Genomic DNA, 71,866 nt, shown 5'->3' with positions numbered 1-71,866 from the left:
CTACCTGCAAGACAAATGCATGTAACAAATGCCTTTCAGAGTGTGAGATAGAGAGGAAACAAGCTGCCCTACATTTTGTTCGCACTCTCCAGTGGAAGTGTCAAACACTGACACCTCTGAATACTGAGAGGTGTGCTGTCCTCTGTGTCTACAATGCGCTGCCCAGCAGCAAGCATTCCTAATGCACTCCTGCTGCTCCTTCCTGAAGTCTTTTTTTTTGTTTCACACATCCCTTCTGGGCGGTGGGCATCTCACAGCAACTCACTTGGATGCTCCAAGGGGAAAACAAGCCTTGCAACACAGCCTTACCAGAGTGATAGGTGCACTGATAAACTTCCCTAAATTTATGGGGACTTCTTTCATACAGGAAAAACAAGTGGCCTGGTCCCAGCTAGTGACATTGTCTCCATCCCTTCCCTGTAATTTCGTGTTGAAAAGCTGAGGCCATGCTGCCAAATACTCTTCTCATCATCATTCCAGGCTGGCAGTGTTCATGCGACTTGGCAGGAGATAGCACTTGATAAGAATCCTTCCCTGGGCACTTCTGAGAGAGCGCTGTCATTCATTTCACTCCCCTGCCAGTTCACAAGCCCCAAGCCAGCAGGGCGAGTGCAGGAGGAGCCGCATTCCTTTCAGGCTCATGTAACTCGGAAGCGGCTCCTATCATTTTCTTCAGTCACCTCTGAGCCAAAAGCAAGCATAAGACTCTTCAGCCCCAAAGGAATAGTTTTAAGGAGAGTTATAAGGAAATGAAAATGCAGGGTATGAATGGAACAGCCACTTCAACCTGCTGCCAAGCTATAATTAGTACTTATGGTCACACTCTTGCACACACATACGTGCAGCAGCGCTTAATAGATTCCCTCATTAATTTTGAGGCTCATGTGCTCGTGCTCTATGTCTGGGAAAGCTTTACACCCACATGAATTTTGATGCGGAGCTGAAACAAAAATGTTGATGCTGGCAATGCCAACGCTGCAGAGTAAATAGCTGGGTCCAGCCCTGCCAATGCCGACTTGAATGGGGCTTCTCACCCAGAAGAAAACCTATGTGTGAAAGTATTCTCAGGTCCAGGCCTGCACAGCAAAAGTAAATCCTGGTTGTCTTCCTCAGATGAATAAGCCCATTTATGCCAACGAGTTGGTTTTGAGTCTTGTCTAGGTAGGTCCCACCACCTGGTCTTTGTGTGAGATCTGCATCTTGCCTACTGGGGTGAGGCAGGCTATCAGCATTTGGTTCTATGCTTCTGGAGTCAGTGGCTGCATTTCCACATGGGCAGGCTTCACGCTGATTAAATCAAAGTGCTGTATTGAAAAGGACACGAACTAAATGCCTCCCGACATCCTGATGGGGTATAAGCTATTCAGAATCGTAAAATCGATAGAGGGTTTGTCCTAATTCATTCCAGTACACACAAGCACATAAATGGGAGTGCTTTCCTTTCAGTGGAATGAAGGAAATGCATAAAGGAAGAAATGAACTGGATGTTTAAGTTGCTTTGTTTTTTATGATCTGAGAAGCAAAGAATTACAAGTTAATACAGGGGTGACTGTTCTTGCCTTCTCTGTCATCCTGCGTTTCCTAGTTTTATTTCTCAAAGCCCAAAAAGCAATACTTCCTGAGCAGCAGCAGTGCAAGCTTGTCTTGATAATGTGCTTCAGCCATGACCCCTGTCCAGAAGTAATCGGATTATATGTTCTGCTTGTTTCCTCCACCGAGGCCAGGGACAGATGCAGGCCAGATGTGAACGAATCATAGAAACACAGAACAACCATCATGTCGTTTTGGTTGGAAAAGACCTTCAAGATCAACCATCAACCTGGCCTACTGCATCCCATCACTAAACCATGTTCCTAGTGCCATTATAAGCATTATAATGTTCCTAGTGCTCTTATAAGACATCCAAGGATGGGGACTCCACCACTTCCCTAGGCAGCCTGCTCCAATGCTTGACTATGTTCTCCATGAAGAAATTCTTCCTAATATCCAATCTAAAACTCCCCTGGCATAACCTGAGGCTGCTTCATTGCATTCAATCCCTTGGCACCTGAGAAAAGAGACCAACAGCCTCCTTGCTGCAGCCTCCTCTCAGGTAACTGTAGAGAACAGTTACCTGATCATCCTTTTCTCCAGACTGAACAGCCCCAGTTCCTTCAGCAGCTCCTCATAACTCTCATTTTTCAGTCCCTTCACCAGCTTCATTGAACTTCCCTGCACACGCTTGATCAACTTCACGTCCTTCTTGAGGTGAGGGGCCCAAAACTGAAAGCAGCGCTCAAGGTGCAATCCCACCGGTGCCACATGTGAAGGGACAACCACATTTCTTGTGCTGCTGGCCACACCACTTCTGATGTAGGCCAGGATGGCATTGACCTTCTTGGCCTTTGGCCAGTGGTGGAAACCCCACAATTCCTTCACAAACCCATGACAGGCAGCCACCTTTCTGTAGGCCTCAGGAGAATGATGCGGTGGAGGGAGAAACTCAGAAGAATGCATAGTCCTGGTTCTGCCTCAAGTTGTGCCTTCCCTTCTGCTCCCCACAGCTTGAGGTACCAGAGAGAAGATGAGGGCTTATGCTGGGAACAAGTGAGTTGCCAACACTGCAACTGAGAAGTGGGACCGGGGCAGCAGCGAAACTAAAATTCCCTGGGTAATCAACCAGTAAATCTGTATCAGTTTGAGGCCATGAGTGAATCTGGCAGCAGTCTTCTGTGACTTCAAATCAGAAGATGCCTACTGTGTTAGAAGCTGTGTGATGTGAACCTCTGGCTGGCTGCCGGTGGCAGGCCAGCAAATTCAGTTCCCACAGATCACAAAATCACAGGAATCTTTACTGGTCATTTTTATCATTTTTATCTGAACACAAGAGCAAGGAGGATCCCTATCTCATTAACACATCCACCTATCCAGCTCCTTTCTTTGGACCATTTTGTGCTTTTGGTTATCAATTAAGCCCTCCCTTGTCTTTTCATACAGTGTCCCTTTTCTTTGGAAAGCCAGACATGTTGGCAGTGCTTGCTACTGTAGCAATGAAGAAGGAATAATGATCCAAAAGAAAGGATTATAGCCTCTCAAATTGCCCTGGGATACTCTCAAGTTCAAGAGTAGCCCTCCATGTATCAGTGTTCGCTTTTAACATTCTCCAGGAGCCTGTTCATTACTAAAGATTTCATGCATTGCAGCAGCAACCGAGATTTAGGAAGAACTACAAAAGCAATACTGCTGAACATTCTGTGTACCTGTGTTTTTCAGCCCTCACAACCCCCCAAAAAACAGCAAAAGAGAAAGGGCAAAAATGAGTATCAGATGCATCGAACCGATTCAGGTTATGTAACCCACTTGGAGGAAATGGGAGAAGATAAGTTGTTTTGTGCAACATTTTGTTGATCTGAAAGATCAGATGCATAAAAGAACATTTAACTAAGAACAGCTGTAAGGAAAGCAGAGCAGTGTAGGCAGGTAAAACCACAAATCAAATACTTCGCAGGTCCATATTTCATCACATGCAGTTATGCTTTCAGATGCCAGATTCTGTTCCTATTGAATCTGTGGCAAAATGCCCACTGACTTCAAACAGAATAGGTTTTGTTCCTGTAAGCTAAGAGTATGGTCAGCAATACCAATGCGGTGTAAAAATAAACCGTGTAGGTGAAAAGTAGGGAGTGGGTACTGCAAATTTAGTGCCTGCCTGACCTTAATGCTTTTATTTTCAAATTAAGAAAACCATTTTACGCTCGGGACATTATATCACTCGTATTTTAAGGTCTGGAATATTTCAAAGTATGACAACTGGAGTGCTGAATGCTAATAAACTTTATTTAGTGAGTAATTTAAAAAATGGTTAAACAAAGTGTAAACATCAGAAACATTCTTTTCAAAACAGAATTTTTGGGTACCATGGTAAGTTTTGTCCAGAAAAGGTTTTTAAACCTTGGTGTTGTTTTTATTTATTTATTTTACTCTCTCCTCTCTTCCATCACATTCTGTTTACTGACATTTATGCAAACCTATATCCTTAAGTCTTATCCTGAAACTGGATTTGATAGATCTTTGTACTTGTTTGGCACCTCCTAGCTTTATGTGTGGGTCCGTGCAGGGATGCTAAAGTGAATGACAGAAAACAAACTGCTGAACTTTTTGCACAATTAACTAATTTTGCATCAAAACAAGTGAAGTTGCCAGCAGTGTATCTGTAGTATTGTAAAATTAGTTAAAAATAGGACAGCTGTATTCTTTAATTAGCGTAGCTGAAAGTTGGCCAAATCGGCTTCGGACACAGCAGGAGCCGTACAGTTTGTCCTGATTTTGTGGGGAACAAAAAAATGTAATACTTGGCAGATGAACTAACTACACTAACCCAAAATGTTTTTAAAACATATTCAACTAAATCAAATATGTTGGTTTACCAAAGATTAGGCCACATATTTTCACAGAACAGAAGAGCACAGTTTCAAAGCTTGTGGGCTACTGAAAGAAACAAAATCTAGAGAAAGTGATTAGCAGTGATATGAAAAACTTGAGGAAAACTACTTATGTACTGAAATCAGTAAGCGACTTTTGCCAAATCCTGGCATTCTTACTGACACAGAGGGACACCATCCACTGGGAACAGTTCTGTTGGTTTGGGAATCGGGTCTCTTATCGCAGACTGAAATCACAGAGTGTTTCAACTGGAATGAGCAATTTCAAATGTTTGGACGTTAAAAGCCACTGCTTTTGATTTCTGCATGCCCAGTTGCTTCAGACAGGTTTCCATGAGGTTAGCTGTATAATATTAACAGGGGATAAGTTGTTTATTAAACAGGAGCAAATATCAATGGAGTAAACACTTATTAGTGTTTACAATGTCTGGCCTAAGATGTAGTCCTGGCCTTTGCATGATGGAACTGCAGCGTCTAACTAAGCAGCTACTTTCTTGTGCAAATTTAAGGGCAGATTTCTAAGGGATGCAAAGCCTTTGCGACTTTGTCATTCTCAAAGCCAAGTCCTTAAATGGAGATACTCTCAAGAGTCATGAAAAACTATGAAGGGCTCTTATGTTGAAAGTTCAGTAAGAAAACCCTTGATGAAATTGGGTGTGGGCTTCAAACAAGCCCTGTTACAGAAAGGTAAAACCAATTCTTCGTGAAGCTGTAAGGACTGAATCCAAAGAAATTACCCTTTAGAAGGGGCATTGTTATCCTCTGTGAAGGTTTACTTTTTTAAAACTTTTAATTTAAATTCCTGCCAGGAAGGTTATGAAGGATACGCAATAAATTAGTGCATGTGGCAGCTACTCTCATCATTCACTTCTCCACAGAGAGCCCAATTCAATATGGAAACAACTCTGGCCCCTATACTAGAAGGCAATGTGCAGACAGCCAGCTAAGAAATGTACTATTTACTGGCCTTTTCTGCCTTTAGAAATGCTTACCATTTTTTTTTCAGGAATGTAATGGTGAAGACTGCCTCATTCCCAGATGTGACATTTCACAGTTTTGGAAGAAACAGTTACCTGAAGAACTTTTACAGATTGCATCACGGAGACATATTTTTCTGTGCTTCTCTAATCCACAGTATTTCGTTTCCTAGAAAGGACAGCTCATCATTTCACGGGACTGACTTTCCCCTGCACAGATGGTTTGCTTCTTAAAAATTGGCCTTCAGAAACTGCAGTAGAACATGAGCGCTCTTAGGCAACAGTTCCCAAATTCACTTTTCTGATCCTCCATGACGCTGTAGCAGTCCTGAGTGGGGTTGTGATAGTGGCTGAAATTAATTCATGTAGGCAGCTCTGGGGCTGTGAGCCAGACTGGGGAGAACCTGGAAGCAGAAGCCAACTGGACCACATCAAATTCATGTATTAGCTTCCACCTTTTAAGACTTTGGTGATTATACACGTCACACAGACTAGAAGATGTATCTGATAGTCTCAGTGGGTGAAGATTGTTGTAGCCTATTTTACAGACAAGGAACACCAAGATGGGAAGCACAAAGACAAGAGGGGCCCCGAAGGCCTGAAGGTGAGGCAGAAATCCTACCCTTCCTCAAGACAGATCCATTGATTCAGTTTGCAACGCTGTCTACAGAGCTGCTTAGCTGACAGACACTTGTGAGGTACCCTTCATTGAAGGTCCTCAGACTGCTTTTCTACCCCAATCCCATATCCCATTGGTGAGAGGTGGTAGGATGGCTCATCACCCCAAAGGTGATCACCCCTCCCTGATGTACATGCTCAACAAAATGCATCCAGGTTCTTTGGTAGGCAAAGGGATGTGTGGGAGCATTTGTCCCCTTAGAGGCTTACAAAACATCTCGTGGGTATAAGGAGCAGAGCTGAAAACACAGACCTATTTCCAGCACGCCGCAAAAACCTCTGGCCAGCCCCGTCTCTTAAAAAAAAAACACAGTGGAGGAATGTAAACATGTGTTTGGCCAGTAAACGAGTCGTTATATAAATGTTAATTATGAAAAGGATTTCCCATGAGCACAGGGCTTTCGACACAACTTTGATCTCACGCAGGACACAAGTCTCAGGAGTCACATGCTGTGCCTTGGAACTGCTCTGCCACTTCTCCCGGCCCCAAGAGGCTGCAAGGGCATTTGCTGTAGCACAGGAACAGAAGCAGCTTTGATGACTGCAACCGAAGCTTGCCCAGCATCATGCCGAAGCAACCCTCTGTTTAATTAAAAAGTCCCATTGGGTGGAACGTGTGAGTTTCTTGCTGTAATCCCTGGGTGGCCAATGCATAAGAAATTCAGTAAAAACAAATTTTCCTGAGCCACCCCAACTCTCTCCTCTTCCCCACAATCTAGGTAAACCAGCCATAAAATCCCTCTCTCTTATCTGCTCAGCCAGCTATTTTCTTCTCGCCAGCTTTAAGTGGCTTCCTTTGCTCTCCCCTCTCCTCCTGCACCTTGTTGTAGGTCTTTGTTTTCCTTTGCGAGGCCAATGCCATTCAGGTTACACCTACGGAGCACACCATAGCAGCCTGCTAAGCAGGTAGGTGGGGTAATGGGATGCATTGCTGAGCTGGAGCACTCGAGGTGTTTACAGCAACTGTCTGGTGTAAATGCACCCTTAGGTCGTCTGTCTCCATCCTGACATTTCTTCCACCTCATCCTCACTCCCTGAGCCTTTCTCTTCCTCCCCATGCCTTCCTCTTCCTCCCCTCTCCCCTGCTTACCCTCCTACCAAAATTTCTTGCTCCTTGGTCTTCATGTGCTCCTAATCCTGATCTCTAATCTGCTGCTCTCCTCTTGAGACATCTTTCTTAAAGTAACTTCCACTGAAAGCTGCTTTTCCCTTAACAAACTGCAAACAGCTATAGCTAATAATAATAATAATGATAGAATAAATTAAAGCAACACATTTGGCATAGCAAGGATGGAACAGCCCGTTTCTGTTACCTAGTTGTCAAATCCTACCCATCCTTCTGTCTCCATCCCATGCAGCCCTGTCAGAGCCCTGGTGTGATATCTGTGCTCAGAAATCTGCTCGTGCTGAGCTCTTTGTGTTTTGAGCAGAGCCAGGAGGCTGGGTCCTTAGTCATGTATGTGGTAGCATGCCGTGCATCCCAAACCTCCAGCGAGAAACCAGATCTGGGAAAAAATTCAACAAAGAGGCTAAGGAGTCATTGCGTTTTTGCTGCTAGGGGCGTGAGATTCCCTTTGCTTTCAGCTTTTTGAGCTGTTGGTCTCTGACTTTCATGCTTGCCTCTACAACCAGGAGGGTTTCAAGCTAAGTTGACCTTTCCAAGCAGATGCTGAGGTTCTCACATGGGTAACATGATTCCCACAAGCATCACAAGGACGGGGGACAACCTTAGGCTTTCTTCGCCATGAATAGTTCCATTTAGCGAAGGGAATGACTCACCATGTCCAAAGGGAAGCTTGCCCTCACATCACCGGGGTGAGGACATCAGAGGACGAGCTGAATAATCGGCCTGTCGGTGCTGCTGGTGGGTTAAGCAGACACTGTGACATTCCTCATTCCACCATGGCCACCCCTTCCTCCCACCACAGCCCTTGTGCGCAAAAATCTTGTGCCTCTGAATCAGACCTGGGAACATATCTAGCCAAAAAATACCCCCGGCGTTCATTTTTCAGTGGGATCAGAGTTCTCTAATCCAATTTGTGTGGCTCCAAAGCATGCTGGCATGGAGCAAGGTGATGAGGGTGGGAAGGTGCAGGCAGGATGAGCTCAGGGATGCAAAAACCATGCAAGAAGGCTTCAGCCGTCTGCTCACTGAATATTGAACCATGCTTTGGGACCGAAGCCTGCTGTCTGCCTTGCTTGTTAAACTCTTATTACATGTGGTGCTCTATAAATAATGCCTTTTGAAACTATTGGGAGGCTATTTTAAAAGAGAAATACTATTACTGAATTTCCACTGTGATTTATCTTCCAACCCTCCTCCCTTCCCAGTCCCTTGTGGCCAATCATCTCATTTATGTATTTAACAAATGGGAAGCAGAGTGCCCCACTGCTTTTCTCTCTCCCCCCCCCCCCCCCTTTTTTTTTTAATGGTGACAATTCAACCCTTCAAATGGACAAAGCAAGGCAATGGGACCTCTGCTAAGGACGAAAGACAGAAATTTTCTTTTGAAGCTCTTGAGGGTTTCAAATAGCAAGAAAAATTTGGAACATTATGAAAAAATACAAAACACAGAACTCTTAAGCAACCTTTTAACAGAGGGAATGTTTTATACATCAGAGTTTCTGCTGCATAGGAGTCCTGAACTTGCAGCAGAGAGTTTGTAGTCACAGGGTAAATGCAGCTAAGATGTTAGAGTTGAAAACAGCATTTTTATGACAAACAGCAAAATGTGAGTTACAGTTCTGGAGATGACAGAACTTGAAGCATGTTTATTTGCAGTAGAAGTCTGTCCCTGAAGGAGGGAATAATGGTTTGTTGATAATATTGGTCCTGAAATAAAGAAGCTGTGATGTCAGAGGGCCAGCTTTTCCAACAAAACGGTTCTTTGAGCACCTTTGGTACCCATGGAGACAATCCATCCTTGAGCTATGTCTTCTCACCAGGCTACTCTTTCTTCTACTGTTGTAGTAACATGCTCCAAAGGGGAGTCAAAGCCTCAGCTGTCTTTTAAATTGACCCACAAGCTTTTGGCACAGGTGAGCCTGATTTCCTGATGTCATTGACACCCAGGAAAGAAGGATGGCTCTGAGAACTGTAAATCTCAAAGTCCCCTGTTGGGCATAGCGGAGCGAAGGAGAGAAAATGATGACAATGTAGTGTTTACATGGTCAAAGTGCTGCAGCTGTAATAACATCCCCTTGTAAAGTTAAGGAGTAAACACTATTATCGCTGTACAGAAGCTCACCTAAGGTGATACGCCGTGGTATTTGTTTTAAGTAAGACTGAACTCTGCAGTTCCTCTCGAGAAACTAATGAAGAGTTGCAGAGCAAGCCTGTAGCAGGAGCAAGAACAGATCCTGGGACTTGCTGGGTTTCAAGTCCCCTCCATCTCACAACCTTCAAAATCTCCTGTACAAGAGGCAGCTGGAAGCTTTGTTCAAAGCTGGGGTTTGTTGTTGCTGCAGTGTGGACCAGTTCTCTGGAGTTTGGCTCCTTCAGATTGTCCTTCACTTGTCATGTCCGTGAAGAGAAGCAATCCTTGTTTCCACCTCGGATGATGAACCGCAAGTTAAAACAAGCAACTGTTCTCTTGAATGCCGATCAGCTCTCATTATACAATTTGTTATCAGATCGAAGCAAACATGACCTTAGCCCTGGGTCGGCGCATCGCAGAGCCATACCTTTCACAAGGGAAGGAGGAGGAGGGGAGAGGAAAACACACACCCTGCCTTGCTTCCCAGATGTGACTGCAAGTATTTTAAAACATAATTATGGAACAGACTAAGCTCTCTGGCTCTCAGGCTGATTGGGTGCCTCTCCTCCTCAGTCTGTTTCTGGGCACTGTAGATATTGCTGTTCAGCTAGCAGGAAAGCAACCGAGCCACAGCGTTGACTCAAAAACGTGCGGACAGATAGAAGCCATACCTATTTCTGAAGCCACCAGCTCAGCAAATCGATACGGATCTCTGCTGGCTTTAGACCTGAGCAGCAGTCCTTGCTGCATAGAGGTGATTTCGTGCGTGTGGGGTCGTGCTGTGGCAGGTGTCCTTCCCTCCATCAGAAGGGGACGGACCCGAGCCCAAACCTGCCACCTGGAGGAAACCTTTGCCAGGAGCAAAGGGTACCTCACCGAGCTGCTAGCTCTGCTGTTGGCATTTATAATTCTCCGCACTTTACATTAAAGCCTCTGCCCTTGGGTGGTTGTGGGAGAAATCCAGCTTTTGTTTATTTCTTTGGAAGGCATTCAGGTTTGCAAAGAAAGGACTTACAAAGCCAGGCCTCGGAAGTCAGAAGGCAGGGGGAACCCCTCGCCGCAATTGCTGCCTGTAGGAAATGTAGAGACTTCTAAGCAAATTTCATGGTAATGAAACCTGAGTCATGATGTTTTAAGATCTGGGCCGCTGATAGTGCCTTTTTTAATGTCCTTTGCATAGTCCCACAGACTCATGCGCAGCCGGTGGCAGCCCAGGCACAGCGTTTGTGCTGTGTAATAGCAGCGCAGCAGGTTTCCTGCTACCTGCCTGCCTCTCAGAAGTCATGTCAGCTGGGCTCTGCTTGCATCTCCGCAGCCAGCTATTTCCCTCCTGAGCAAAGAAAAAGCTCTAGGCCAGCGTGCATGGCACTTCCTGCAGCTGATGGCTTTCCCCTGCTTTCCTCAACGTAACATTTTTATCAGTGATAAGACTGAGCTCCAAACACAGCGCTGCTTCTCTTAAAATGGCTCTTACCATAAGGCTCAGCATCACTTTGCCTCTGTGATCCCTTTTCCCTGTGCTGCTCACACTTTTCGCTATAACATTCAGAGCCATTACAGAATGCTTTGTTAACTAATTAATCCCCCACAGCACCCCTCAGAGGTGTGCAAATGTGTGTTCATCCCTCCTTTATTGGTGGGGGACCCAAGACACGGAGACTGAAGGTAGTATTCTCTCCTTTGTTTCCATGCTTGGAAAAGAGCCAGATTTATTAAATTGAGGAAGGAACATCAGCATGTGGGGGCAGGTCTGGGATAAACCCTACCATAGCTGGAAAGTGTTGAAAACAGCTCTGCTACAGCCTTTGCAGGTCTCTGTGAGGTCCTGGGGAGGATGAAAAGAGGCAAGAGGGATTCGTGATGGTATGAATTTTCCATCAGTCTGAGACAATAACATTGCTACAAGAAGGTTGCAGCTGGTCACTGCGGGGATGGGAAGCAGGCAGTAAATGACACCGGGTTTATAAGGCAGAATATTCTGTATTTACAGAAGCAGTGAAGTGGCTGTAAGAAGTGACGTGGCCTCCTGCAAGCTTCAGTGAGTTGAAGTGGACCTTGAGATGAGAAGCCCCAGCCAAGGAGTGGGGAGCAAACGCCTTGAAGAGCAGGACTGGGGAGCCAACACCTTGAAGAGCAGGACTGGGGAAGCTCTGTTGTGACACCAGTGAGCCCTCCTGGCTCTTGCTGCAGTTGGAGTGTTCCTGGCTCCCAGAGGGAAAAGCCAATCCATTAAGAAAGAGAAAATGATGCTGATTAAATCAAGCAGAATTTGGAATGCATTTGTGAAGACGGACTCCCGGTGAACAAGATGTGTAATCTAAGTACAGGAGGCCAAAACAGGGCCCCTAACTTAATAGAAAGAATATACCCTAGCAGGCGAATGTCACCGTGATAGATAGCTATCTGCTTCTTACCCCTAGTACGTGGCATTCCTCGGGGGAGCTGAATAGGCTGCCCCTAGAGAATTATGAATCCTATGCTAGATAAAAAACTCCTATACTTAAAATCATCTGACCGAGTCTCCAAAACAGCTGGTACCTAGCAAAAAAAAAATGTGTTCTTGTACTTAAATTTATGCCACTAACCAGCCTTTCTTCAGCCAGCTTTGTCTCGGTAATGACTCCAGTTTCCGGAAAAGGAGGAAGATGCCTCTATCCATCATCCGTTTAAGACTCGGTTCACCCACCACTGTCATTCCAGAGGAGCAGAGAGAAATATGTGGTTCTTCTGAACTCGAGGACATTCTGTAATTTGCTTAGAGTTTAGAAAACAAGGTGATTGATGTCTTCTAAATGTCACCGATAAGACAGATAGGTGTTCCCTCCTTAGCCTACCATTTTCTCTCAAAGTCTCCCTGTCTTTTTTATTGTCTCTTTTTCTTTCCTGTGTTCACTGTGAACACAAGGGCTAAGGCCTGCTGGTCTATACAGCACTGACAGTCCTATGGTCATGATCTCTGACTACTCACGCTACCAAAACTGTAATGATAGCAGTGCTAAGCTGTGCTGAAAAGTCAAATAAAGAGCATCCATCATCATTCTTGTGTCCCAGGGCCTTTAATTCCTGTATCCAGGGGAATCATCAGCCAAGATGTTACTCCTCAGACTGAGATTTCTTCTGCTCCTCAGGATCATACATTCTGATCTAATTCCCGTCACCACTGTGGACACAAAGTGGAAAATTAAGCCACAAGCAGTGTACACAGCTATGTTCATAGAAGAGTTTTACGTTTCTTGACATATCCCTTTTTTTTTTTTTTTTTTTTTTTTTTGTTGCAAGATGAGGCCTAGCACAAATGTATGTCAAGTTTTCCAGGCTGCATTCCCTCTTTCAGCTCCTCCAGGATCTCTTCCTAAGGCTGCACTTTTCCCCTCACCTTTTTATTTTCACTCATCCCAACTAAGACCCCACCACATTGTGGGCCCCCCTCATCTACCTCCTTCTGGCCTTGGCTGGGTTAACTGGAGGAATAAACTTGATAGACCCCCAAGGCCATGGGGTTTGTTTCTGTTCTTCCTTCTGCCATTCTCCTTCTGGACAGAGTAGCAGGCCTGTTTCAGCAGCTTAGGAGAGTTATGAGTGCTGTCTTTTGCTTTTTCCCCTGCTCCAGGTCCTTACTTTTACATTTTTAACCTTATATTGCCTTCTGTTTGCCTTTTGTCCATTCACTCTCCCCAGGATTTTTCTCCTTTTCTCCCCCCTCTCTTTCCTTCTCCCTCTTTCATTTCTTAGGGAGGGCTTTCAAGTTGTTTCAGAGACGGGCTAATCCCTATCCCTAAAACAGACAAAAGGGGCAAGAAGAACCATGTCTCCCTGCTTGTACCCCACTTGGCTTCTGTTAGTTTCACCTGATGGCCTCATACTCTTGCACTGGACAAAGCAACAAAGAGTGACCTAAAGATTTTGTCTAGTGTTCTGGGTCCAGTAGGAACCGTCACAAGACTTTGGGGAGTTCTCAGCCCCTGTGTGATTTAGGTTCGATATTAGGTTCATTGCAGCTCTTGGTGAGGGCACAGTGACGTGAAGTTTTTGTGGGATGAAGAACAGGCAGTAAAGACAATACTCAAATAAAAGCCAGCGGAGACATGAAGACATTTTCTTCATCTCTGCTCTCCTTTCTCAGCTTTGTCCTTCCCTCCTCCAGCTCTCTCCGCTAGGGACTAGGGCAGCCAACACAAACTGCTGCACCCTTGTAGCTGAAAGAGAATTTACTGTTATAGGTTTACTTACGGTATTAATATATGCAGTGCTCCATATGAAATAGTTACATATATGTAATGGGCCAATCTTATGCCATTTAAACAACTCTTCAGACAAAAGCCCCCAGCCTAACATCACTTAATTTGGGCTGCTTACATTTAATATCCACCTTCAGTCACTGTTGGAAACCTATCTACTGACTAATGCTAATGACTAATGAGGTGCCCAGGATGAGCTATTCCCAGGGTCCTATACCCCACACACTGATACTGATCTTGTTAATATACCAAGCTGGCAAATGCACTTGCATTTGCTGAGGCCCCCAAGATGCAGCTTTTGACTGACGTTAATCCTGAGCTACCAAAAACCCCGTAGGTACAGGAAAGGCAGCTCGTGTTCCGCAAACCGTACGCTGGGATCTCGCCAAGTACAAAAGAAACTAAACAAAAGCCACAGCCAGGCCTTTTGAAAGTTAAACTATGTGAAATATTTGCTTCTGTTAAAAATACTCCAAACTGCTTTTTGTGTCAATCCTCCTGCAAAATCATTTGCCTCTATGGCCTTTTTTTCCCCCAGCTTTGGACAGAAAATGCACAATGTGGATGGCTGCCAAAAGGGTGAGGTACCTTTTCTTAGGTCACTCAAAGAGGAGATCTGAACATTATTGGTTGGATTTTGTTGCACAGTGAGGGGAATATAAGATTTTTCTGCTTCCCTCTTCAGCCACACTTGCAATAGTTGAAGCAAACTGTGTTTTCATTGCTTTTCTCAGAAGAGGCTGTGAGATGAGCTAGCCAGAAAAGTAAAGCCAATCTGGTTATCTCGCACAGCTTGGAACATTATTAAGAAGCCGGTTCCCTTGTGACTAAGATTTTCCAAAGATATTGATGATTTGAATGTGCTAACATCTTTAAAATCCGGGTGACCTCCTCAAAATACACCAGAAAGCCTGGTCTGGGAAAAGCTGTGCTCTTCTGCTATGAAAATGAGCCCTTCTCAGTTGTCACAAAGTAAATTGGTATTACCAAAATCATAGAGAGTTTTGAAAATCTTGGCAACATTAATATTTCCCTTTGTAGTTACCCTCCTCAGATCTGTCTTATTTAGAGGTGGATTTAAAAAATCCTGTAATATCCCATTTCACAGAACCCAGAGCAGGTTGCACAGGATGATGTCCAGGTGGGTTTTGAAGATCTCCAGAGAAGGAGACTCCACAGCCTCTCTGGGCAGCCTATGCCCATGCTTGATCACCCTAAAGAAGTGTTACACCATAAAGAAGTGTTTCCTCATATCCATCTGGAGCCTGCTATGTTTCTTTTTGTGCCCATCACCTCTTGTCCTGTCACTGGACACCAGTGAAAAGAGCCTGGCCCCATCCTCTTGACACTGCCTCTCCAGATATTTATACACATTGATAAGACCTCCTCTCAGTCTTCTCTTCTCCAAGCCAAAGAGGCCCAGCTCTCTCAGCCTCTCCTTGTACGACAGATTTTCCAGTCCCCAATTTAATATAAGACATGGGAGTACTTCAGGAGGATTATCAGTGATGACTTTAGCCTCTTTCCTGGGGTGGACCTGAGCAGAATCCTCCCTCTCCCATTAACTTCCCAGCTCCTCAATAAAACACTAGAGAATTAGATTCTCTGTTGCTTGTTTGAACAGGAAGCATTTAGTGTTGGTGCATACTATTTCCCATGTGCAAATTTGCTTATTTGCTGCCCCTAACTTCGTGTTACGGGCAGGGGTCATTTATTTTGCTTAAAGCTTTCCCTAGGAGTTATTCAAATTAACAAGATGATAAGTGCTTTACTGAGGAGGGTCTTTAATTTCCTCGTCTGGTACAGCTGGAAAATCCATGTATATTTATTCTGTGCTCAGAACCAACTGGGACAGATACATACATTTGCTATGTAAAGTATATTGTTAGTTTCTCAGCATGTTTCATCATGCTGGGTCAGAGTTAGGAAGGCTAATGAAATGTTTAAAGTGAATTTTCACATATAATTTTTTTGGTGTTGTAATGGATGAACCACAAATCCAAGAGCATGTTTGTGTAGGGTAGCCCATCAGTTGTTTTAATCCCATTTAATGCACAGAACATTATTGAGATGTTCTTACACACGTTGGAAAAGATTATGCTCTTTATAAATAGTCTTTTAAATGCAACTTTGAGATTTTCTTGTAAGGGTCTATTGCTGGAGTAGATCAGTACAATTTATGTCTCCCTGTGGTTGCTTTATTTTCTGCTGGAGGCCAGATTGGTTCAAGTTGTTTTTAGGACTGTGAGTTTTGTGTCACCCCTGTTGGTTCCAAAATCAGTGGGGCTCAAGGGATATTAATCTGGCATGTAAGACAAGCCCATAGCAGTCACTGTAGCAGGAGACACGGATAGAAAATAGAGTATTTCTGCCTAGCTTCCCCCATTTGAGACATCCAGATCGATGCACTATGTAATGGGGATTTTGTCTCCATGCGTTTTTCTGCAGAACTCCACGAGCAAAGGAATTCCTCGAATTTCATCAACAGAACCCAAACCCAGATGTGGGCTGCTCCTGCTTGAGACGCCACAAGTGAAAACAGCTTTCTGCAGCTTCACAGACTGCGGCGAGAGAAGGGTTGAAACCTGAGTTATTTGAACGCCATGAAATTACCCCCAAATGGAGCAGTGGATATGTTCACAAGGCCTTTTGCAAATAAACAAATAAAAATGTCACCACTTTCGCACAGCGTGGCTGGAGAGGAGCATGCCAAGTTCAAATAGCATCTGTACCCTCTGGAGCTGGAACTGAAGCAATCTGATCCACTTCATTTGCTACTTAACAAACAAGAAGCTTGATTGATAAAAATGCTTTTGAGCCTTTCTAGCCCTGTGGTAGTTGCAGGATTGCTCTGAAGTAGCTTTGCAGGAGCAGGCTTTACTGGCGGAGCGTGGAGACCATTTGACTTTTTCTAAGCAGTGGGTTTGGCATCTGCTGAACAGATCAGAGTGTGCAGACACGAGGAATGGGACCAGCACTACAAGCCAAACACACAGTCCGAAAAAAAACACCTTGTGAGGCTGGATTTCTGTTTTATTTCTGTCCTGCACTTAGAAGAAGCTGCCATTGTCACTGGGCTTGTCATTAGCATGGATGAGAATGATATGGGGCAAATCTTGGACCTCACTTCTGCTACGGCAATGCTAAAGTAATTCTGACTGTAGGGATGCTTTTCCATGGATGAGCACTTTTAGGCATTTGCCCATTTATTTAGTGCCTTCAATATCAACAGCAGCAAATTGTGGCCTCAGTTGGCCAGAAATTATCTAAAGAAGACATGACTGCAGTTTCAGGGGAATTTGCCCAATGCACCATCCCTGATCTCCCCACAGCAGAGCAATGTAGAAAGGCAAATTGTCTTGGTATTAGCATTGTAAGAACTGGGGATCTGAATTAGAGATGGTTTCACTTGTGTATTTTTAAAGGCATTTCAATCCATTTGCTTGGGAATTTGTTTGATGCTATCTTTTAAAAATCTGGAAGTCAGCTTTTTCCTTTCTTTGTTTCAGCAGAGAATTTTGCAGCAGTTTCAGCTAAGTAAGTATAAGGTATGGCATCTTGAATGCTTTTCTTCAGAGCGCATGTCAGAAGCTGGAGGCAATGGATAGCAACAGCAGAAACAAATGAAAATTCTGTGCTTTAAGGAGTGGTCAAAATACTGGGTCTTGTTAAGTCTCTATTTTCGTTTTTTATTTTGGTTACTTATATAAGGATTTTGCAAGTTCTCCAGTCTTTCCCAGGACAAATGTAAAACAGACAAAGAGACAAATAACTCTCCTTTTATGTCTTCTGTGTTCATCACAAGGAACCAAAGAATGACATAAGCCTCAACAATATCCAGGTGACCTAGATTATCGGCTGAGAAACACGTTGCTTGAGGACCAAAACTTTCACCAGCAAACTTGACCATTTGTAATTGCAAATAACCCAGCAACGCTAGTAGGCAGAGTGCTTGATATTATTATTTTTTAACTTTATAACTGGATATGTACAACAAGGCAGTGTGTGCCTTAGCAAAATGAAGGAATCCACTAACTTAGAAGGAAGATTGCGTTACACGCGAAGGGAAAAACCTGTTCAACTAAACGTTTTCATTTGTACCTCGCAGCAAACTGGATTCCTTCAAAATCTCCTCAAGGGAGTGTGGCATCACGGAGCCTTTCATCAGGGGCCCCAGCCTGGGCTCTGCTTCAGACTCCTTCAGAAGAACAGAGCAAACATCCTCCTTCCACCCAGCCGGATGTTTTCTGAAGGTGGAACAAGGTATCCACTGTACCTCAAAGGGGAGGAAGGATCACATAACGCCAGCCGTAAAAGTGGAGTTCCCAGTTTTTACTAGTTTTATTATTGCTACTTTTTTAAACCAGGAAGCTTTTCCACATCCCTGTTGGAGCTGTGAAGTTCTCCGGGTTTCCTCTGCTTTGCATCCACTGACATTCAAGCCCCGGGCTCTCCAACACAGTCATTATGTGCTGGGCATCCTGACAGAGAGAGTGGCTGGTAGAACGTTTCACTCTCACAGCACCCCTGTGACAAGCACAGAAATGGTGTGCATGGAAAAATATTTATCAGGAAGCATTTGGTGTATTTTTAGGTCCTCATTTAAAGCAATTTAGTGGCTGGAAAGCAAGGGAGAGGAGAGCAAGTTCCCTGCACAGTGCCAGTAACTCCTCCAGAGACTCCGGTTTTGGAAGTCAGTGCTGACCAACGGCACAAAAACTTCTTGGGAGCTGTCAGCAGCTCCAATCAGGGCTGAAGCACCTCTCTTAAGGCACCATGCTGCTGCTGCTGTTTGCTTCCCTCAACTCACTGTCCTCTTGTTAGGAAATAGAGAATAAGTCATTTTATGAACTTCTGATCACTTTCGATCGATTGCTTTTGATCACTCTCTAAACAGATTTGTATTCCCATCATGGGCTTCTATAGGATGATGGAACAAACCATAGAAAGGGTCTTTTTCTCAAGTAGACTTCATCCATTTCAAGAAGGAATCTCTGTAACACTCTGTCCCTTTTAAATAGCTCACATTCCTCCGGACTTTTCTGTCAGTGCTCTAAGGGTTTTGCATATTTTGCCTGTACATGCAGAAACATTTAGATGGAGATGTTGTTCTAAGCATTCTGGAAAATCTAATTTTTTTCACTCGTGCCCAAGAGAGGAAAGGGCCTGATCAGCCCAAGGGATTAGTAAATGTGATTTGAAGTTTTTCACCTCCTGGTGACTCACTTCGAGACTGCAAGTTGTAATGAGTTCATGGCTGGCCAGAAGCACGCTAAAGAAATGTTTCACACTTGCGGTCCCGTTTCCCTAGCTGGGAACATGTCACAAAGCTCACACTGCCTTGCATTTTGGGGCACTTACAGGCATTTCCAAGCTAATAGACTGAAAACTAAAGGGTAGGGAGTTCATCTACCTCTTTACCTTTAGAGGATATGTCTCAAGGACAGGAGAAACTCACCCTGCATTCCTCTGTGCTCAGTCTATTACATTGATAATGAAAGTTGTTTTCTCTTTTACATAGTCAGGTTGCTCTTCCCATAAACTCATGTTTACAAAATAATGTGTCTTTCTGGGCATGATTAAAAACAAGAACTGCACAGGCAGCAACAATGCAAGTTTTAGCATCTCCTCCATCCCACATGTGCCAGTCTTTATCTGGAGGGACAAGCTCTCAGGGAGAGAAGGTAATTTCCTTAATACACTGGCTGAATATTGGCTTCTCTGCTAAGATGCTAATGTGTCCTGGAATAATGATAACATTACCTAACTGCTAGCAGTGAGACATGATTCCCTTTGTAGAAGCTGAAAATGTTAATTAAATTTTTTAAAGTAAGTGCCTACTTTAAACTTCTGCTATCTACTGTAGAGGGAATGTAAGGACCAAACTCAGCACTGTGAATTACATTCCCTGAGCTAAGCACTTATTTCTTAAGCTATGAGGAGTATCATAACATGAAAATACCTTCCTAGACATGGACCATAACCCAGAGACACTCAAGTCAATATGGATCTTCCCATGGAGTTCAGTGTGAGTTATACTAGAACAAAATGGTGAAGTTTGGTTCTTTTGGGAGAGTAACCAAGTGGACCAGTAGATGGGAAAGATACTCAATAATAACTGTGATTATTAGTAATCCGTTAAGAACTTGAGTCCTTTTTCTCAGAAGGTGATGATCAGGGTTCCTACGTCTGCACAAGACGTCTGCGGTAACAAAATGAAGCTACAAAAAGAACAGAAGTGATGTCCTGAACCAAATTAGGGCAGTTTCCCAAGCAGACCCAATCATCAGCTTGAAATGCTCTGCAGAACTGGTATGAAAAGGAGAGAACAGACCAAGAAACACTGAGAAAGAACAGACTCTTGGCTCAGCTGGCTTCAGAAGATAATCATGAGCTTTCTGGAAGCCAATTTAAGTGCCATGCCAGAGCACAGCCTAATTTCTCTGTTAAGACCTTTGCCAGGAAATAAACTATTTCATTCAAGTGGTTATTGCATTAAGCAGAAATGACTAAGGCTAAGATTCTGAGATCCAGCTCACTGCTGAATACTACCTCACTTGACAAGCAGACCTTAAATAACTAGAAAAACATTTTGAAAGTGAGCTTTTAATTCACATATATTTTTAGCTGGGCCTCCTGCTAACCCCTAGATATCTTGTTTCCTATCAGAATGAGTTAAAGCTTCATGTAGCATAAGATAGAGGAAAGCTGAACTGCTACAGCACATGGCTTTATTTACTGAGTAGGATCAAATGGGTGAGAAACTGGTGATGCTGGCTGGGAAGTGGCTTCCCTTCTCTGCACAGAGCAATGCCCAAGTGTGGTAGTAGGTAGAATCTATTGAAAAATACAAAATGTCAAATGTACTCACAAATACTTTAATGAGTTTGTCTTACTCTGGCTTCTGCAATCAGAATTATTTGCAAACAGCTGGATGACAACCAGATTATTTTTTTTCAGAAGAATGGCATTTCATTGTTCTGCTTTAAAAATTTCCGTCATTCAATTAGGGAGCTGAAACAATGTCTTGGACAAAAATGACATGTTCGCTGCAAAGCAAACAAAAAACAAACACAAGCCCAGTGGTTTTTTCCATTAAAATAGCTATCTTTCTCCAGCTGGCTATCCCAGTATAAATCCTAATGGAGGCAAGACATGGCAGTTTCTAACTTGAAACCCAAGGATAAATGAAGCTGGGGGAGGAAAACTGATCCAGGTACCTCCAAGTGGAGAACAGACCCCTTCTGCAGTGAAAACAAAGCCCCAAGGAATCAACTGCACGACATGAGTAATCCATAGGAAAGTATGTAATCAAATGATTCACAAATAAGCCATAGGCTGAGAATTATTCATTGATTTCCTCACTGGATTCTGACACATGCCGCATTTTTGTGAAGACTTTCTAACCAAAAAAGGTATCCTCTTTGTGGCACGTTTTTACCCAGAACTTTTGTGTGCCTGGAAAGAAGGGGATTTCTCTGAATACCTTCTTTTGAATGAAACACGAGGCCTTGACCATTTTTGTTAATCATTGTGTCTACGGCACTTTTCACCGAAGTAGGTTGTTAACCTCTGAGACGTGGCTCCGTTCCAGCTCAGATGTTTTTCTTTCTTCCTGCATTTTCTCTGTAGTTTCAGTGGGATGACGTATTCCTCACTTCCCTTCCTTTGTGTAACCCTGGTGGCACAGAATGGGAAAGGCTGCTGTGTTTCCCACCACAGACATTGCCTGCTGTTGAAATGCAAGTAGAGCAGGCTGGCTGTGCAAAAGGAACCACATCGATACTCTTTAATGCATTTAAGAGAACCTGCTAAGAGAAGCAGACTTTGCCCATGGTATTAAGCATGCTGGTGTTCTTGTTAGAAATGGAGAGCGTTGTTATCCTAAGACTTGTGATCTGTCCATTCTTCATCTGGAAAACAAGGGTTCTTTGCTTCATGCCTAGAAAGTCAGAGAGGAGACCATGATTAGCTATTACTTTCCACATTTTTTTTTTTTTTAAAGAAAACTCCAGAACAAACAATTTGACTTGTAGGTGGTCTCTCTATACGACATGTGAAAGAAAGCTCAACGCATTAAAATGCAGTCTGCTCTGCTTCTCTCTTTTACATTAAAACTTCTGCTGGAGTATGAAAATCTTTAAAACCTTTTTCTACCACAATATCATGTCATTAAGTGGTGCCTTTCTCAAGTAAAGACATATTTCTCATGTATTCACACAGCACTGTTCTAAGATGGAAGGGTACTTCTCTTTCTCTAGGCACGTATCTGAGACATCGGCAAATTAAAGGCTTCTCCAAAAGGTCTCTGAAAGGTCTGGGCTAGCAATCTTCCACCATACCACCAGCAACCACCTAACACGGCTACATATCTTGGTCTGGAATGAGCTTACCTGATATTTCAGCCGCTGTCAGCTTGGAGGGGAAGGATGAAGAAGCACTCAAGGTACTTTTCAGAGCCTAGGAAGCCTTTCAGTAAAACCAGGACAAAGTCAGGCTCGATATTGCTAATATTTCACAGGAAATCCACCTCATCCAAAGATCTTATTTCTTCACTTGATTTTTATAACCTGTAAGGATTTCTTTGTGTACTATAAAGAGAGACACAGCCCTCGCTCCCTTGAGGACAACTTCTAAATCTGCTCCAAAGAGGTACCAAGGCAATACCCCTGGATCCAAAGGCTTCAAACTTTTGAACAACCCAGATCAGACATTTGTGGCTCAGGTCCATCCCTGCTCCAAAGGCCAGAAAGCCATTCCCCTTCCACCGGTGTGATTTTAATTTTAAAAGCAGTTTCTCCTGGCAGGCTGCTCTACCCTCGGCCGATTACGCAAAGTAAACTATTGACATATGCAGACCAGTTGAGGCCATTTTCTCCGTTAAATTCAAACCTTGTTTTAAAAGTGCAGTTTTAACATGTTGTTCTTTCTGAAATATTCCACAATATGTGCTTTCACATTGGGTTATATAACATTACATTCTTTTACAATAATAAAGCACAGTGTATTTTGGAATTGTTTGCAGACTGAAGCTGTTTAGCAAATGGGACACATCCAGATGTGAAAACGTTCTGCGGCTTGGCTAGACATGTTACTAAACCTTTGAGTCAGACATCCAAATGACGCTCAGGATGAATTTAGATTTCCTTTCTGAAAGGGACCTAGTGCTTTCCTAGTATGCGCAGGGGGAATCGGAGGTTCCTGTTTCTGATGCTGGGGCTCTGCACTTTAACACAACTTATCATGAATTCTGATCTGAATGTTAATTCAGTAATATCTTAAAAGTGTTCGTGAGCTTCATTTGGGTACTTACATAGTCTGCTAATGGCCTCGATGCAGGACAACACATCATGAAATAATAATGTCGTGTTGAACCCGATGTCTTCAAGCCTCAGACTAGGGTAGAGGTGACGGGTGAGAACATGGAAAGAAAACTCTGCTCAGCAGTTTTACATGTATGGGCAAATTCCTGTGACTTTTCCACATCTGTAGGTGGGTAACACAAGCAATAAGGGAATCTGCTGTTCTAACAGAATAAATAAAAACATTTCTAAGTGCATGGGGTTCTTCTATTTCAAGAAGCTCTTGAGAGGACGTGATCTAGGCAGCGTCCCTTGTTGGGTGAAGATGGGCAACCAGCAAGAAGAGATGTTAGCAGGGGACACCTTAGACCTTAGGAAGATATTTTAATGCCCCTGGGGGAACAGAAGACAACTGAGGCCAAAACTGTGGTCTGCCATCTAAACAGCCATCTGAGAGCACTTACAGAGCTTTGCCAAGGGTATGAGATCATTGGCAGGAGCCTTGGCACAGAGGATCTCTTGTCCAGACGCCACCCCTGTTCTGCATTTTTGCATGTGGCTGTTCCTTGTGCTATGTTACCTGCATGTTTGGTTATTAGGATATTCATTCACTTTGGCCTCATGTTATCTGCAAATTTAGGCTTAAGGCATTACAGAATAGACTCCACAGGACTTGTATATATTGGTTCTGGATTGTCTTTGCATAAAGAGATATTCTGTGGACTTCAGGAGTTTCACGCCAGTTTCACGCTCTGAGTCCCAGCCCTCATTGCTCCTGTTCTTCCCTGAATCACCTTCCTGGCACTTAATTTATCTATGGCCTGCAGAAGTGAGGACTAAAAGATCTCCACTAGGACCAAATAATCTGCTTCACTTGGCTTTCTCCAACCTCAGATTCTGGTCTGAATCAGTCAGGACCCGTCCCATTAATTCAGCAGCGTTTCTGCTGGTATGAAACAATGGGTCTATGTCAACAGCGTGCTGGTCTGGGTTTCCATCACACTGAAATCAGAGCAGTCACAATGTCATCGCCCTGGAGAAGCACAGTGGTGAGTTCATCCACAATAGTTATTTTAAATTTGACTTTTTTTTTTTCCTTTTTTTTCTGGGCTGACTGATGGAAAACTCTGGGCTGACTGCCTCTGAGATCGCTGTTTTTTGTTGTTGTTTGTTGTTCTGCTTCCTGGTTGTTATTAATGATATCCCATCATTATCCAAATACTTTCTAACCACAGGAATTAGCACAGCTACAAACTCTCTCTCTCTTTTTTGTATTTCTCCCCTTCCCCAGCAAATAAAGAATTGCTGTTTATTTGTAGGGGCCAAAAGTCACAAACTGCTTTCATCCTTTCCCTGCAAATAGGCACAATTCAGTGATTTACCACACAACTGAAAACTTTAGGTTTATTACCTTACACTATTTATTGTTTCATTTACACACAATTCTTACTTACTCATTCAGAGGATTAATCCTGGTACAATTCAGTTTATTGCACTGGTGAGGTTCTAATGCAAATGTTTAGCTTTGCCTTTCTTTATCAAAGTTACTGCTTTAAAAACATGCTTATCTTCAACTAGCCTTCATCCACAGCTGTGAGATATCTGGGTGGGAAATGAGAGACAACTTAAAATTGCTTGCCAGATCTGCCTTATTTGCAGATGTGCAATGTGCACAGAACGGCCACCTGTCCTTACTAGCCTTAAAGGAAATATACATTAACGTCTGCACTGAGCTTTACAATGATTGAAGTTTTCTTTTTGAAGGAAAAAAAAATAAAAAACCTGAACATTTCATGCACTTATATGGTATTTTGTGGACTTGGTACTTTAGAGCCAAAGGAAATGTCCAAGTCCAAGAGAGCTTGCTGGATGTGCAGGCAGTATTCTTGGAATTGGGTTAAACTGTAATCATCAGGGAAATCGCTGTTGCTTTCCTTATGCTAGCATATTCAATGTGAAATGCAGAGTGAGCTTCCATCCAGTGTAGGAACTTTTCCGTTCTTTCTGGAAGCAACAATTTCATTCCTGGTGGGTAGGTGAGCAGCACACACACAAACAAACATGCAGGGCTTTGTTCTCTTCACACCTTATCTCTGGGAAGTCTCACACTCACTTGGATATTAACTTATTAACAGTTCTATGCTGGGGTCTTCTAGTTCTGCTCCAGATATGCCTCAAGAGCTGGGAATAATCCCACCTCATGTGAGGCATAGGATACGTGTCTGCAGCTAAACTTGACACCTGAATTGCCTTTTGTAGTCAATGGGGAGACACTGGCATTTTTAGGGACCAGAGTCAGGGATCTTTTTATTCAGAACTGGCTTGAGTTAGGTATTTAACTTGGATTAAGTTGATTGCACTCTAAAATCCACTTAATAGATCTCAATTGTCTACAAAGGAGCTTGGGTGACTGGCTCAGATATATGACATATATGCTATAGGGATGTCCAAATCCTGTCCCTGCTAAGTAAAATCTCAGCTTGGTTTGACATCCTCTCTGGATGTGCAGTGGATTTATACTCCATCAGGCTAAGGGAGACATGTCAGCCCTCACTCAAACCTGCTTATCCCTTTCTCAGTCACTGTGTCCTGCACCAAGATCATGCTTGTCAGTCAGACCCATATGCTAGGCACCAGTTTTGACCTCTCTGACCTCTTTTGAATTCATTTAAATACAGACTGTCACAACTGTTTAGGTTCCTCTAGGATAAAGCTTTTCCTATGCATCTCCACAGATAAATTCTGTGCAAGGCTTAGGCCTTTTCTGAAAGCAAGCTGCAGAAATTGTCTACAGTCAAACTCCTTATGAATAGAAAACTCATTGATGACTTTAACCAGAATATGGGTGCTTGATTACACAGTTATGTACAATCCATATGTGTATGGCCACACCTACACTATTTTACTGTCTTCCCCTTCGGTGTTCCTCAAACCTCAGCTGTATTCCTTCACCTTCACTGATGTCCACAGCTTTTCTTTCCCATCTCTTCCTATCATCCGCCTTGAGAGAGCAGTTCTTGCTTCTGTCTCTCACCCCTTCTGCCACATTTTCAGAAGAACTCTTCCCATTAAATATCTATCAGCCAAGTTCATTGTTCTCCTTCAGATTCCTCCTCTAAGCTCGCCTTGGCCCTGATGCCTAGAAATACTTGGCAATACACGCTGCCTTGCTGACTAATGCAGTTGCATTGTTTCCTCTCTCTTCATATAGGTCTGTTGTCTTCTGCCTTGGATTTAGGTTGGAAAACTATTTATCCATGTATACATAGCACCAACCTCAACTGCTCCTGAGCCACCATAGTACAATGAGTAAATAACGATTAGATACACAGATTTTGAAAACACAGGGGTAAGTAACTTTTCACAAAAATCTTTCCAGCGGAGCTTTCCCCCATCCTTTTTCATGAGCACTAACACTGTGCTCCTTTTGTTACACATTCTTCATTCTTCTGGTTTTGATTCCTTCATGCTTCAAGTTGAAAAACTTCAGCTAGGTTCTGAAGCCAACATACGGTTGCAAGCATGTGCTTTTCTTTTTAAAATTCTTTCATTTTCTTTGTGTCAGTAAATGGCCACGTTTTAGGGAAAAAAAAGGTCACCACCTTTTAAATTGTGCTCAGGGGAGGCAGAAAACTTCCAGGCTGTAACAGGTTTCTACCATCTGTTGCTCTGACTGAATGGGTTATACTGCAAGCAGGTATTGGTGAGACGAGGTTTACTGGTGTGGTCTTTTATTAGACCAGCTGGTATAGCTTGAAAAATTAAGCAGCTTTCCAAAATATAAGCCCTTCTTATGTCCCGAATATGTCCAAAATAGAATGTATATAAAATGCATAGTCTAATATAGCTTATGCTGCATTAATAAGCAAACATACAAACAAACAAACAAAAAACACAAAACAACCCCCAAAAAACTCCAACAGATGAAATACACCAAAAAAGAAGACATATACAGCCAAACCCTGAGATACATTAGATCTAGAAAGAACACAGTCAGTGAATGCTACATCAATAATCTAAGGATTATTTTTACCAAAAGATGCTCTTCTACTAAAGTAGATAAAGCTATTTGAATAGGTATTTAAACTTCTCCTAAGGAATTGATTCAAATCAGAAGGAAAAACTCCTCTGATTATGGACTAGTGAGAATCCTAGCCTGGAAGCCATGCAGAGCAGTTACAGCTATGATTACAGCCTAAATAAATATTCTAGTTTGAAGAAATTCTTAGAGACCTCTTATCCTACCCCAAAACAAACCTCCACTTGTCTTCGTTTGAAGTTAGGGTGATCTCTACAGTGATGCAGTTTCTTCAGGTCTTCTGTTTTGTCTGGTGTCTTCTGTTTTTATCTCCGGTGAAATCTAGGTGAGGGCATTATAGGTGTAAGACTCAAACCTCTGCAAGGCAGTAATTAATAATAATGCAAATTTTAAGGCCACAAAGATGATAAAGGGCCTGGAGCATCTTCCCTATGAGGAAAGGCTGAGAGACCTGGGTCTGTTCAGCCTTGAGTAGAGAAGACTGAGAGGGGATCTCCTCAATGTTTACAAACACCTGAAGTGTGGCAGACAGAGGGATTTGGCGAACCTCTTTTCAGTGGTTTGTGGGGATAGGACAAGGGGCAATGGCTGCAGGTTAGAACACAGGAAGTTCTGCACCAACATGCAAAAGAACTTCTTCACGGTGAGGGTGACAGAGCACTGGGACAGGCTGTCCAGGGAGGTTGTGGGATCTTCTTCTCTGGAGATATTCAAGGCCCATCTGGATGCCTACCTGGGCAGCCTGCTCTAAGGAACCTGCTTTGGCAGGGATATTGGACCCGATGATCTCTCAAGGTCTTTTCCAAACCCTTCAATTCTGTGACTGTGAAATAGCTTTGTTTGAGAGGCACCATCTAAGAGCTTGCTCTTCCCCAAATGTTTGAAAAATGAATATGGTTAGGAGGCAAAACAGTCGATCAAGGAACCAGCTCAGGTGCCTGTCACCATTAAACGCCTATCTGGACCTGCTCTAGGGTTAAAGCATCTGTCAGTGCAGACAGAAGGAGGCCGTGACTGAACAGGGCTGCTCAAAAGTGAATATAGATGGCTGCAGAGGTTTCCTCAGGAACAGAAATCCTTACAGTCTGCATCTCCAGCGAAGTGAAATCAGTCAGTGTTCCCGCTGGCCCCTGCCAAGCCTTTTGGAGGCCACCCCAACAGCGCTGCCTCAACAGCTCTTGCGCGCCCAGTTCCTCTGGATAACTGCTCTCTGCTCTCCACTGGGGAATGCTGTTGGTCTGGCATGACACCCGAAAGCTGTTGCAGATGGTCGGGAATGTTTTATTCTGATTAAGAAAGGACTCCAGATGTAAGAATGTCAGTTCTCAGCGCTAAAAGAAAAAAGGGAGGGGAATACATTTTGGAATAGAAATAGCCATCCTTTTCTCGAGGACAGAGGATGTGAGCGACAGTTTTTCTAACTTTCTCTACTGCTATGCAGCAGCAAATTGTGCTGTACCCAATATTTTTTTCCATGGAGGAAGACCTCATCTTCAGCTTGGTGTTTTACCATCCACACAACCAACTTTTATCGGATCGGTAATCTTTTCATTGCAGCGATTGCTCCTGCTTCAGATCTGTTGATCCTGCCGTTCTGGTAACATCTGCATAAGGCCTCCTTTATTACTGTTCCAGGCACTGTCGCTTCCCTTCTCTTCACTAATGTTTTGGTATGATGATGCAGTGTCTGAGCAGCACTTTGAAATTGGTCACTTTTATATAACACAGCACTTGTCCAAAACCCAAATCTTTTTAAATTTATGCTTGAAAATTTCAGACCTTACTCAGTAGGAGCCACTCAACAAGACCCTACTCAACTCAGGTCTGAATGTGGTCTAAGAGGAACTAAAGGCTGTAATACTAAGCCATGAGTTAACCTACCCTTTTTAAAAAACTGTAAGATTAATAGCATTTTAGTCTTTCATTGCATTACATCCCTGTACTATGCTCTTAGAGAGACACATAGGGCAGAATCACCCCACCCTAAAGTAAATGTCTAAAGTAGAGGAGATGAATGGTGCTGCCTCCTCCACTGACTGCACTTAGACAGCAAGATGATCATCTGAGGCAGTCATCTCTGCTATCGACACTGGACAATGGGGGAAATGAATCCCACCTAAATGGCCTGAAAATCCCACATTGTTAAACACACGACTTTTTTTTTGTATATGTGAGTGAAACTCTGTGTTCCACCACAGATTACATATGCTGGTCATTGCTATGGGACACTTACCTTTTTGTATTTTTTTGTACTAATAAAGCAATATAAATATATCATATTTATATATAATACAACTGTATAAAGTAGCCTGAGCAATCAAGTCCATGGATCAACATTCATGGTTCTACATCTGCAATATTTGTTTCTTTCTCCAATTCCCAACAACTGAGGAAAAAATAGTATTAATTGTTCCCATAGAGTATCTATGTTAGGACTTCACCCTTATCTACATAACCACATGCTGTTTTGTCCCACAGAAACAGGGCACAGAATGATTTCACAGGAGGAGAGATTTAGGACAACCTTCCATCTGGCATCTGCTTAGCTTTCCAACCTATATACATGATGTTTTGCATAGGCTATATAGAAAATGTAATGGAGTACTGCCTGTGAATGCTGTTCATAGTGTAGTCAGGGTTTAAGGGGAACAATAAAGGAGAAGACAGTGCAGAGAAATGAGGTTATTTCTTAGCATCACAAATGATACTAGGAAAGTGCCAAGAATGGGAGAAAGAAATGAGGTTATTAGCAAAGATTGAGGAAGAACGTAATGGCAGTGTAACATAAATTGTAACATGACTCAAAAATTGGAGATACTCAATGCAGAGCTTTGAAAGAGCTTAAGATTCAATGAAATGCCAATAAAACTATAGAGCAAGCTTGCAAAAGATCATTCAGTGATTTACTGCTGAGACAAGGGAACTCATGCTAATTTTCTCTCTGGGAACTCATGCTAATTTTCTCTCTGGGAACTCTGATACTGGTCCCTAGAAAGTAACATCATCAATATGTGTTTTATCTGACCTTCCAGTGCATTCTTAGGTGTAGACCAGAGGCACTGCCAGCTCCATGGTTGCTCCAGGCCTCCTGGATGGACTTGGGCCAATTACAGCCTCCTCCTGAATGTTTGTCTATATTGTGCAGACAAGCACAGTGCAGAGTATCCCCCAGTAAGTGCTGGCCCATACTTGCAAATCCATTTAGTAGAGATGTTCCTGATCTTATACACTGTTGTTTATGACAATTGCCTTTTCCTGGTGATTCAGAAGAGGATTCCTTGCAGAAAGCAAGTGTAGGAAAATGTGCCTGATATGAAAGTCATATTGATAGACCTATTATGAGGTTTAAAACTGAAGTGTGATGTTTTACATTCTTTCCCAAGACTTTTGTCCTTGCCCATGGTAAGTACTGATAACCCTGGAACGCATGTACAAGTCAAATTTTTCATGAAATCATCTTTAACTACTGGCCACAGTGATTTGATGTGGCTATAAGTGTTCAACCCAGTAATGTGCAAAATTAGCATTTCTCTTGCTCAGTTGTGGATGTTCTGCCAGGCTACATCCTCCCAGCTGAGAACTGTCCTTGTGCCTGACCAGTAAGGCAATCCAAAAACAGTGTCTCCCCTAGATCATTCCTGTTAACAACAAAAGGAGCAGCTTATCAAAGGGCTCAAAGCCCCTGAACCATTTCTCTGAAATTTCTGAAGTTTTTCACTGCCCCAAAAAATAAACCTCCAGCTGAATTGCTGCTCATAATGACCCAAGGGCCACTGACCTTGGGTCCTGTAAACCTACAGTTAACTCTAGTCAACCACTAGACAGTCTGTAGACAGATTCCTATTCCAGAGCGAGGTGGAAGACATATAACCACTTCTGCCTGATGCCCCTACCCCATAAGTTTTTACACCCTTTTAAAATGCCAGTTCCATAGCTTACTTCTTGTGAAGCAATGGGAATGCCTCCTAAACAATTTGAGTCACAAACAGACAACTTAGCTTAGAGACTTTAAATCATTTTCACAATCTAGGTCACTTTGATTGGGATGGGTTTAGAAGTGTTTACATGAACAACTCAGCTGACAGATACGAGAGGTCAGGCATCTGTGGAAGAGTGGCAATGAAGAACATTTGGGAGTGATAACTCCTTCCAGTGTCACAGCTGAACACAGAGGGAGATGGCAGGTCACAGACTGAAAGTGCCTGCTGCTCAGGAAGGACGTGGGCAGCTGATGTACGCAGCTAGTAGCAAAGCCATGCTTTTTTTTTGCCTAGGGTAGTGACTGGGCTGCAATTAAAAACAGAAAGATAAACTAAAAAGATGATAAAATAGGACAGATCATCACACATTTTAAAATGGAAACTTATGTCTCACCTTTATATTATAGCACTCTGAATCCATCAATAAAATAGGAAGTGAAGAATCATAGAATAGAGTCACAGGATGATTTGGGTTGGAAGGGACCTTAACGCCCACCCAGTTCCAACCCCCTGCCATGGGCAGGGACACCTCCCACCACACCAGGTTGCCCAAAGCCCCTTACAGCCTGACCTTGAACACCTCCAGGGATGGGGCATCCACAGCTTCTCTGGGCAACCTGTGCCAGGTGACAAGAGAGTTGGACTTGAAGGAGCCTCAGAATAAGTTCTTTACAAGGAATCACAAGGGAACTAAGCTGTCTGAGAGACACAAGATGCCACCACAGGCCAGAGAGTGGAGAAATCAGTAGCTCCTCCACCCACATCCATCATGGCCAAGCATTAACACCAAGTAGGCCGCAAGTCTTGTCAAGGTCTTGCCACTCAGCTGAACATCAGAAAACGTCATGGGCCTCCCAGCCTGGTGTCTTGGTGCAGCTTTTGCTGTACTAACATATATGTTGCACGGGCTTGGGAGTGATGGTGGTGACAGGCTCATAGACTGTCACCTCCTCTGTCACAAATGCCAGAAGCAGTCCCAAGGCCTATTCTGGAGCGAGAGACTAAATGAGAGAACAAATACTCTTTCTACTTGTCATGACTGTTCTAAAGGAAAAGCATCATAAAACAGACACCAATAAAACATTTTCTACCCAAACTAAACTCTTGCTTGCATAATAAGAAAACCAACTTCTATTATTATCCCTCCAAGTGCCACCTGGGGGCTGCTCAAATTATATTCCTTCTTTGGAGTGGTGTCCATGGATTCATTTGTGAGCATTCATAAACTGGGAAAGAGATGAGAAATGAGGAAAACCTGCAGACTAGTCAATATTACTTAAGGAAGGAGACTCCTGGAGAGCCTGCAAAGATTTTCTGAAGGTTTTATGCTGGACTAATGTGCTCAGCTTGGCTACTGTGTCTGAAAAAGAATATAGCTGAAAGAAAAAGTTTGAAAGATGGGCAGTAAAAATCGTGTAAGAATGGAAAACTGTGAGTATTAGAGGAAAAATGCTGAAATCGTTAATTTTAGAAACAGAACAAGGAAGGGAGACTATGATGAAGTGCGTAAAATAAATGCTCAAAAGAGGCACATTGGGAATCTTCCATGCATGTGCTTTTCACAAGAAAATATTCACTGAAATAGAATAGTGGTCAGCATGAAAGGGATGGAGGAAAATATTTCAAACCCTATACAACCTCCACTGATTTATGGGGTGCTGTATAAGAGATTAGCTGGGCTGAAGAAAGGACCAAGTATTTTCATGAAAAATGTGAATTGAGATCAAACATGTATGGGAGAGAGATAAACCCTAAAATTCTGTGGCATTCATGTAGCCAAACTATAATGATATTGTTAGGGAGAAACCACTTACCCCAAGTATTAATGCACCTAGTTTAGGATCTGGTCATTACCAAGGACAGGATATTTAACTAAACAGATTACAATTCAGATCCAGTAAGATCATTCCTATGCAAGCACCAAGACTTTGGTGGGCATCCTGATTAAAGACGGTGACATCATTGCCAGAAAAATTTAGACATCTATGTTGAATCACCTTGTTTGGCATTGAGTGCCAACAGCATGAGGTAGCAAGATCTGCTCAGTCGTGACACGATGTCTGCAAATCCTTTGTAAAAGAACTCCTTCAGATACTCCCTCACACTAAGTGACACTCAAAGCATCTCGTGCTAGTGAGTGGGTATTACATGGGAAGATGCTGTAGTAAAAGTTTTGTCCTCAGATGTCTCTGAAATTGTACACGCTCAATGAAAAAAAGAAAAAAGGCTTGCACTTAAGGCAGAATGTGATGGATGGTTTTAGTACTGCCCACCCATCTCTTATTTCTCAGTCTAGATTGAGAAAGGTAGATAACTGGTCTGATTGTTGGTGGCAGCTGGCTCTATTCCAACATAAGGGATAAAGCCAGGCCAACATGAGGCATAATAATTCTTGGGATCATATCAAAGGCAGAGATATTCAAGTTGTCTTCTTTACTCAGAAGCTTTTAAGACTTCTGCAGCATGTGTCACAAGCTTTTGGTAAGGAATTTATTACTTTAAAAATTGCTATGAATCAGTGCTACAGTGCATGTGAACTGAACGTGCGAAAGGGGAAGAAAGACAGTCGTGCCCAGCAGCCTGACAGCCAGTGCCTGTTTAGCTGCTGTGGGACTGCACATGAGCATGAGCATCATTAAGAAATTATATCTGCTTTTACCGTGAAGTGCCATTCCCTGGATAAAACAAAGCAAAAGCTAGATCAAGCGATCACCATCTTTTCAAATCTTAAGCCAAAGCAAAGCAGTCTCTCTCTGCTTTTTCAGTACTTAAACATCTCATTGTTGAGCCAAGAGTAGAAGAAGGCTGTTCTGCTGAAGCTTTTACATTGTCCTGATATGCAGCAGCTGAAGTCAAGGTTGCTAACTGGGACCTTCTCCTGAAAACTCTGGCCTCCACTTCTTTAACAAAATGGCTGCATTCCAGTAGGTTTCTTCAGGGATCTCTGGAATATGCTGATCTCCAGTTTTCCTTTCTAGTTTGCTGTCCAAGATGTAGCACTCCTCCGAGAGAAATATGAAAATACAGTCCTAATATTACCTCTTCCATGTGTCTGTGTTGTCCTGAAACTTGACTTTATAACTAAAAAGGTCACTTTAGCGGTGGTTTTAGCTCTATGGATGAGTGGTGAGAATAGTGTTGAACTGTGGCATTTTGCTGTGAGCTCAGAGAAATTGAGGGTTGTGACTCATGGTCACAGGCAGATTAGGAATGGCTGTAGGGGCTGACACCTACAATATGGACACAGATTTCGTTGTCCTTTGTGCTGACACCGGAACTTGTCCAGCCCCTTGATGAGTTGGTTCAGGACACCGAAGTGGCAGGAAACTACTCCAGGAAAAAATAAAATAAAATAAAGGAAGTGAAAGATTTTGGTGAGTTAGTGACACGGACTGGGTGATTGAGGGTCATATGAGCATGAGAGCTGGCATCAGGAACAGGGTGGCATCATGAGGCCAGGGATTGATCAGGGCTGTATTAACCCGACTGGCTTCAGTTGTCACAGAACAGGGAGCAGGAAGTTGGACTGCCACTGTGGGTCAGAGCTACGTGGGTTGTGGATGGACACCCTTGGCTCAGCTCTGCCAACTGCTTCTTCCGACCTCCTCTTCCCACCTAATGGGGATGTTCACAGAATTACAGAATGGTTAAATCAGGTAATGTTGCCCAAAAGCTGCCAGCAGATCTGTGTTGTTCAAAAGCGGTGAGACAAGTTACTGTTAAAAAGAATAAGCTAACCAAGCTATTTGGGACTGAAGTGGGCTGGGAGACAGCTCTACCAGCAGACAGGACAGTAAACTCCAGAGGAAGGACAGGGCAAGAGGTTTGATGGGCTGGGTGCACAGGGTACACATAGCAAGAACTCCTCAGTCACAGCTGCTTACAGTATGCACACTAGTTTGTACCCTTAAAGAAGGTGAATATTTTAACATTAAATAAATAAATAAATAAATAAATAAATAAAGAGACAGACTGCTAGGTTGCTTGATAAAAATTATTCTTGCAGGGAAGAAATAACAAGTCTCTTAAGTCTAGTGGAGAGACGTAACAAGAAGAGATGGCTAAGAGCTAGAGCCAGGCAAAATGCACAGGAGAAATAAGGCACAAGTGTTGAGCTGTGACAGTGATTAACCAGTGGAACAGACGAGCAGGGGAAGCAGCAGTTTTTCTATTTCTTCAAGTCTTCAGCTCAGGACTGGACGCCTTTGTGGAAAATCCTTCCAATAAACATGAGATTTTGGGCTCAGCACTAACTAGCAAAGTAAAATGCTGTTGTGCTTGTTAAACAGGAGGTCAAGCTAGATGATATAAAACCTCTCCTCATCTTAAAAATCCCTGAAGTAGATGAAACAGCTATTGAGCTCCACTATGGAAATGTTTAGGGGATGCATTCGTACTCTTTCCTTGTCGGTGTCTCATGGCAGTGTTTTGGAATACTGCAGCTGCTGATGACCCAATATCCAGGCCATCATTCCACTCCTGCTGAGCCCTCCTTTGGGGTCAGTTTGTCTGTCTGAAGCCCCTGAGCTATAGTTACCTCCAACTCAACAATCTTTGTGTCTAATTCTGACTGTGCTATATAAAAGCAGAACTACAAATTAGGGGGAAAAAAAAAGGTATACTTTAGTACCAAGTGGAAGGAAAGTAGAAAGAAGTACATTTACTTAGATGCAACAGATGCTACGTGTGAATGAAGGCTGAGTAAGAAGCTTTTCATGCAGTCTTCAATCTGCAATTTGCTCAGCAAGCCATGTCAAAAGCTTTCTGAGTCTCTAAAACGCATGCGCAGAGCCCAATTCCTGTGTGCAATCTGAGTATTTGCATGAGACCATCATTTGGAAGAGTTAGTGTGTATGAATTCAGACTGTTTGTGCACTCGGCTACGCAACTTAAAAGAAGGCCTTCATTTTGAGGCTGAATTTAAAAAAAAAAAAAAAAAAAAAAAAGGCTATACCTATCATTACTTTACAAGATTACAACACTGTTTTCATTCAAGAAAGAGCCACAGCAAACAGCCAAGCGTAACCCATAGCTCATGGACAGGACGTGAAGGCTCCACAGTTTCAATATATATTATTGTTTTCTGCCAGTCAACTCTGTAAATCACTACCCAGCAGCAAGCCGGCATACTCACAGTAATTCTTCAGTTTCTCAAAGATTTATCAGAAATATGTAGCTACCCAGAGCCCAGGTCTTACCTTGGCTATGAAGGTAAAGGAAACAGACCAATGAGACTTTCCCCTAATTCTGATGCTATGTAATCTACTAGATTACTGTATTTTACTCTTAACCAATCCTGGTTAATTCTGTGCTTCCCCCATGTTGTCTGCCCTGCACCTGTAACACACTTGTGTAGAAGGGAATTCAAAGTGCCATTGGCCTCATTGGTCCTATGTAGGATCGGTTCTGCCTCAAATGTTCCTGACTGACTTTTCTCTAGCCTTAAAGGTCTCCATACACAATCCTTCCCAGCAATCTTTTCCTATTCATTATCTATTTCTATAGTTTTCCTATATGTACACTAAATCTTCTTTACTGTAAAGTCCATTGCTTTTTGTCCCATAGAAAAACTAAAATTGTTCTTTTCAAAGGTCTTTCATTTCTTTCGTGTCTATTACTACGTTCTTCTCAGTTTCCTGTTGTTGAGGCTGAGAAGTTCCAGTTTGTTCCATTTTTCCATTGCAGGTCATGGTTTCAACCCTCTCACCATTTCTGCTGGTGCTTCTCTGGGCGCTCTCCGATTGACTCATATTGTTCTTGAGCTGTATTGCCTGAAACTGGATACACAGATGAGACAGATGCTGCAGCAGATGACATTATTCAACTTTTTATCTGTTTTAATGCCTTTGATGTCCTTCCTGAAACCTTGTCTTTATATGTGTATTCTCTGTCCTGTGTTTGCACAGTTGAACATTTCTGCTTAAGTGTATTATCTCGAATTTATCTTCAGTAAAACTCTATTTTCAGACCCTTTTAGAAATATGTGAAAAGCTTTTGGAATCCTAATCCTATGCCCTAATGTATTTTTGGTCCCCTCCTACCTCTGTCATTTCCATGTGGAATGTACCCATCTTCCATTCTAGCAGCTAAGTTATTAACGAATAGATTAAAAAGGACTTCAAGCATGGGGAGTCCAGTGAGCAAGGAATGGTACAAAGCAACTGTGACAGCACTAGTCTGGTAGTACTCTGCACAGAGATGCACTGAATTTGTCATCTCCATACCTTTTAAGGTCTTCATGTAGAAAAATGGTACGAATCAATGTTGGGCCATGGTTTAACCCACTATTTTTGAAAGAATCAGTTAATGTAGTATTTTCCATTTGACACCTGCCCATATCCTGCACAGCCTCAGCCCAACACAACTATTTGTGTAGTGAAGTGGTAAACCAGGTTTGGGGAACACTAAAAGAGCACAGAGAAGTGTAGTCCAAGGCTAGGTGCATGCTCTGTGCTGGTTCACAGCGTGAGCTTGTGCTGACATGAGGAAAAGGACAGGAACATATGGCTGGGAGTGTTTAAGAAAAATTAAGCCCTTGCTGCTGCTCAGAGGAATGACCCCATGTGCATTTCTGCTCGTTTTCTCTCTGATGCTGGCTGTAGTGCTTAACGCTACTTTGTTCTTTTTGGCTTGGTTAGCTCTTGATCTGATCGGATCTGGCTGATCACACATCTAAGTGGTCACTGATATTGGCTCAAGACCAGTATTGGATATGAAGGGTCCTAAAAAGTGTTTTCAAGATTGGTTTTCATCTACCTAGAACGATGTTTTGTCCCAGAAAAGTGTCTCCTTTTCCAGGCCTTCCATCACCTTGCTGTGCTGCTGTGTGACTGATAAAAAGGACACACCAGCAGCGGTTACGGGGATGTTACCCCAGCGCCTTGCCTCCCTTAGCCAGCTATATCGCTAAGGGCCTTCCACCTGCAGCCCTGCTTTCCACCCCCAGCTCTCTATCTGCTCACCCAAGATATCTTGGCAATGTTTCCCAGAGCCTCTGGGGCTCTTTTCCTTGTTTTTCTCGTGCCGTTGTTCTCATGCTCTGATTCTCATGACCTTGCACCTGCAAACCTCGATAGTTTTCTTTGCAGGTTCTCATGGGAAGCAAGTGCCACCAGCATGAGAATCACCCCCTTTCCTCCCTTTCCTCCCTTTTCCTAGCCTTTGGTTACAGCTTTTAGTTTACATTATATGGGCACAAAGCTTCACAACCCACCAGAATGTATCTCCTGAGATATGAGCAGCTACAAGCAATAGGGTTTGAGTGGGTCCTGATTAAAACAACTCAGTTATTATGGGAAAAGCATTATGCTGGGCAGGGGGCAGTGTAGAAAGGAGTCCAGGAGAGGACACTGATCTGAGGACTCTCCCCACCCTTTTTTTCCCAGCTGCCCACTTGGAAGAGCTCTCCTTTCCCTTCTCTTCCTCTCTCTCTCCCATTTATTTTCACTGTTAGATTCAATGTATGCACTGCTACCAAATCTTTGTGCATCCACATCCTATGTGCAACAGGGGAATGGCAGAGAGGGCAGGAATTCCCCAAGAGCCTCCTCGCTTTAGCAGCAACACTGTCTTAGACTGGCTTTGTGCATCCTACAGGTGCAGGCAGTTTAAATGAACAGAAATTAGGTTTGCAGAATCAGGATGGGGAGTGACAGTGGAATGGGAATGTGTTTTCTGGTAGCAGTCTGCATCTGCATTGGGTTGGAATAGGGTGAAGCCATACTCCAAGTGGGAAGAAAAACCACTAATACCCAAGACTTTGTGAAGAGTTAAGAGTTTACATGAACTGGAGTGAGCAGATTACTCTTGATCTTACTGGTGTGACCAGAGGAAGGGTTCAGGAACAGAAAGCTGCCAAGTAGATCCCTGGCCTGTGGGATGGGGTTTTGGGGAGAAGAAGGAGCAAGAACAAAGCCACGAGGTGATAGGATACAGGTGCTTCCCCAGCAGCTGCTGCTATGGCCTGCATGTCCTTCACACTGCTGGTAAATCTGTGCTTGTGACCTGTTACAAGGCTTCGTGGTTACTTTGGAGTTTTTCCAGTGCAACTACTGAAAAATTAAATTGAAATACGAGCTGAGAGAACAACTCATTTCTTTACATACAGATTAACCTTAGGTGTCAGGCCACTTTCTCCAAGCAAACAATCCCTGCCCCATGCGGCTAAAGAAAGCCTGATGTAGAAAGAATAATAAATGTGCCTCTGAGGCATTTCTAAATCGCCCGGTTTTGTTGCAGCTGAGCATTGCATGGATATTTTAGCACTGCAAGTAGCTCCTGAGGATGATGCCAACACAGTCATCATGACTGAGTGCGTTTCAGTGGAAAATAATTTGGGTTAAGTTTTGGGCGTGGCTATCTCAATAGAAAAATATTTAAGGGAAAGTGGATTGTCATGGTAAAGTGCACCAACAAACAGGGTGGGACATGGGAGAAAAAGGCAAAAGTTACGTATTAATGGGAAAAGGCAAAAGTCACATTTTGCAAAATTTTCTTCAATTATCCTGATATTTTTCACATCAGCTGCTCCTTTGCCAAGTGTGGCTTACACAGAACAGATAGTGCGGCACAAACCCCGGGTCTGTACTGCCTTCCCATGGACCGGCTGTGTAATGGGGATGCTTATTTAGGACAATTCCTTGGTGTTATGGACAGAGCCAGGCGATGAGTACCCGACCCAAAAGGCACCAGGAGAGAATGGAAACATGGGGCTTCCCTGGATGGTTGTGACCTGTTGCGTCTTTCCCAAGTTGAGTGGAAATCTTGGTGGGGAGCATCCTTGTAGTGTTTTTTTGGGAAGATGTGGAGAAAGTTTTAGGGAGGTAGCTCCACATATGTTCACTATGTAGACAGCGAAAGTGAAATGCAGTTTATCTAAACTGTTTCCTATATTGACCTTTCAGATTTTTTGGTGCCTTGGTGTTAGTTTTAGTATCTTACCATTCATGCTGGTAGGAACAAGTTCTTGGATGGCCAAAAGGATGGACGCTAGCTTGTAGCATTTAGGACATTTTTAATTCTGATACAAAAGTACCATGCCAAACCAGCAGCTGAATTCCTGTTGCTGGATGTTGTATTGCTACTGGACCTTGACATGGAGCCAGTGCGGGCTGTAGATCCCCCCCCCACCTATTCCTTCCACAAACTGGGGTCTCAAATCCCTTTATAAATACTCTTCATACAGTTCAGAAGTGCCTTGCTGTCTGAGTGAGAGCTCCTTCACATAGAGAACAAGTTATTCTGGAAGAAAGGTTATTTTAAACTAGACTAAAGGCTCTGGTCACATGAGCTGTGGGTCCGTGAGGATTTATTTGGTGACGATACTGGCTTAAGCAATCCTGGCTTTTTTCCTCCCGTTTCCCTCTCTTCCCACCAGTCATCCTTGTGCCACTCCCCGCGCTGTGCCAGCAGAACTGTTTGTTTAGCTACACGGTGAAAAAACAAGGGGACCGATCCAATGCAATTAGACAAAATGGAGAAATACTCTTTGTTTTCTTGAGCCAGACTGCTCGGCCTGTGTGATTCATTGCACAACTACACAGATTGCTCAGTGGCGCAGACAAGGAGGGCAGGTGGACGCAGAAGAAATTTGCTGGGTGGGCAGAGATGGGATGCTCAGTCCTCTGAGATGCTCAGTGCCTGAGCAGCACCAGTGCTGGTGGTGAAACCACAGATTGTTTAGGATTTACTGTTGCTTACTGCTTGCTGGATTTACTGCCAGCATGGCAGCAGAGTTGTTAAAGTAGCACAGATAGTCTTGGGTCAAACCTTTCAGCCTCGAGCAAACCACGAGCACACAGCGAGGTTTCAGGAGACTGCTGAGCTGTAGCTCCCCACCACCATCAGGAGGGGATCTTCTTTCTCTGCTGTCTTTCATCCCTGCCTGCAGCTTCCAGCCTTCCCTTGCACCACTTCAGGTGGTCAGCAGAGGCTTTGCACAAGTCTGATCTTCATTAGCTAAGCAGAAAGATCGAGTTACTTCGTGCTTGAGCAGTTTTCTCCTGGGTTAGCAAGCTGAACTGCCTCATTGAAAGCCTTTTGAAAAAGCAAATACCAGGGAAGAAAAATGGTGGAAAACCAGAGCTAGGAGCACAGAGACGGTTTAGAAATGGGGGTGGGTGAGACAGCCTTCTTTTAGCGGCGCTGAGCTGTTAGATCAAGTCGGCTGTCTCATCGTCTGATTCAGATACACCTTCCACTTTCACGCAGGTCGTTAGCTCGAGCAGAAGAATAAAATACATGGCTTCTATCCATACCATCCGAAACTTCTGCCGCAAGATTTAAGCGTGTGAGCTGTTCCCTGCTTGCAGAGCATGAGTCAGCTGAAGGTTTGACCCATTAATCTTTCAGAAGTGAGAGGGGAAAAACACCGCAGCCTTTGCTGGCTGTTGCGTTTCCATTATGCAAAGGGGACGCTATGGGTTTCTGGGCGAATGTGTTTTCATTGCTCTCCAAATATGCTGTTTTCATAAGGCATGAAATATGACTTTAGCTGTCAGATGTACAAACTCCACTGGTGTTTGAAAATCCAGCTGTGTTTTCAGATTCTTAACAAAAAAATAGCAGTAAAACGACCTCTGTAATTGGAGCTTAACTGACAGGACTCTTGACAATACGTGAGGCAGAACAGAATCCACCTCAGTTGCCATGGCTATGTTTTCCCATCGAGCTAACAAAATTAAAAATTTACTTTTGCCAGTTAATTCAGCCATTCTTACCAATAAGCCCATGAAAACCTGTTAATATCAGAAAGAAGGAACACTTTTGCACAGCAGATGGACAATTCAGAAGCAAGGTTATCTCTGCACATAGGTAAAGTAGCTGTGACCGAGGGCAGCACAATATTTGTGGCAGCACAAAGGCCAGGGCCCACTGTCAATTCCAGAGCTCCAAAAAGCCAGGCCCACAGCTGCTCCACTGAGCAATGGTGGAGGTTTGGAGGCCAGGTACTGCCTGGGGAAAATACATCCGCAAGAGGCATGAGCAAGAAAATTAGTAGAAACACAGCCCTGGACATCAGGAAAGTAGGAAAATCTCAGTCTCAGTATGGACTTACAATCAGGCAGGGAGGTGAAGGTTAACAAGAAAGGCTTCTGTAGGTGCGCTGGCACCAAAGGAAAATATGGCCCAACTGATAAGTGATAAAGGACATGGAAAAGGCTGAAGTAGTCCATGTTTTTCTACCATGGTTTTCACAGATATGTTCTGCCCTTAGGCTTCCCAGTTCCCCAAGACTAATTGCAGTCTGTGGGAGCAAAGCTGTACCCAGCACAGGGAGCACAAAAGCAAACTGGATGTACAGAAGTCCACAAGATCAGATGGGATGCAACAAAGCTGCTGGAGGAGCTGGCCAGCATCGTTGCAAGGCCACTCCCTATCATCTTTGAAAGGTTAGAGTGATCTGGGGAGGTTGATGATGAGATGGTTAAGGATCACTCCTATCTTTAAGGAGGGCAAGAAGAAATACTCATGGAGCAATAGGCCAGTCTGCCTAACTTTAGTCCCTGGGAAGGTGGTGGAGCAAATCCTCCTGGATGCCATGCCCAAGCCCAGGAAGGACAAGAAGGTAATTGTGAGCAGCCAAAATGGATTTACCAGGGCAAATTGATTGCTTTCTAAGATGGGATGATAAATAAAAGACCATTTAATGTCTTTTATTGATGACCTGGATAATGGGATCATAGAATCCTAAAATCATTAAGGTTGGAAAAGACCTTCAGGATCATCTGGTCCAACTATCACCCTATTACTAACGTCCCTAAGCACCGTGTCCAATCTTTCTTTGAACACCCCAAGTGATGGGGGACAATAACAGTAAATTTGTGGGCAGTACTAAACTGGGGATGAATGACTTGAGGTCAGGGCTTGAGGTCAGGGCTTCTCTGAAGAGGGTCCTAGACAGGTTGGAGAAATGGATTCACAGGAATCTAATGAAGTTCATCAAAGGCACCCCAATAATATTCTGCACTAGGGGAGGAATAGCCTTATGCAAGAGTAAAGGTTAGGGGCCATCAAAGGAGCTCAGCAGAGGAAGACTGGGAGGTCCTGGTGGACAGCAAGTGGAATGTGAGTCAGCAGCGTGCCCTTGCAGCAGAGAAGGTTAACCAAAACCTGTTATTAGCAAAAGTGGAGCCAGCAAGTTGAAGGAAGTGGTTCTTCTGTGTTTGGTATTTGGAGACCACATCTTAGAAATATCCAGTGTTGAGCTCCCTAGCAAGAGCTTGAGTACAAGAAAGACACTGATATACTGGATTGAGCCCTGTGGAGATCCACCAAGCTGGTTAGGGGACTGGAGATCATGATGTATGTAGAGAAACTGAAAGAACTGGGTCTGTTCAGCCTTAAAACAAAGGTAAAGAGACAGCTTATTGCTTCCTACAGCTAACACAATGACACAAAGAAAATAGACGTGCACAGGAAAAGGAAGAGGCAAGAGACACAAACTGGGATATGGGAATTTGTAAATGGACTCGTTGAAGCCTTCAGCAACCTGCTTAATTGGCCCCACTCTGACCAAGGGCTGGACTACATGACCTTTGGAGGTCCCTGCTGATCCACATGGTCCTGTGATTCTGTGAAGAAATACGGCTTGAAGAGGATGAATGAAAGGAGTGAGTATGATTTACTTTCTCCCACACATATAGAAAGTATTTCAGTGTCCCTGTATGATCCAGAAATATTCTAGTATGTTGAAAAAAACCACCACCTTCCAATCTGTTGAACACCCCATGACTAAGATTTTTTTTTTAACATTTACTATTGCAGTCCTTTTAGAAGTCACATTTGGCAAAATCTTCTTATATATATCAAATCTATTCCTCCCCAGTACACACTGTGTGCTCATAAAACACCACTAAATCATCATTAATTGAAACTGACTGCAGATTTCTTTTTAATATAATTGTTCTCCCATTTTCCTCTATACACTATTTCAAGGGCCCTATTACTTCTTAGTTAATCTATGTATGTTATATAAAAGAGTCATAGTACCACAGTAATTAAACAAATCAAGAAACATAGTGCATATATTTTCATAATCCCCCCCATCACTTGCCATGATATGAGAAAGTCTACTTCCACCAAACAGCTGAGAAACTGAGGTACAGAAAAGCTCAGAGGATTTCCAAAGAGAATCCTATCAGAGCACACATTTAAGCATATTCTGTGAGCTTTCAAGCCAGTGTTTAACCACAAGATAATTCTTTAAATAGATGCCTGATGAAGTGTACTATGACTTTTGGAAACATCTCCCCTGGTGTACTGGCTCTTCATGCCTTCTGAAATAGTAAAAACAGAAAAAAAAGGCAAGTGGTTTGGGCTAAGAACCAGGTGGAGAGGCCAGCAGGACTGTAACTAGTAAAAGAAGTCCTCTAGCACCCAGATGGGAGAAGGCAGAGACCAGTTTCGGCCCAGCGAGTTGGCGATGGAGACGGAATGGTTTTACTGGCTGATTCTGGGTGTGGGTGGAGAAGTTTCCTGTGTGCAGACCAAGAATCATAGGTTGGCTGGGGCTTTCGCTCCCCTTATGTTTTGGATGAGCCACTGAAAGGTGGCGGAGCTGGGTGTGTGGCCATCTGGAGGATGTCGGTTGACAGCTGCAAAATGCAGAGGAGTTGTGTTCTCTCCATTAGCTCAAGGGAACCCATGGTGAGAAGCTGAAACCCTCCACTGCTGAAAACTTCATGCCTTTTTTCCACAGGTCTGCAGCACAGTCGTGATTTAGTCTTAATTAAGATGCCAATCTAAAAATATCCTGTCATATTTGTGTTTTTTTTTAAATTATGGCAGGATATTTTTAGATTGGCATCTCAAGTCTGCTCATTCTTTGTTTATGTCCCCACAAAGGTATAAACCACTTTTATCACAACCTTGATCTTGGAGCAGAAATCTGAGCAGTTGTGAGCTCCCAGAGCTTTTATTAGTTGTGATCTACAACCTTTTGCTATATATTATGCACTGCTTCAGCAGAGCCTACGGTTCTGCAGCAGAAAAGAGAGGCTATTGCTAAAAACAGCATAGCACACACATCAGTTTAAGCTTCCTCTCTTCCTTCTTATCTCTGAAGTTTATGCCAGATTAAAGTTTAGATAAGGCAGGCTCACCTCTGTCACTGCCCTCCAAGAAACCACTTTGCGAGACCGGAATGTCTCCCCCAGGGAGGAAAGACTTGTTTCTGCCCACACAAGAAAAGCAGATAAGACTTTGTGCCTGTGGGCAGAATACTTTCCCCCTTTGGTAGAGATTTTTTATTTATTTATTTATTTATTTATTTATTTATTTACTGTTCATAATTATCATGACTCTGGGACCTGCGGTTTTAGAGATGAATAAATTAAAATCTGGCAACTGCAGCATTTTATCTACAGCCATAGAAGTGGTAGAAGTTTGCTGGAGAGCAGAGGGCCGGGTGGGTTTTGGACAGGATTTTATTGCTGTATTTCAGCTCTGCCTGAGGTGACAAGGCAGGTGCTAGGGCTTGCCAGCTGCCTCATCTGCTCACTTTGTGGGGTTCTTTGGAGAGCAAAAGAAGCAAAAAAAAACATGCTTTATGCACATTAAAAGGCACTCAAGGGCAGCACAAGGATGGACAGAGGGATCGCTGACCTGGGACACAAGTCCTGTGAGAAGCGGCTGAGGGAACCGGGGGTGTTTGGTCTGGAGAAGAGGAGGCTCAGGGCAGACAACATTGCTTTCTGCAACTGCCTGAAAATAAGGTGTGGGGAGCTGGGGGTCGGCCTCTTCTCACAGGTAACTGTGATAGGACCAGAGGAAATGGCCTCAAGTTGCATCAGGGGAGGTTCAGGTTGGAAATGAGGAGACATTTCTGCTCAGAATGAGCAGTCAGGCACTGGGACGGGTTGCCCAGTGAGGTGGTGGTGTCTCCGTCCCTGGGGGTGTTCAAGGAAAGGTTGGACGTGGTGTTTAGGGACATGGTTTAGTGGGTGACATTGGTGGTAGGGGTCTGGTTGGACCAGATGATCTTGGAGGGCTTTCCAACCCTAATGATTCTAGGATTGTGTGACAGAGGGACTGTAGGAGAACACCTCACACACACAAACACGCTCACACACACACTCAGACGGCCAAGCTTGCCACGGGGCCTAACAGCACACTTACACCATCTGACTAGCAACAATATAAAACACCAGCACGCCTCTGTACAGTTAAAACCGCCTTTATTAACCCCGACCTCCACCAACTCCCCCATCCCTTCAGCGCCGCGCGGGAAAGGCCCTTTTACGGCAGTGTGGCACCCTCCCCAGCTTTCCCTACGGAGCCGGGCGCGGCGCCGCATTACGGCAGTGTCCCGCCGACCTTCCCCGGGCGCGCTTTACGGCAGCGCGGCGGGGGCGGGGAAGATGTCTGAGCGGGGAGAAGCCCCGGCGGCGGCGGCGGGAGTCGGGCCCGAGATGCCGGCCAAGAAGCAGAAGCTGAGCAGCGACGAGAACAGCAACCCCGGCGACCTGTCCGGAGATGAGAACGTGAGCCCCGAGCTGGGAACAAGCGCTGGGGTTGAGGCGAAGGGGCCGCGGCCAGGCCCGGCCCCTCTCAGGGGGCAGCGCCGCGATCGTTCCTGAGGCTGGGCCCCGGCCTCGGACCCCCCGGCCGGGCCCTCAGGGGGTCGGGGATCCCCTGTGGGGGCTGTTGAGGGAGATCCCCGCCTGTGGGGAGGCCTGTGGGGCTGAGGGAGTGCTCCTGCTTTGCCTCCACGTGGGTGAGGGGAAACTGGGGGCCCATGGTGGGCTCCGGCCCCGACCAAAGTGGGCTCAGGCCCCGAGTGGTGCTCAGGGGCTGCGTTAAAATGTCGCTTTTGATGTGTCTTTTTACATGTGAAACAGCAAAAAGAGCCAGTGGTCTTTCTCCCCGTGTCGTTTGACTTCATGACCACGTTGTAGAGTAAAAGTTGGTGTAAGTGTACGCGTGCGGCCCCGCGGTGGAGGAGGAGTAGGGGATAGTGCTCAGGCGCTGGCAGCAGAAGGCAGCTGTGAGGGGTGAGGATGTGAGCTCCAGGCTTTTCTTCGTGACATTTGTTCTCAGAAAGAGCAGTCAGGCATTGGGATGGGTTGCCCAGGGAGGTGGTGGTGTCACCGTCCCTGGGGGTGTTCAAGGAAAGGTTGGACGTGGTGCTTGGGGATGTGGTTTAGTGGGTGACATTGGTGGTAGGGAGATGGTTGGAGCTGATGAGCTTGATGGTCTTTTTGAACCTTAATGATTCTAGGATTTTAAGCTGTGCTAAAATCCAGTGCTCAGGACTTGAGGTAGCAGGGTTTGGTACAGGATAGCTCTGTACCCAAAAGGCAATCTCAGGTATTTAGCACTCATGCAGCTGCTGAAGTGGGGAAGTTACTCCGGTGTTATCCCTGCACAACTCTTCTCTTGGTTAGATCACTTATCCAGAAAGTGAGGGATCTACGCCACGTCCCCAGTGCCCTGTGGAAGTGCTGTTCGTGGGGGAACAGTTCCGAGGTGCTGTGTCCTGCTGCTGCTGAGCCTCTTTAGCTGCTCATCACCATCTGGCAGCTGGTCGTGCAGACCTGCAAACATCTGTTTGCCCTACAGACACATGCGTTTGTGAATCTGAGTGAGACATGATGACAGATTTCGGGCTTGCGTTAGCGTTCGTTGTAGGTTAGCATGTGGGCTGTGTGGGTACTGAAGATGTGGCCAGTCTCAAAAGGGAAAGCAGTCTGTTTCCAAGGGTTTGTTATTGAACCCCATTAGTCCAGAAAGGTCTGGATTCTGCTCACGTTGTAACAGAACTGATTTGGAGGAAATCTGCCTTTTTGTTCCACAGGCATCCTAAAGGCAAGCTTGTTGGTGATGTAGTTACAGGTTCTGTGAGGAGCTGTGGCTTTTGCTAGTGAGTACTCTTGGGAGACTAGAGTTTGGACAGCTCAGAAGTTTCTTAGGGCAGAAGAGAAGAAATTGGAAGACCCAGCTATGCTTGTTGGGAGAGTGTTGGCTCCAGGCTTGGGCAGTTCCCTTACTGCCTTCACGGTGTGTTGTCTTCCCTCCTTTTTGTCATGTTGATGTCCAGGTTTTCAAAGTTGTTGGGCAACCAAAGACCCGTACGTCTGTGCCTCTTCTGGCTGATGGTACAGGTGTGAAACTGGGACAGAGCATAAACATTTGGTGGGAATCGATGTGCTAATGTTTACAGCTGCCCTTCCTCCACATTCCTAGTGGAGTTCTTGGTGCAGCTTGGTGTTACAATGAACATCTTCCAGTGGAAGGCTGCCTCTGTCTCTCCAAGCTCAGCTGTACTTGTCATATGGCTTCATTTGAGATGTTTTCTCCCAAATTTCTGGCGGTAGATGACCAAGCTAACTTGCCAAGGGAAAAAAAAAAGGGAGGGGGGTTGTTTTTTGAACAAGATGAAGTTTCTTGTGTGGACCTGCAGGGACTGCTTGTTGTGGTTGTGGTGCAGGTGGAGTGTGTGGAAATGGGTGATGCAGGGAATGGGGAAGTGTTTGTGAGTGATGTCCTGCAGTTGGGCTGTATGTGGAATTGTAAAATCACAGGATAGCTCGAGTTGGAAGGGACACACAAGGATCGCCAAGTCCAACTCCTGGCTCCACACATCACCACCCAAAAATCAGACCCTATGTCTGAGAGCGCTGTCCAAACCCTTCTTGAGCTTCAGCAACTCAGTGCCATGACCGCTGCCCTGGGGAGCCTGTCCCAGTGCCCAACCTCCCTCTGGGTGCAGAACCTTCCCCTAACCCCCAGCCTGACCCTCCCCTGTCCCAGCTCCATGCCGTTCCCTTGGGTCCTGTTGCTGTCCCCAGAGAGCAGAGCTCAGCGCCTGCCCCTCTGCTCCCCTTTTGAGGGAGCTGCAGGCCGCCATGAGGCCTCCCCTCAGCCTGCTCTGCTCTGGGTTGAATGAACCCAGGGACCTCAGCCACTCCTCATACACCTACCCATCTAGACCCTTCACCATCTTCATAGTTCTTCTTTGGACACTCTCTAATAGCTTTATGTCTTTCTTATGCTGTGGTGCCCAAACCTGCACCCATTGCTGGAGGTGAGGCCACACCAGAGCAGAGCAGGACAATCCCTTCCCTCAGCCACTAAGAGTGCCATGCTTGGTGCACCCCAGGATATGATAGGCCCTTTTGGCTGCCAGGGCAAACAGTGTTTTCTGTTAATTGTCCCAAATTGATCTAAAACTCCCAAGTAACTTTAAGGGTGGTTTTGCCCACCCCTTATTTCAGCTTTCCCCCTTCTTACCTTGGCTCTGCCTGCTGATTGTTGGAGGGATGGTTGAATCAGACAGGAAACTATTTTTTTATGTTGTGATGCCTTTTTTTTTTTTTTTTTTTAATGTAGCTTTAAGTTGAAGCAGGAATCTAGAAAAGAGCAGGAGGGAGGGGTTAGACTTCCTCTTCTAGTGGCGGTGCTGACTTACTGCAGGGCTGCGCTTTGCCTGTAGCTGCTGAGGGTGTCCAGAAATCTCCCAGAAGGGCTAAATTCCTGACGTGGCATAACCTAATGTTTTTCCACAAACACCCTCTTCATTCCTTACTTCAGAAGCACTTATTCCATCTACGTCAGAGATGCTTTCCAGGGAAACCAACCACTGCATCTTGAGACCTTTCCTAAGGGCAGTTGCCTGTATTCCAAGGAAGCTTCACTAGATCACAGTGCACGAATGTCCCTTTTGGATCAGCCCTCGGGTGACTCACGCTCCGTATCTGGAGAGAAATGCCATTACGTTAGTGATGGATTTAAGTACGTGAATCTAAATGAATAAATAAATAAGAAGTCCTCATTATATTCTGTATAATTTGAATGTTTTCAGGATGATGCTGTTAGCATCGAAAGTGGTACTAACACGGAGCGCCCGGACACCCCAACAAACACTCCTAACGCCCCGGGAAGAAAAAGCTGGGGGAAAGGAAAATGGAAGTCAAAGAAGTGCAAATACTCCTTCAAATGTGTAAATAGCCTAAAGGTAGGTGTGTGTAAGCTTCAGCGTGGGGATGCTGGTACTGTTTGCTGGCAGTGACATAAACTATGTGACAGCATCAAAATAATTACACACAGAGCAGAGACTATTTCAAAATATCTATGTTCCATGCTTATCTGATGAAAGTACCTTCCTTATTTGGAATACCCAAAGTTCTGAAGAAAAAGAATACTGGCAAATAGGAATCAGTAGGTAATGCTGCAATTAATCCGATTTTTTATGTTTTTGCAAAGACTTATATATGATATTTTATAATTATTTCATCAAAGCTGTAGTTATTGAGTTAAGATGCTGGATAAACAGGTTGATATCAAGCAAAATGTGACAACTTGATGCAGAGCACAGAATTCATGCAGAGTTTTCTACCTGATGTATTTTAAAAAGAAATTAAAACATTCTTAAAAAATAAATCATGACATTCGTCTTAAATTTCAGCATTCTTCGCACACTTCTGATATAATTTCTTTCTGTCATAAGGGAATTGACATAAAAGGTCTGCTGTGTGCTGTGGTTAATTTATCAGGAGTGTTGTGGCTGTGTGGTCACACCTGGTCACATTTCTATTCCTACATAATCTAGAGGCATTAAGAGACAGGGATTCATGATCTTTACTCCTTATTCATGTGTTTTAGGGTATTTTCTTCTGCACTGGTCACAGACTATGGTGAACTGAATCGATTGTTTTCATTTGGATTCTTGTGCGCTGTCAAGGCGTTCTTTCCTTCCCCAGCCTTGTGGGGGATATCTGTGTTATACACTGTCTGATCCAGTTTTTCTAAAACTTTGAAATAAAGGGAAGTTGGACCTGGCAGAAGATGGGAGTTCTGTTAAACCTTATATTTGGCTAACAAGAAGTTCACATAAACGCATCTGTGTTTTCTGCAGAATTCCTGTAGGAGGTTTATCATTCTCCCACATTCTCAACAACTGTTGAGCTTTGCTGAGGACGCTGTTTCTGAACTTAGGTTTCAGACTGCCTCACGGAAATAACTGGGTAGCTGAGCAGGAGGGGCTGAGACGTTTGGAGCCTGGAAACCTCCTAAATGAGCTTTGCCACTGGAGAAGTTCTAGTACAACATTAAGCTGACAAAGTGTCTGGGAAGCAAGTCAGTCTTAACTTTTATGCTTCAAAAACCACGTTTTCTCTTTCAGGGCAGCGGAGGAAGAGTAGTTCTTTCACTTTGAGTTAGGTAGGCAGCTGCTCCTGTGATTCACAGGCATCGCCCCCGCAGACGGTGCTTTCTGTGGGTGGCTTAAAGTCTTGCTTCAGCCACTGGCGTGGGCCTTCCAGCACCCAGACATTTAGCAAGTCCTGAGTTTTGCTGAGTGTGTTTGTTTTTTTTTGTTGTTTTTTTCCACGGACCAGATATCCCAAAGTAGTTAGTATTTACCGAGTTCTTTTGGCAAAACAGAGCATCCCCTCCTCCCTGCTCTGGGGTGACCCAAAGGACCACCCCGTGTGGTTAAGCAATCCCCAGCTTCCTGTACAAGTGGAATCAAACATAGCTGAAATGCTGCATTCACTCTAAGCAGGGTATTTTTTTGTCTTCCCATTTCTCTTTGAACTGGTTTAAAGACCAGGTAGCAGTCAAATTTGGTCAGTCTTTTTTACTTTATTTTTGGGGAAGCCTCTCTTCTTTTCTTTTCCCTGTTCTTCCGTACTAATCTTGGAAATACTGTGAAGATAAAATGTAGCGATTGGATGTTGTATATGGGTTCAGAAATACATGGCTCTTGGGATATCATGTCATATATATGTCCCATTCTGCCTTTGAACTATGCTGTAAGATGTATGTGCTGAAATTAATGAGGAGTCAACATGACTTAAAGACATGGAAATTTATTGTAATGTTCTTTAGAGGTGTACAATTTATGGTTTGTTTGCTTTTTTCAATTTCCTACTCTTATTTTTTCCTCCTTCCCCCCCCTTAGGAAAACATGGCCGTTGCCCACTGCTTTGAATGTTAAATGGTTATGATTCAGCCTGAAAAACACACTGCTGGCTAAATATGCTTTTTTAAACACTAGTGTGAAAGTTATTTTGGCTGAAATTTAAGCATCAGGAAAACAAATATATAACTTGGAAAATGACAGGAAATCAGAAAGTGTTTTATTTTTATTGCTTTTTACAGTACTGAGTTACTGTGGTACGTCCTGAAAAAAAAAAAATTGCTCTCTAAGTGGAAATAGTAGTTTATAAATGCATATACAGCGAGCAGAAGGATATCCTCACATACATCTATGTGTAGTCTTTTTATAGATCTTCCAGCAAAGAATTCTGCTTTGATGTGCTCCCTTCAGAACAATGCCATCATCTGCCCGACCCTTTGCTCTTGTTTGGGGTGTGCCTCAGTAGCTCTTAGCAGGTTGATGTCTCTCAGCCTCTACTCGCTGTCCCCTGAGCTGGGAATCAGGAACCAGCCACACGCAGGGTCCTGGTTTGTTACCTTGATAGGGAAAGCTAACTCAAACCACCGCCAGAAAGGTTTGCTTCCACTTGAGGGAACTGGGAGTGCATGTGTGGTCCGTTGGTGCCTCACTAGCACCGTGGTGACAGCGCTGGACAATGTGCTTGTGTAGTTGCAGGTGGTTATTTTTGGCTGCGTTGGCCTGGTGGTTATTTCCCTGCCTTCTGTCTAAAGGCAGCTCTAGGCTTACTTTGTCTGCCTGAACCTGTGTTGGCGTTGGGTGAGTAAAGGCAGAACTAACCACTGATTATCTGCTTTTGTAGCAGCTGGAGGTCTGTTTGTTTCTGCGCCTTCTGTCTGGTGCACGAAGAACCTGCGTACTTTGGGTTTTGTGCCCTTTATTTATATCGGGGTCAAGATGGCATTTCTCAATTCCTCTCTTGAACCAGCATGTAGGTCAAACCCTCCTCTCTGGTTATCTCGTGATAACCAGAATGTGCAGCATGTAACAGGGTAATTTCTTAAAAACCTGGCTCATCGTTAGCAGCTGGAACAAAGATTAGAGCAGATAAATATTATCAAAACAGTATGTGCTCTCTCTGACCAGTGAGGATGATGGTAGGTTAGACGAGGAAAGTAGAACTTCTTCAGATAGATACCCCAGTGCTTTCCTCATTCTACATCTCTAATTAAGCTGTAATGCTTTATTAGTGCCAAATACCTGCTTTTTTCTTCTGTCCTGGGGTCACTAATGACCTTGCTGCTTTTCCCCTGTTCCCCCATCCCACAAACCCACTAGTTTGGCCTTTCATGTTATGATGGGTAGTACTTTGAGTTGAACCGTGAACAATTCTTCTTAATCTGTATTCAGCTTTGAAAATTACAGCCTTTCTTTAAGACATGCAGGAGGGCCTTCACTCAGAGGTTTTCTTCTGTCTCTTTCTAGCTTTGCCTGTCGAGGTAATAACAGATGCTGCCTTTCTCAGTAAATACTGCCTACTTTAAATTCTTCCGGCCCTCCTTCTTAGTAAGCTCTTTCTGAGAAGCGTTGAACTCCCCACCCCCTCCTCAAATTCATTCTTTGGTTCTTGCATAGGTCAGAGCTGCCAGGGCTAATATTTCTCTGAAGCCCTACCATTTGAAGGCTGCTTAACAGCCATCATGAGACACTTCCTTCCTGCCTGTACTGTCCCAGACAGTCCCCTGTGGGGAGGCACTCTAATGAACATTATTCTTACTGAAAACATCCTGTCAGGACAGGCCAAAATACTGTTATCAATTAATAACAAGCACCACCATATTCATCACGATTTATAAACATATCTGCTTTGTTTCTTCTCTTAAATTGATGTAAGCTCTTTAAAAATAAGTTTTCAATTCTTCTGGTGACTGTTCTTGAAGGAGATCTGAAAACACTTTGTAGACATGAACTTTGCAGCGGCTTTGTGACATGCTGGAGTTAGTTCATCAAATCTGTGAGAGAGCTGCGAGACTTAACTGTGCTGTAATAGCTAAATGTAACTCTTCTCCACTGTTACACCAGCGTAATTCTTCTTAGTCCTTGTAGGTCTCCTCTGTGAAGTTGTAAATCCGTGTGTGAAAGTAATATAAAATGCATGTAGACCTGGCCTCATATGCAGAGCTTTCCTTGTTGGTAGCGGTAAAACAAACAGTAGAGCTGCAAATGTAACTCAGGAGTTCTGGCAACTTCTGGCCGTAACTGTGAGACAACACTTCTTCCCCTTCCCTGTTTAAAACATTTCTTTGGGGGCAGACAGAGGAGAAGTATTTCTTTAGCCTTCCATAAGAGAGCCCAGTAAAAATGTGACACTACAAAACTGTTCTTTTTAACTGTTTGCTATCTGAAATTATCCTGGATACAAAGCTAGTAGTTGGAGGAAAACATAACAATTAAACTGTTTACCACCACAGCTGAGTTTCATGAAATTAATGTGTCTGTGGGTTTTATTTATTTTGTTTCTAATCTTACTTTGCATCTACAGGAGGACCATGGTCAGCCTTTGTTTGGAGTCCAGTTTAACTGGCACAGTAAAGAAGGTGATCCTCTCGTTTTTGCCACTGTGGGCAGCAACAGAGTGAGTAATCTGTTCTTAAGCATAAGCCCTTCTGTGTGCTTTTGTTTGCTTTCCTGGTTTCAACCAAACCCTTTACCTGTGTTTAGCACTGACACAAGATCCTTCGCATAGCAAGCTTTGCTTCTGAGGTACATAGCGTCTGTTATCTGGGAGAGGTGCAGCCTCTGACTTGTTGTGTGAGGTCATGCTCTAGCTATTTGGGAGTGAGCCTCTGTGTGGTAATGGAAATTCTTCTGGCAAGGTAAACAGAGAGGAAGGAAGACAGGTGCATAAATGTATCTTGTCACTAAAATTACTCTTTGTATGTGTTACTGTTTCCAAACAGTTGCATACTCTAAAATGGGATGAGAAGTGTCTGTGAGGATGCCAGGTAGCTCAGTAGCTAAATTAATGGCCTGTGGGGAGCATCTTTATGGGCTTTTTATGGAGAAGGATCTGTCATTTCAGTCTTCAAAATAACTCCTGAAGTGCGTTCTATGGAAGTGTTGTGCATAAACAAGCCTTTCATTTCCTGCTTTCTTCCACCTGATAGTTACCAAAAGTGCTAAACTAAGATTAAGCTGTGTATCAAATACTCCTGTAAAAGACTGCCTCCGGTTGGAGGTTGTTGCAGTGTAACTAGTTACAAAGAGAGCTTAACCTTACGGAGACAAGTCAAGAAGTTTCTGGGAGTGGTGTTAAACTGAAACTGCTGTGAGCATCTTGTATCAAACAATTCCCACCTGTGAGGAACAAACAGGTAATAGATGAGAGCTAAGCCATAAAAATGCTCTACCTCTCTCAGTAAGGAAGTTAATATAAGGGTGCATGTGATTTCCTCTTGAAATACCACAAGAAAGCATCAATTTCTCTCTTCTTTTTTTTTTTTTTTTAACAGGTTACCTTATATGAATGTCATTCCCAAGGAGAAATCCGTCTGTTGCAGTCCTATGTGGATGCTGACGTATCCTTTCAAGTTAAAAAGGCACTAGTTTGGTTCCTCTTTATCAGATGAAGAGGCTTTGTAGGAAAAATAACACAAAAGTTTCGTCTGTGATTTCATACTTCGCTCATGTGGCACATTCCTCATGTTAGGTCCAAGTTGTCTTAGTTCTTTTCCACATCCTAGAGTCCCTCCTATTGAAATAATATTAGAAATGCAGGCTCACGGAACGTGCTGTATTAAAATATTTGAAAAACAATTCTTTGTTGGTTTAATCTTCCTAACTCTTAATGTTTGCGCTGTGTCTCACATTCACTGTTTTACCATGGTCTCGGCTTCTCTCTTGACTGGAACTGGATTTAAAGCCTAAGAATGATATTTCATGCTCGGAGTAATAATGTGTGTTGGTCAGTTTGGTCTTGATTCATCCTCATTTTTTTTCCCAGTCTTTCAGTGGTTTGGACAAAGAGATTGAAAAGTGATGCCAAGAGAGAGGTATTCCTTGTGTGTTATGGAACAGAAGTGAGGAAACATCTGGAGAAGAGTCAATGTTGCTGATATTTGCAGATGTATAATCAAATATTTATCTTTTTGTTATTGGACCAGCACAGACTCCTTGGCACTTTCATAAAATAGCAACAAGTTTCTTTTAAAAAGTCAATTGTTTTTAAAAGAAAGTTTCTTTGGCTCAAAACCAACCAAAAGTCTGTGTTCTTCTGTGTTCCTTAACACGAGGTGTTGTAGGCAGATGAAAATTTCTATACCTGTGCATGGACGTACGATAGCAATACAAGCCATCCTCTTCTTGCTGTGGCAGGGTCCAGGGGTATTATTAGGATAATTAACCCTATAACAATGCAGTGCATAAAGGTGAGTGCGCAGAACTTTGGGATATAGCTTGTGTTTCAGTAAGGCATGAAACGTATGTCTTCTAAGTATGTCTAAACATGAAAGGAAATGATAACTTGGTCTCTGAATTCTATCCCAGCACTACGTGGGCCATGGAAATGCAATCAATGAACTGAAATTCCATCCAAGAGATCCAAATCTCCTTTTATCTGTAAGCAAAGGTGAGGAAAAAAACCAACAACCTCTTTTTCTATATAAATCAGGATACTTTGGATTGGATTTTTGGTCTTGAAAATGGCCAAAATCTCTCGAGTCTCTGAGAATTTTGTTGATGGCACTGAACAAGTTTACCTCAGAAGTCTAGAGCTCTTCATGGCTGTACATCATGCACATGTTTAAATCCATGGCCTGCACTAAAAATAACTCCACCTGTGGTGCAGCAGGGTTGTGAATAGCGCTGCTTTTTTAGAGAAGAAATGTGAGAATTGGAGTTGCTCTTTCCTTTCTTGAAGTTGGTTTGTTTTCAACTGTTGAAGCATGTTGCCATCTAGTGGGAATGTTGTAAAGTTGCAGATGGCATTCACCACTGTACTCATGGGCAAAAAACTTTGATTCCCTCTTGAGAGCAGCTCTGACTTTAATTGGGCTTTGTGTAAAAAGGATATTAGGGAAGGGAGAAGTGTTTTTTGGTATGGTTTCTCATGGGCTTGACCAGTCTAAACAGTCACAGCTTCCTAATCTTGACTGTTTTGTTAGGGGATACTTGATCTGCCTCGAGTTAAGCCTTCAGGAACACTGGGGCTGGTAACATAAGGGGACTTTTGACTTCAGTGTTATTGAGAATTAGGGTTGGGAACCTCAAGTTTGTGTTTCTGAATTTCTCGAGTGCTTTATATTGTCTTCTTGATGCCATTTTGACATCAGCTGTAGTGCTGTGAAATGTAATGTGTAATCTTGGACAGGGTGCTACCTACAATTGGGTGTGAGGTGAGAGAGTCCTGGGGTCTCAGAACTGCTTGGCCGAGAGATGAGTAGAAAAAGGGGACGATGTTTGGGCCTGTGTGGCCTTCCAGTTGGCATTATTGTAATTCAGTGCAGTGTACTTGTGGTACCAAATGGGAAATACGGTAGAGGTTCTTCATTAGAAATTGTTTAAACTTCCTTTAAGCAAGTGGATTAGTCTGACTTTGAAATGTGTATTGTTTATGGAAACAGTAACTCCCATCCCTACAGTCTGTGATTCATAAAGAATAACTGTTTAAAGATTTTAAAAAAAAAAAAAAAAAAAAAAGGAAAATAAAAGCTTTATGAATGCTGATGTAAGAATGACTTAAAAGAAAATTAACATTTTCTTTTTTGAAATACAAAATTGCTTTTGAAATAAGACTAAATAAAGGCATACTTGTCCAAGATCAGACTCTTTCAGAAGACCTAAAGACCTAAGTATATTCTGGTTGAAGGTATCCCTAGGGGAGGGGGAAGGGCACGTGTTCTCAATTACAGAATTACTCAAACAGTAGCTTAGTTTTAATGGCAATTTAGTTAATGCAGTTCCATTGCTTCTAACAACTGAAGAAGAATTAAGTGCCTTTTAAATGTTTACTTGAACACCTTTTATTGAAAGTGGTGAAGCTGAAATATATTATTCATGTGTACATGTAAAAAGCAGCATGTAATTTTATTTGTTCTTTATAGATCATGCATTGAGACTGTGGAACATCCAGACAGACACGCTGGTTGCAATATTTGGAGGAGTAGAAGGGCACAGGGATGAGGTGTTAAGTGCAGTAAGTGGAAGACTGTGGGGCAGTGATTTAGATTTACAAAGGGTAGTAAGCCTGTAATATGCAACTCTTTATCCTCCTGTGCACTGTTTTCATACTATACCTGCTGGAAAACAAAAACCCTGAAGTGCATCAATGCTTTTTAAGGGGTAGATAAGTTTAAATCTGGTGGTTTGATCTGGCCACCTCTCAATAAGCAGGACAGGTGTTCACTTGCTGTATCTATTTCAGTAGCCAATTCACTCAGTGCAGCCTAGATGTAAACGAAGTAGAGCTCAGTGGGGCTAGAAGGAGTAATAAATTTTCATTATGGTCCCACTTTTAAAGTTCTTGAGGTCTTATCAAGCCAAAGCAGCAAATAAACCTTCATGGTAGTGAAGGAAAGAAGTTATTTCAGGTGAGTTATGCTGCTTTCCAGCAGCTGCAGACAGATGCTGCTACCCAGCAAATACCAAATAGAATCTTTGACTTTTAATACTCTTATTAACAACTGTTTCCTTTGCTGTTGTGTGACCCGAAAGGTGAGGTGTGTACCTACATGAAACCTGATGCTGTGTTCTCTGGGAGTTGTAAATACTCATCACCCAAGTAGTAGCCCTGGAGTTCTGCCAAGGTTGCTCCATGAAATGAAACCTAGGGAATTTAGTGAGGGAGAGCACGAGCAGTAGGTTCATTCATTGTCTGTCAGTGCTGTTGAATATGTCTCTTTTTCATTGAGGGAGAGTAACTATAGCTAGTAAGCTACTATGCTTCTGTGCAGTGAGCAGGATTAAGTTATTAGTATTTTTTTCTATTTGAATTATGCAGTTTTATTGCATTCTCTACACAGAAGATGCTGTTTTGATGGAAATGATGGAATAAAATCTGAGTTGATATAATGCAGCTTAGGCTGGGGGTGCTCAAAATTATTTCATATATGTAGGATTATGATCTTCTGGGTGAAAAAATCATGTCCTGTGGGATGGATCACTCTCTAAAACTCTGGAGAATCAATTCCAAGAGAATGATAAATGCCATCAAAGAGTCTTATGAGTACAATCCAAATAAAACTAACAGGTACGTAGTCTTCATCTTCTTGGCTGTCTTTGCAAAATAAACATACTCATCAACAGCCCAGATTAATTCCTGTAGAAATTGGGAGTTCTTGGAGATAGTGAGTGACCTGGGGATTGTGGGGGATACTGAGTCTCCATGGAAGATGTCTTTCTGGTGCTTGCTTCAGTAGAATTTTATTGGATTCAAAGTTCTGACACTTATTTTTAAATATCTTAATTATTTTTTAATTATCTGCTTGACTAGGAAATGTGTGGGATTATCATCATCATTCTTAATTAAAGCTTGTAGTTCATTTTGTTTTAAGGCATGTCAATGGCTTTTCTTCCTTTTGCCTCAAAATTTCTAGGAGGGAATCAAATCTGTAATTAAGCATAGTGAATAATTCATATTGTGTATTTATTGTTAATTATTGTATCTGTTATCTGACTTTGGGGCTGGGACAAAATTATTTATGTAGTAATACCTTTAATTTTCATCACTTTTTCTTATCTGACCTCAAATCTGAGCAAATTGTCAAGTAAACATAACTACTAGTTACATGATAGATAAAGCCTCCTTTATGAAGTTCATCAATTTTTTAATCTTAACTTCCAGTTAAACCATTGAGAGAATTGAAGAGTCTAAAACACACTGAACATGTTCAGCAATGAGACTAGCTGTGAAAATGCTCTCGCTTTTTTTGGTAATGTTACCAAATATTAAATGATGCTTTAAAAAAATGCTTTTTTTTTAGTGTGTTGTTCTATTTGACGATTTAGATGTTGCAGAAGAAGCATCAGGAAAACTGGGATTTAACCAGTTCTTGAGGTATTTAGCAATGGGAGCTGTGTGCAGCATCTGAAGCTTTTGCTTAGCACTGTCTCTGTACAGTCTTTTACAGTTAAACATTTTGGGGAACAATTTGTTTCAATAGGAATGAGGATGAAAATGGACTGTTCCAATTTTATTAAAAAAATAAGCATACAAAATCTACTTTGTTAGAAAATTTTTAAAACAACAAAAAGACAAGACTTGTCCTTTTTACATTGAGATGTGTTAAAACTGGCAATTACAAGTTGGACTTGTATTTCCCTGAACCTCACTTGGCTATTTTCTCCATAGGCCTTTTATTTCTCAGAAAATTCACTTTCCTGACTTTTCTACGAGAGACATACATAGGAACTATGTTGACTGTGTACGATGGTTGGGAGATCTAATCCTTTCCAAGGTAAAGTAGCAGCTTTTCCAGCTATCGTACTCCTGTTTGCTTATTCTGAGGTTTTTAAACAGTAGAAGTTTTACTGGGATTTGGGTTGTAGGTGAACTCGCTGTGCTGTGTTAAATGATTTTATGGAGTGTACTGTGAATTTTGTCAACTGTTGGGATGTGTGGATAAGTAATTTTTACCTAAAAAGTAGAATTAGATCTGCTAAAAGTACAGTGGTACCAACTAACCAGGATCTGTATGGAGTGTCCAGAGGGAGGCTATGCAGCTACAAAAGTGAGGGATCCTGCAGCTAAAGGGAGAAATGAGGGTTCATGTAATGGAGTTCCTTTGATCTGTATGGTAGCACTAGTAAGGTTTGCTTGTAGGTATTAAACTCGGTGGTGGCACTGCCTCTCTGCCAGAAATTGGTGCAGGCACAGTCCTGTTGGTTGAAGGGACTGGGTGAACAAACCTCAAATCTAGGTTAATTTAAGCTGCTCGTGAAAGTGTGTTTGAGTACCTGTGGTTGATTTCTTCTGAAGTGGGTGAGGGAGGGCTCCTGCAATCTGGTTTTCTGGCAGAGCTGTGAGGGCAGCGGGCTCCCAGCAAAGGGCAGTGATATATTGTTAGTGATTTATTTAGCTGTGATCTAAGGGCAGAGGTGAGATTTTTTGGTTTTACTTTTTTTAGTGTTGTTGGGGAAGCTATGACAGGAAATGTTAGATTTAATTATAACTAGACTGAATGTTTTACAATATAAATTGTAAATATAGGTAACTTTTTTGTGTTCACTGTTTCCCTTCTAGTCATGTGAAAATGCCATTGTGTGCTGGAAACCTGGCAAAATGGAAGATGATATAGATAAAATCAAGCCCAGTGAGTCAAATGTGACCATACTTGGGAGATTTGATTACAGCCAGTGTGATATATGGTACATGAGGTTTTCGATGGATTTCTGGCAAAAGGTATGTGTGAGCTTTGACCTTGCTCCATCTGAAGGTGTGTAGCTTTTCACTGATTCCATATTTATGTGTATGGCACAAATCCTGGCTCATGTGATGTGCTATTTGAGGAGATAGTTTGTCTGCTGCAGGTGGCTTTATATGAAACTGGTATCTTCTCATCCCATCTGCAGAGAGGGGTAATAAAATGGGAGAAAGAAGGCAAATTATGTAGCAGTTCTAATTCCTTCAATAAATTCATTAAGCCATTCATGTTCAAATACTTGGATACCACTTTGTAAAATTTATAAAATCCTTTATAAATCCTTAAGATCCTTTATAAAATTCTGACTTTCAGTTCTTTGAGATAACGTTGTAAAACTTGTATGTTCTCTGCTTTCTTTCACAGATGCTTGCTCTGGGCAATCAGGTTGGCAAACTTTACGTTTGGGATTTAGAAATAGAGGATCCTCATAAAGCCAAGTGAGTACTTCATGTTTAATTGTAGTTTTGCTGAGAAAGGGAGTTGAGGCACTTTCCTTTTTCCTTTACTGATAATTACAGAAATTCTTAAACAGTGGTAACCACTTTCCATTCTAACTACTAGGTAAATAAAGGTTCCGAGTCCCTGAAGGTTAATGTTATTCATTTATTTAAACTATTTTGTTACTTACATTATAGCAGTGCCAAGAGGTCCCAATCAAATTGTGCAGGGCACTGTGTGAAGATACAGTGAAAGAATGTGTTTTCCTCAAAGAGCTCACACACTAATTAGGTAGAAAATTTATGAAGCAATTAGGAGATGGTAGGAGGGTGTAGCTCATGACAAAGAAATAGATGAAAGGACTAAAGTGGTGAGAAAACAAAGGTTAGCTATGAGTGTGATGTGAAGAAAACAGTATGACTTTTCAGTTCCTTGCCTGTGTGACCAGGTGATTTTATTGCATGTTTTTGTGTGTATGCACACAAACATGAAATTTATACACACATAACTGCATGTTTGCATGCATATATATATGTAAAAATACATATATATGAATGCCTACACAAATTTCTCAAAAATGCTGCAGTCTTGAATCACCCAATTACCATATATTATTCCTAACAATTGGAAAAGAACGCTGATTACAAAGTTGTAAATAATGTGATTCAGTATGTGATTCAGTCCACGCTTCCATGAAAATTGATAAGAAATGGCAATGGGTAGAGAGGAAATTGCTGCTTTCCTATCTCCAGGTTCAGAATACAAAATACATCACAGAGGGTGCAATCCCGTTGCCCTACAAATTCTTCCTAGGTCACCTAAGTCAGATGGTGGTGAAACAGCACTTGTAGTAGCAAGTGCAGATTTAACATTGCAGCTGAATAATTTTCTTTTATTTATAGGTGTACGACTCTTACTCATCCTAAATGTGTTGCTGCCATTCGACAAACCAGTTTTAGCAGGGATAGTAGTATCCTTATAGCTGTGTGTGATGATGCCAGTATCTGGCGCTGGGACAGACTACGATAAGTAACTTTTTCTTAATTCAAAGTAGAAAATATATTTTCAAATTATAATATAGTCTGTTAACTCGCTAGTGTGGTAGACGCATTTAGTGTAGACTTCCTCGAAGGTTCAGCAGGCTGGAGCTGAACTTAGTGATGTTTACATTCTGTGTATTGTTCTGCTTGAACTTTGCTGCTTTTAATAAAAAGAAGTATTTTTGTAAAGTTTTCTGAATTGTCCATTTTAATTATTTCCCACAATGAATTTTCAGGTATGGCTTATGAAATACCTATTTGGCTTATAGCTGTATTCATCCCTTTTTATGCTAAAAACTTAATGAAGCTACTGAATATTATCCAGGCACCAGACAAAGGAAGTACTACACTTAGGAATATAGCATAAATAAATGTTAAATCGCTACTAGAAATATTTTGAAATCCTTAAATTCATTGCACTTTAAGTTTTAATAATCTCAAACTGGGATGTGCTTTTCACCATTTCTGTTACTGATTTGGGGAAAAACTCTACCAACTTTTTTTTTGTGGTTCACATTGCTGTACTCTGGATTTTGTCTGTTTGGTTACTGGGATTACTTTATATCAAGGTTAGGCAATTAAAAATATTGATGTTGTCAGATTTTCCAAATAGCATCATCAATGCTCTACTCGCTCTAGGAATAACTGATTCTAAAATGAATATATTATTTCTTATGGGTTTAAAATACGTACAGCTAACAAAAATGAAAGGGGAATAATTAGTATGACAGCAGATAACATTAACAGTTACAATCTGTAGCTGAAACACTTATGCTGCAGGTACAGTTGAAGTGTTAGTCTGTGTTCTGTGTAAGTGGTCCTAGATGCAGCTGTGTGTACACGTGAAGAGGAGGGATATTGACTGAAGATGAACAACTGAAGGGAGGTGGATGAAATACCTGCAGGGTTGAACACAAGTTAGCTGAAGAGGGAGAGGAAGGTAGTTGAGGCTGGAGTTTTTAGCCTCTACTTTAAATTGCAAGCACAGTATAACCTAACATGCAACTGCAACAGGCCTCTGTTATCTCATGGATGGGGAGCTGGCAGGCAGAGTCTGAAAAGTTGTTGGGGTGGAGAAGTGATTGGGAGAGCACTGAAAAGGCAGTGAGAGTGCTAGAGTTTTGTTTGGATGAGCTAAAGTACATCCAGAACACGTGGGCTGGAGACTGATACCATTTCACCCTGGGAAGTGCTTTGCAGTAGTATGCCGCTAGACTAGTCGGCTTTGTTTTTCCATGTTCAGGGCTGAGAGTGAAATGGGACCCAAAAGCAATAAGGATTTTCAGCCAAGGTTGTTTTTTAGGTTGTAAATGCCAAGTTCTCAAAACTGAGCTGCTCTGCTTCTGAGAGGAAGGAAGGGTGGTGGCTGCCTAGAGGCCTAACACAATTAGGGTCAGCTTTAATTTCTGTATTAACTTGTGAATACCATGACCATTGTTCTATTAAACTGTAGAGAAATATTCCAACTGGTTTGCCCTAAGAACATGGAAGATGAAATCACATTCAAGGTGTGGATACTGTTAACATGGGGAAGAACTGGAAAACGGGCAAATGCAGATCTGGAGCAAGACCTGGGGAAGAAATTCTGCTTTACCCAGTCAGTCCCATCTGCTTTGAGGATATAAATCAAAATAGTAACTTGAATACACACCATAAGGGAACAAACTCTTCCCTTTTATGTTCACTTGGGCTTTATGCATCTGAATGCAGAGAAGTGATGTGTTTGATTTGTTCTTTTCTTTCTGGACTTTTCTATTTCTAGAGTCAGAATGCAGATAATCATTGTTTCTGACAACAAAATACCTCTTCTGAAAGGTACAGAGCTAGTAGAATGATAGTAATTGAAAAAGAAGTTAAGAAGAGTTGGAGTCTTTAAGAATTACAGAAGAGTTTAAGCTCTAAAGCCTTTAATCTCTTAATAAAAACTTTTAGTCTGTTCTTTGTCAAATTCTGTCATCAGCTCCTTCTACTTCCTGTCTTTACTTCTCTCATCTGCATTTTGTTAAGTCAGACTCTGCCTGGGCTGCCTGCCTCTGTGGCAGGTTCTGTGTAGCTAGGAACCTGTTTCAGGAGGCTGCAAGGGTCAGAGAGGTCTTTTCTTTCTAAAAAGTACAGTGAAGTTTGGAAGCTAATGTTTTCTTCAACTGCTGCACACTGAGCATCTCTAAAGAGATTTTTTTTTCTTTTATGAAGGGATGAAAGGGGTATGTTTAGCCTCAATGTCTAATGATAGCAGACTTTCTTTGTTTTAAAAGGTTTTCTGTGTAGTGGGCCTGAACTCCTAGTGGCAAAATAGATTTGTATATGTATTGTATCCATTTCTCCTGTGGCTTGTCCCCATACTATTTCTATATACTCTGTTCTCTCATGTAAAAACACTGTGTTGAGGTCAAAAAAAAGTATTGTTGGGAGATGAGCATCTAATCTACAGATACATACAGTATAGATATAGTTTATATTGAACAAGCGTTTGACTGTTTATCATGAAGACAGTACAAAGTCTAATTCCATCTACAGGATCTTCCTTCCTCTGAAAGGCACAAAGAAGACACCACAACAATTCAGCCTGACAGGGGAAAATGCAGCAAGAGGTTTATTTTGTTCCTCATTTAGGCTGAAGAAATATATCTCTGTTGTACTGTAAACCCTACCTTATTATCTCTCTTGAAAACAAAATGCAAATCTGTTGGGATAGTTTCTGACACTGTACTTCAAAGAACAGAGAGCCCCCACAAAAGGGGACGGGGCTGTGAGTGTCCCACACCCCCATCGGACTTCAAAGGAGGACAAGAGTCCTTTTTTACTCACCTGCAGTGTTCATGCCAAACTTAGGATGCATACACAGGCTTTCAGCAGGAACGAGAATGATAAAGATTCCCTGAGCATCCTAAACTGGTCATAGCTTCAGATCTTGGACAGCCAGTGAAATGCAGGAGTACCTCTCCCTACTCATACTCATCACAGGTAAGCAAGAAAAAGCATTTATGCTTCAGCAGCTTGGCAGTCCAAATAAGCAACCCTTAGCTGCAAGTGAGTTTGTACTTCCACAGGTGTTTTGAAGGCCACCTCTGTGATACAGCTTGAAAGGGGGTGGAATATTTCTTCTGCAAGTTTCTATTCTTCAGCAGTTTGGAAAGAAAAGTAATTTACAGTGATGGTCTCATGTGTGTACTGCATTCTCTAAGCTCAGAGATGAGATCTGGCTGAATGTACGAGGGCGAGAGTGCTTTAATACACACTGATGCATTATCCAAAATGCCCACAGGTTCATTTACAGCCTTGAAGACTGGAGCCAGGGCAAGAGAAGTATACTTGGAAACTACAGCGGTCATAAAGCTCATGAGGGATGGATTTGGCCATCCTGCCCACTTGGTCTAGCCTGGCTTTCCAAAGCCCAAATGATAAAAAGCCCCCCCCTGTCATGGAGAGACCAGAAAGCAGCACTGACCTGGTCAGAACAGAAGCAGCTTGTTACTCCAGCTGCAGGAGAAGACAGAACACCACCGTGATCTCCTCTGATACTACAAACTGCCAAAATGAGGCTGCTCCAGTTGGTGTTCCTTTAGGTTCCACAACTCATTCTTCACTAAACCACATGAGTAGGACTATAGAAAATTATATGAGGGAGCAGTAACACAGAGTACAACATATAGGAAGGCTCTGGACAATCAGCTGGAGGAAGTTCTGTGTTTTTTCCCTCGAAAAAAACACAGAAATCCTCCACACAAATTCTCTCATGCTTTTGTTAATTAAATTGTGCTGGGCCAGAGGTCTGTTAGGTCATGCTGGCATGCATTTCTTAACTAGTGAGGCCTGCAGAAGCCTGTGAGGTGTTAATTATTTTACTTCCACACCAGGCAGACACTTCCCTGTAAGGTGAGAACCTGAGAAGCCAGCACCATGCAGCTTTCAGTGCTGTCACAACTTAATGACGCTCCGGTTCCCATTTGGCCTCTCCATCTTCCAAAACTGCCCGTGACATTGTCAGCTACGTGTGGCATCTGCACAACAAAGCCTGCCAAATCCTACAGCAGGATTTAGTGGGTTGCCCAGCTGACCCACTCTGACAGAGAGCTCAGCCTGGGCCTCGTTAACTGCCCTCATTGCTGCTTCCCAGATGGGCAGCCTAGAAATGAATCTTCAAACTACCTCTCTGGTTGAGCAGAGACGTATCTGAGGGTTTGGGTCTCTCACAAGGCTTTTGGGAAACAGCTCTGAGCTTTGCCAGCTAGGTTACCTGGGATGGAATTGGTTTTACTTCTCAAAAGCAGCTCTTCCACTGCCTTTCTGGGACTTGTCTGTCTTCTGTCTTCCTCTTGTGGCCCCCAGGTACAGCTCATGCCCTTTCTTGTGAGTCTCTGGTTGGGTTTTCAGCTATTATGGAAAGAAAGAGCCCATTTCAGGTGAGATGAACACAGGAAATATCATTGAGCATTCTCATTGGCATTAACACTGTTCTTAGAAGAGTCAGCCCTAAGGTTGACTTTACTTGATAAAGAAGTCCTTAAAGGCTTTTCCTCAGCCACTGAAGCCAAAATAAACTTTTATTTTCATTTTTATTTTCATTGGGGATCAAGTCCTAATTCTTAGTTATGTAAATGAATTTGGAAAAACATGGCAGGCTGCACAGCAGCATTTCTCACCAAGCTAATCTAGATCTGGTGAACGTGACCCGGAGCTTTCCCCCTACAGGATGGCTGAGCACAACTGGCTGAAGCCATCTCTGGGGCAGAATTTATGTTCCTGATAAAGACATCCCATTTAATCCAGGATGATCAGCGTGTCCTCAGCCCAGCAAGGTGCTCTTCCCATCCCCTAGTTTGGGTTGAGAACTTCTCTCTCCTGGTTGGGAGTTGCCAAGCTGAGAGACAACGGTCACCTCCTAGGCACCAGTGGTAACTGATAGCATCAAAATTCAGCTTCCCTGCAAAGACAGGCTACTTTCCAACACATTTTGAAATGCCTGCAGTACCTGGGTCCTGCATGTATTATTCTCTGCCTCTGCTTTCTTCTCCTTCCCCGGGGCAGAAGCTGTCAGGACTCTTTGTGAATGCCACACCACAGCGAGCTTCTCCATCTCCTGGGGGGAGCACAGAAAGGCAGCAGCCCACAGGATTGCCCTCCTCTTTGGGGAGGTGGGGGAAACATTTCACTTCCCCTCACCTCTGTCCTTTCTGTCAGTGCTGTTTAGCTCAACCGGCAGAAAGGAAAAGCCCTCCTGTGGTACAACTGATTGCAAAAAAATGCATTTCTCCCCCATAACAGCTTAACAGTTATCTGGGTACAGATCGCATGTATTTCATGAGTGCATGGACATGAACACAGTGTAAAAACAGTGACTTTTAGCTCTTGTGCGTTCTCATGGACCCATACACAAGTGAAAACGGCTATAAAGAATTTGTAAAGGACCGACATCCACCTTACTAAATGTTTTCACAATTAAAGGTGACACTATAAGGACAAGGATCCCATACAGCATACCTCTAGTGCTTCAATGTAACAGTCAGGAACAGGGAGGGCAGTTTGGGCTTTGGCTTCGAGCGTCTCTTTGCTTCCTGCTTCCTCCTGGGAGCTTCCCCAAGCTCCAGACAGCCTCCTGAAAATGCATGCCAGGAGGAGCCTGAGTGAGGCCTAGTTAGTCCTACAGCTGGTGTTCATGGCAGAGGACACAATTCTGCCACACATGGAAGATCTCCTGCCCTATGTGTTGTCTCTTCTCTCTAACAAAGAGAGGGCAGAAAGCTGGAGCTGTACGAGGCAGCTCTGGTTCCAGACTCCAAGTCGAGGTCAGGAGGCCCAGACCTAGGCCCCTTCAGTACCAAAGTGACCCCAGAAAATGAGGCCAGCTGTGGTTCTGGGGAGCATGGGCTGACAGATTATTTTTATGTCAAGTAATGCTCTTTCAACTGAAGCAAAAGCTCCTTCTTGGTTTGTCACCTCTGAGCTTTGCTGGCCTCTAAGCACAATCCAGTGGAGCTGAGACACACAGAGACCATGAAGAAGTGGTTCAGAGGGCATTTGGACCTCTCCTCCCTCTCACAAAACATTGCTAGACCCTGAACATTGCTCTCACAAGACAAAAAGAGTAAGTTCATTTAAATAAAAGGGAGTAAGAAAGTAATCCTCGACTTCTGGAACATTTTTTTCCGTTCAGTTACTAAACAGAGCTGTGCACTGGAAGAAGGCTCAGAGTAAAATGAAGCAGATCCCAAGGGTTTTAAAGGAAGTCTGCTACATGCGCATCCTCCGGTCGCTTCTTGTGAGACGGGCATAACGCCTCAGAGCTCACACACACATTATGGCCAAGGGAAACTCCCCTCCCACCATTTCCTCCAGAGGCTCACCTCACCAAGGACTCTCTTCTCTCCACCTTCTGCCCCGGTCCTTCCTTCAGGCCGACTGCCTTCACTTTCACAGGGCAATTGTGAGGAAGAGCTGACAGAACCCCTGTGGGCACAAAACACCACCACTCGTAAAACAGCACCTTGGTGAGGAGTCACACAGGAACGTCACCCAGGCCATAAACACCACTGATGCCATTAATTCCTCTTTCCTCTAGTCCTAGGCTCTTTTGAACACTGGAACTTGTCCAACACTTCCTGCAGATCAGTATTGCTCCTGGATAATATTTTTCCCACTTCTTTATCTTTTCTCTGTTGTGAAAGGTTGGCTGGGAGATGCCAGAGACCTAACAGACTCTTTTGGAGCCACTTTGTTTTATAATCTAGGGGCTTTGTATTGGCCCTGTCTGCACATCCAGCCCACAGACCTTCTCGGAAAGTTAATATTAAGCAAAGTGAAGATCTGTTTTGGCACAGGTAAGGAGCCTTCTGTAATCATCTCCATATGTTTTTCCTCAGAAGATAACAAGCTCCATGAGAAACACCATGACTATGGCCAGTTTGAGACAGAACTTGGCATTCAGAAACCTGGGAGGCCTCCCTAAATGTTTACTCCTTAGTGCACAAACCAGTTTAGGAAAGGACAGGACATTTTGCACCTGGCATTCACCAGAAAGGCACAGTAAAGCCACGCCAACCTTTCAACATTCACATTGAGCACCTGGAAAGCAAGACAGAAGAAGAACACACAGAGTGCTATCACGAATCTGCTCTGACATTACCTTTTCTGTTAGGCTTTTTCTTAAAAAAATCTTTCATCTTCTTCTCCTGCAGGGGTTTAGTGGGTCTTTCACAGAGGGATTTAAGAAAGAATTCTCCATATTCAGTCTTGCCCTGCAGGCTGCAAACAAGAGCATGTGTATGCAGTGCATGAAGGGCACCACTTTCCTCTGCAGCTTTCATGGATGATCCCATTCTGCCAGAGAGATATCTTACAAGTAGCCCACCTGCAGACCGTCATTTTTAAAATGCAGCACCCTCAAAGACTTCAGTAAGAAACCAAGCTACATGGGAAGCGATTCCAGTGCCTGGAGAGAAAGGAGGACCCTGTCCATGTCTTCTAAGGTCTTGTTCGAGTCGATTTACTAACAGTAAGGATTAATGGAAACCACTCTTGCTCCAAGGGGAGACCATATCTCATCTCTTATCCAAAGTAGATGCGGAAGACATGCAGGTCTCTTGCTCTCCAACCTACTCAGAGCATTCCGATTTTTAATTTTACCCTCCCATTCACTTGGGTACCCTTCCTGACTAACATCGTAGCATCTGCAAAGACAGGACTCCAGTCCTTGGTCATGATTAGAGCTACTGTGCAGCATTAAACTCAGACACATCCCGCTGCCTTGCTGTTTGCCAAAAATAACTTCTATACACTTGCAAAAGGCATTTAAGATATACTTTGCTTGCTTAAATCTCACAAAAGGCACGGGAATTTTGCAAACGTTTGAATGCTGACTTCCATCATGTAGAATCCTATAGAGTGTAGAATGTATGAAACATTTTAAAGTTTGCCTACACTCTTTGCTATGCTCCACAAATTCTGTCTAATGACTGATTATTTTGCATGACTGATGGCAATGTAAAAAGCAATCACTTCTCTACATTACTTCAAGTGAAGACATACGTCTTTCAACCCAACCAGCAGTAAGCACAGAGTGTGCTGAGTTACTCCTTCTCAATAACCTCATGAGCAGCAGAAAAATCCTAGTAATGCAGTGCTGCCTGTCATGAGTTGAGAGGCTGCTCACATCATCAGTCAAAGGTGACAGAAAACCCTCACCTGGGAAACAGGATGTCGGGTTTGGTGAGGATGTCAAGAACTCCAGGTTCTTCCTGGGAAATGACCCAACTCGTTATCCCTTTCTTCCTCTGCAACAGGGACAGAGAGAGGTGAGATGATTCCAAGGTGATGAACATGTTGCTAGCCACAGCTACCACCATTAACTTGCCATGTTCTCGTACCCTTTCCCCTAAGCCTTCAGGGATGGGACACGGAGCCACCTGGACGTGGTTCTGGGCAACCTGCTCTAGGTGCTCCTGCTTGAGCAGGGAGCTTGGACCAGATGACCTCCAGAGGTCCCTTCCAACCTCAGCCACCTTGGTGTGATCCAACACAGCCATCTTTTGTGCCTTATATTTCATCAAGACAACTGATTATATAAGAAGAAATCTGAAGAGCACCTTTTATGTTGTACACAATGTCTAAGCCAAGTGGCCAGACAGCTCATGGCATACCAGGGGACATCAGTTTGACAGGGCCTTGAGTCTCAGCCTGAAATCCCACACGTAGCACTGCCAGAACAGTAAGACTTACGTTGCCAAGAACTTCCTTAATGTTTCCCGTTGTGTCCAGGCTGAGAAGAAATTTTTCATAAAACCTCATTTGGACTTCCATGTGCTTGACAGAAAGGATGCCCATGTCCCGGAAAACAAAATCAATATTCAGTTCACTCGCGATGCAGCGAGACAGATACATCACGGTCTCGTTTAGACAGTTCCTCACAGCATCCAGGGGTTTTGATGTCTCCAGGGCTATCATGGTGTAGTCCAATAGGAAAACTGGTGCAGAATCTGCTGTGCAACACAAGAGGAACATGATCATGTAGAGCTAGGATGCTAATTGCAATCAGCTCCCAGGCCCTCAGGCAATGCAGTGGGCTTCAGGTGCCATACTAAGGCCACTGACCCTGCCCACCCTCAGTTGCCATGCCCATCAAATGCTTCCAGTGAAGAAGAAAAACAGAAAAGCTGCTCAGATGTTCTGAAAATTAATCAGATTACCCTAAAATAGCATAGATTTATGAGCAAGTGTGGCAGGTTTTGGGGCTATCAGCCAT

General features: G+C 43.2%; 1 protein-coding gene and 1 long non-coding RNA gene across 2 annotated transcripts; one reads left to right on the top strand and one right to left on the bottom strand.

Annotated features, from left to right (window-relative positions):
* Positions 1–21,335: 21,335 nt before the first annotated feature.
* Positions 21,336–24,384, bottom strand: LOC311430287. Its single transcript, XR_014688667.1, has 3 exons — positions 24,328–24,384; positions 22,885–23,057; positions 21,336–21,513 (listed from the first exon to the last, which is right to left on the bottom strand). It is a non-coding gene; the product is annotated as an uncharacterized lncRNA (long non-coding RNA).
* Positions 24,385–46,202: 21,818 nt separating this feature from the next.
* Positions 46,203–62,821, top strand: EED (embryonic ectoderm development). The gene is made up of 12 exons (XM_084521318.1): positions 46,203–46,374; positions 49,695–49,847; positions 54,274–54,366; positions 55,244–55,309; positions 56,033–56,158; positions 56,277–56,358; positions 57,833–57,924; positions 58,844–58,977; positions 60,079–60,184; positions 60,970–61,128; positions 61,514–61,587; positions 62,491–62,821. Exons 1-12 carry the CDS (start codon positions 46,252–46,254, stop codon positions 62,615–62,617), a joined length of 1,335 nt encoding a protein of 444 aa, XP_084377444.1. The 5' UTR covers positions 46,203–46,251; the 3' UTR covers positions 62,618–62,821.
* The last annotated feature ends 9,045 nt before the right edge of the window (positions 62,822–71,866 follow it).

Source organism: Aythya ferina, assembly GCF_964211825.1.
Source record: "Aythya ferina genome assembly, chromosome: 1".
In the NCBI taxonomy this organism is placed as follows: domain Eukaryota; kingdom Metazoa; phylum Chordata; class Aves; order Anseriformes; family Anatidae; genus Aythya; species Aythya ferina.
Note: the sequence above shows the minus strand (reverse complement) of the source record. Positions and strands in the feature narration are given on the sequence as shown.

Coding starts and splice junctions, on each gene's coding strand:
- EED (XM_084521318.1), top strand. CDS start 46,252: ATGTCTGAGCGGGGAGAAGCCCCGGCGGCGGCGGCGGGAGTCGGGCCC. Junction 58,978..60,078: donor AATCCAAATAAAACTAACAG/GTACGTAGTCTT, acceptor TTTTCTCCATAG/GCCTTTTATTTCTCAGAAAA. Junction 61,588..62,490: donor GAGGATCCTCATAAAGCCAA/GTGAGTACTTCA, acceptor TTTTATTTATAG/GTGTACGACTCTTACTCATC.